The following is a 72089-nucleotide window of genomic DNA, read 5'->3' on the forward strand; positions in this document are numbered from 1 at the left end:
ACTTCTGTGAGGAGTGTAGTCATTTCTTCAAAGGTGAGCGATGCTCTTCCTAGCACCTTTCTAAGGCACGTCTTTACAGACCTCACTAGCCTTTCCCAAAATCCGCCCCACCAGGCCGCTCGCTCTACGATGAAGTGCCAGCTGATACCCTTCCCTGAGAAGTATTCCAGCAGTTGTGGATATTTGATGGCATGCCACAGCTCACTGAGGTCTTGGTTTGCTCTTTTGAAAGTTTTGGCATTGTCTGAATAAATGACCTTGCACAATCCTCTTCTAGAAACAAACGCTAACAGGAAGCTTTCTGTTGACTGACTTGATACAAGCTCCAAATGCACTGCTCTGGTGACTGCACATGTGAACAGAGCAACATAAGCCTTGCATAGCACACGATCATTCTTCACATACAGTGGACCTGCAAAGTCTATACCCGTCACTGCGAATGGAGGGGTCTCTGTTATTCTGTCTCGTGGGAGTGGAGCCGTGTCCTGTTGTGTGGGTTTTGCTTTAAAGCTTTTGCAAACAGTACATTTTGACAGGATACCCTTTACAAGTTGTCTGCCTCGCAAAATCCAGTGTCTACTTCTTATTTGTACAAGAGTGTCTCTTAGACCAGAATGCATGGTAACTTCATGGTTGTACTGGACCAGCAGCTCACAATATCTGCCTTTGCTAGGTAGAATCCATGGGTGTTTTTCTCTGTAACTGAAGTCCGACTATTGCAATCTGCCTCCAACACAGAGCAATTCATCAGCATCAAGGAAATGTTTCAAATCTCTGATTTTGGAATCTGAATTCAGGGTTTTTCCAGCTTTCAGCAAACTTATCTCATGACTAAAACTGCAAACTTGTGTTACTTTGGTCCAGTACTTCTCAGCCTCAAACATTTCTTAAGCAGTCAACTCACCTCTTCTCCTTGAGTTTGAACTTGTGTTGTGCACGAACCTCTTAAACCAAGCAGTGACCTGCAATACCTTCTTCAGTTTACTGTACTTCGGTAAATCTAGCACAGGTTCTGTTTCACTTTGGTCACTGCTGCTGCTGAGTTGCACACTAATCTGCTGAACTTGTTTTAGCTCATTAGTCACATCTTCAACACTCTGATCTTCATCACTTTCCTCAGACAGATTTGGAGTAGTCAGAAATGGGGGTCCTTTCCACCACAGTCCGCTTTCTTTCAGATTAGCTACGGTCTGTCCTCTGGTAGGGAGATCTGCTGGATTGGCCTTGCCTTTGCAGTGAGACCACATTGCCGGGTTGGTTAAAGACTGTATTTCAGCTACTCTGTTTGACACAAACTGTTTCCATCTGTAAGCTGGACTGCGAATCCACTGTAGTACGATCATTGAATCTGTCCACAGGTGAACCTGTTGTAGCTCCATATTCAGAGGCTTTAGCAAGTTGTTTCCTAGTCTTGCTCCAATGACTGCTCCCATCAACTCAAGACGTGGCAGGGACATCTTTTTCAGCGGGGCTACCCTGGACTTTGAAGCAGCGAGGCATGTAGACTTTGTTCCATCATCTGCCTCTCGCAGCAAGTATGCAACTGTACTGTAAGCTTTCTCGCTTGCGTCACAGAACACATGAAGTTGTTGTGCATCGTGCTTGTGCTCAGATTTTATTCCATACCAGCGGGGAATGACTATGTGGTGGATCTGTGGAAGTTCTGAACACCAGCTTTGCCATTCTTGTGCAAGATCTGTAGGCAGCTCCTCATCCCAGCCAAGGCCTCGAAAAAGGCATTTCACCCACACAGTGAAAGGAGTTAGAAAGCCTACTGGGTCGAATATGTGAGCAAAGAGTGTCAGAACGCACCTTTTGGTGTTCTCTCTTTTTGCTAAAGCGTCCAGCAATGCAGTCAGATCAAAGACGAAATCATCCTTTTCAGTCCTCCACACCAAGCCTAGCACTTTCAGTACAGCTCCTGGTGTCTCTGTCTCTGGTGCAAGCTCATTCATCATCATTTTCCAGGACAGTTCGTTGTCCATTTGCAAAGGTCCATGCCAGCTGTGGACATAATCTGTTTGGCATTAGCAGTTATGGAGAAAGCGTTCTCTATGTCACTTGCACTTGAGATAAAGTCATCGACATAAAGTGATTCCTTTATTATCTTTACTACCTCAGGAAGTTGGGCTTCATATTTCTTCAAATGAAGAGTTTCGTTGCAAAACGAGATATATCCATTTTGAGAAATGTTGGTTATTTGACATTATTATTTAAGACATCAACAGTCAAGTTCATTCACAATTTGTTGTACATTAAACTATTACTTGAGCTCAGTGAAGGCCAGGGACACAATATTCTTCAAATCCAGGATATTTTTTATTTAATTTTATGTCCATAAATAGTTCATAAATAAGTCAAAAACCATGCCAAAATGCAACATATTTATCTTAACATTGTCAAACATCTTAAATTGGTTAAAAACAATACAGGTCATAAATATATTGGATAAAAGTTCATTATTTTCCATTGATGTAATGATAAAAATAAAACTTCATATATTTTAGATTCAGAACACACCACAAAATAACTTCAGGTTTTTATTGTTTTAATACTGATGATTTTGGCATACAGCTCATGAAAACCCAAAATTACCTATCTCAAAAAAGCTAGCATATCATGAAAAGGTGTGTCTAAACGAGCTATTAACCTAATCATCTGAATCAACTAATTGTCTAAACACCTGCAAAAGATTCCAGTGAGGCTTTTAAAAACTCCCAGCCTGGTCTCATTACTCAAAACCGCAATCATGGGTAAGACTGCCGACCTGACTGCTGTCCAGAAGGCCATCATTGACACCCTCAAGCGAGAGGGTAAGACACAGAAGAAATTTCACTGAACAAATAGGCTGTTCCCAGAGTGCTGTATCAAGGCACCCAGTGGGAAGTCTGTGGGAAGGGAAAGTGTGGCAAAAAACGCTGCACAACGTGAAGAGAGTGACCGGACCCTGAGGAAGATTGTGGAGAAGCACCCGGGCTTCCAGACCTTGGGGGACCTGCGGGAGCAGTGGACTGAGTCTGGAGTAGAAACATCCAGAGCCACTGTGCACAGGCGTGTGGTTTTGTACACAGAAACAGAGGCATGAAGCGCAGGACCTGGGTCTATTTGTCTGGCAGCACTGATGGTGTTGCTTACAGTGGTCCAAAGTACTTTTTTCGGAACTCTGTCAACAGCAAATTTTGCATGTCATTCGGAAATCAAGGTGCCAGAGTCTGGAGGAAGACTGGGGAGAAGGAAATGCCAAAATGCCTAAAGTCCACTGTCAAGTACCCATAGTCAGTGATGGCTAAGGGGTGCCATGTCAGCTGCTGGACATCTTGGTCCACTGTGTTTTATCAAGGGCAGGGTCAATGCAGCTAGCTATCAGGAGATTTTGGAGCACTTCATGCTTCCATCTGCTGAAAAGCTTTATGGAGATGAAGATTTCGTTTTTTCAGCACGACCTGGCACCTGCTCACAGTGCCAAAACCACTGGTAAATGGTTTACTGACCATGGTATTACTGTGCTCAAGAGGCCTGCCAATCTCCTGACAACCCCATAGAGAATCAGTGGTGCCTATTGTGGAGAAAGTTGAGAGACGCAAGGCCCAACACTCTGGATGAGCTTAAGGCCGCTTCGAAGCATCCTGGGCCTCCATAACACCTCAGCTCGTGCCACAGGCTGATTGCCTCCATGCCACGCCGCATTGAAGCAGTCATTTCTGCAAAAGGATTCCCCGACCAAGTATTGAGTGCATAACTGAACATAATTTTTTGAAGGTTGACTTTTTTTTGTATTAAAAACACTTTTCTTTTATTGGTCGGATGAAATATGCTAATTTTTTGAGATAGGAATTTTGGGTTTTTTTTTTTGGGTTTAAAACAATAAAAGACCTGAAATATTTCAGTTGGTGTGCAATGAATCTAAAATATATGAAAGTTTATTTTTATCATTACATTATGGAAAATAACGAACTTTTATCACAATATGCTAATTTTTTGAGAAGGACCTGTACATCATAAATATATGGAATAGTATATACAAAGATTGATTAATAATAATAAGATTTTGAGTTAGTTTTGGCCAGAACATACACAACATAACATTTTTTTTTTTATTTATTTTTTTTTGCAAAACGCTAAATATCCACCTTAGGCTATATTCTACTACTGTAATACCATTAAGAAAAGCTAGTGAATCAATGTTTTGTTTGTGTGTGTGTATGTGTGTGTGTGTGTGTGTATTTTCTTGAGTGTCACATGGGCTTCAGATGCCAGTGTGTGCCTTTTAGTCTACTCTTCCCCCCTGTGGACATCACTGGTCACAGCCAAAGCGTGATTGTAGAAGGCTTCGACGTTTGCTGGGGCACCAATGGCTTTAAGCAGGCTGATGATGTCCTTCTTCTTCACAGCCTTCACTGTGGTCAACACGGGCAGGGGATCTGCTTTATACTGGCCCCAGTTGTTGCCTCTCTTCAGGAGAGTGTGCTGGTAGGTGGGACCGCTGAAGGTGGTTCTCACCCCCAACCCTTTGCCATCGATCTCCAGCACCCGGGCTTCGCTGATCTTGTAAGACCGGGTGGACTGTATGAGAGCCTTGGCTGCAGCTTTGTGGTCAAAGCTCTCCCAGTCATTCCCGTACACATACACAGAGCCATGCTTCTTCAGGATGTTGGTGTATTTGTCTGGCAGGAGGATGGTGTCCTGCTTACGAATATCCTGCTCAATTCTTCCAAAAAACTCTGTCAACAGGGAGGAAGAAAACTATGGCCACGGACAGGGAAAGAAGCACTCCATTTTCACATCTTTAAAGATAGTGCTTCGTAGGGTGGACAGCATTCCCACCATTGTACTGTTCTTGTTCTGTCCATAGCAGGAATCGCTGAAGAGCCTCAAATGGCCAGCCTGTTGGACATCTTCGGCTAGACTGGTTCTCAGGCAGTGGTCCAGGGCAGAGGCGGTCATGTTGCTGTCTTTTCTATTTTGATTTTCAAGCCACACGTAGAGATGACAGTCACTCAGTGCCTGCAGACTCCTCTCTCCATGGTGGACCACAACACCAACACATACATGTAAAGCTGCCTAGAGTAGTAGGTCTGGCCAATGGGAGACTTGGGCAGAGAGAGGTTCTGCATCATGTCAAAGCAGACAGTATCTGTGTCCTCCACTGCATTTAGCAATGTGTAGAACACCCGGGCTCTGCGTCGGTGGAGCATGACAGACACGATCTCTGCCTTCCTCTCTTCCTCAGTAAGGTGAGGATCTTTCATACGGAGTCTCGAGCTCATACAGGTGGCACAGCAGTCCTTTGCTGGATGCCCAAATCCCAAGTTGAATGAGGTGCAGAAAACATTGTAATACAGGGAGTAGCTGATGTCCCTGTAGTTCTGCTCCTGGAACAGCCGGTGCATTTTGGTTACTGACATGTCACTTGGGAGGTACTTCCGTCCAGGTGCACCACGACGAGCGTAGTGGCTGGCCTTGCACATGAATGAGGACACATGCTGAACTACTGCCTGCCTGTTCTCCATCTTCTCATCAACAATTCTGGTTCCACCCCTGCACTCTGGTCTGGCTTCACCATGTTGACTGAAATATTTCACCACTCTGGAGACTCTGTCTTTACTAACACCTGTGGAGTACAGAAAAGGTATTAATAAGGTTGTCTGTGTTTTTTTTCTGGAACCTGAAAATCATAAATTAATTGAATAAAAGGCTACACCTCTGGCTTCTACCCAGGCCATCTTAGACTATGTTTATAGCACCTGGGTTAAGGATGGGCATTTGAAGAAATCTTTTGGATCATCAGTGGGAAAATTAACAATAATTAATCAATTAATCGTAAATAATTATAATATTCAAAAACATAATGCCATAATAAACATAATGTGACTATGGCATGTGCCAGTAATCCAGGGCAGTCCCTGAATGAAAAGGTCGGATAACAACGTACGGACGTCTGTGTGCTTGTGCTTCACATAGGGACAGTGGGCATTAAAAAAAAAAAAAAAAAAAAAAAAAACGGCACTGTTGCCCTGCCTGGCTAGCTGAGCTGTCAGAGCAAACAAACTGCAGGATGTTTATCGTTTCAACCATCCTTAAACAGCTTCGGACTATTTGTGATTAGTTACAATTTAGATAAGTAAGATTAAGTTAGTTAGATAAATGACTTGTAGCTTGTTACAGAAAGAGTGGAGGCTCCTTCCACACCGCTGCTGAAAACCAAACCTGTATGATCAGAGCGGGCGGAGCCGCGGTGTCACAGTTCTTGTCTCTGTTGCACCGAGTCCGCAACACAAGCTCGCCTCGCCCATCATATTTAATTAATTATTTCATGGTAATAATAATAATAATAATAATAATAATAATAGCTTATAGAGTTTATTGGTTGTTGTGAAAAAACAGAACCGTTTATTTTTCTCCATAACAACCTGTGCCCTCTATGATCCCTTATAATAAATCAGCAACAACAAGAATTAACGTGAGGTTTTAGGCTATAAATAATAGGTGCAACCGCATAAATAAATCTTCAGATAGGCTACTCAGCTACATGTAAGAAATTATTAAAAAAATAAACTTACCAAGGACACTTAGAAATGTAGCCTTGCAGACAGGTATCTTTGTGATAGGGAGGAGCGCAGGACAAAAGGCAGTATTTCACTGTAACCTCCCTGGCTTTCTTCTCGACATCAGCGGAGACTCGTTCCCTGCTGCATTTGTTTATTGTTGACAGACGCAGGAGTATTTTATCCTGGTCCACTTTTGTAGCGTTTTTATACATTTTTGTGAAGTTGAAGGCACATCTTCATCTGACAGTTTGTCGGCATGACACAGACCAACATTACTCGCAGTCGCACGATGACCACAATTAATCTTTGGATGTTTTCCCTCCCCTGAATGTTTTGCCCGTTTGGTCTTCTCCCTTTGATGATTTTCTATAGATGCCTTCCTCTTTCTCCCAACAGCAGCTGGAATGACCGGCTCCAATCCGTCATCGAAATCCATAACGTTAGCTTGACTCTAAAGCTTTGATTCTCTGACTGACAGACAGCTGTTGATCAGTGACGTAGCCTACGTGACTGACAGCTCGCCTACAGTATAAACAATAAAATGGTAAACGTTTTTTAGTTAGCCTATTGAATCCTCTTTTTAAAAATATATGTTTTTTTGTTTTGATATTATCGTTAAATCACTGAGCAAACTCGGAGCACTTCACCGGCGGTGACTCTCTCCTCGCGTGACATCCTGAACATTCTATAGCCTAACCGTTATATCGCACTTTGTAAAGAAACTGGGCTGGCAGATATCGCGTTTTGTGAAAAAATACATTTTGTAGTAGGCTTAAAATGTACATTTTTAAATCTTATTAATAGCAGCAATTCACACATAGATTAAGGTACATCTGAACAGTGATTTCCAATAATAAAATCCAAATGTCAAAAATGGCGTTTATCGCGTTTTGCAACCGAACTCTTCAAATGTTTTCTCACTGTAGCTGCGAGGAGAAATGGGCTGAGAGAAACTCCAAACACCACCCTCGTCATCTGTAGCACACGCAGCTTCTCACCTCTGACTTCATGAGGCAGTGCAGTGAGCCGGAGGAATCGCACAGCATCTCTGTCCTTCTCAGCAAGAGAAATCTGCAAGAAAGCCTTTTTGATATCTGATGTAAATGCAATAGCATTCAGTCTGAACTTGATTAATATACTGAGCAGATCTGGATTCAGGTTAGGACCAGTAAGCAGACAGTCATTAAGTGATGGCGAGTCTGTGTCATGTGATGAGGTATCAAACACTACTCTGAGTTTTGTTATCTTGTCTTCGCGAAGAACAGCATGATGAGGCATATAGTATTTCACAGTGGTTGGAGATGACTCCTCCTCCACCGCATCTTCGACAATGCCCTGCTCAAGGTAATCGTTCACAACTTCATTATATCTGTGACACAGCACTACAACTGACTGCAACTTTCACTTAAAGCCTTCAATTCTTTTCCTTGCTATTCTGTAGTAATCTGGAAGTTCTGGCTTGTCAGGTCGCCCAACTTCATATCTTCCATCTTTGTACTGAGTTGTCTTTTCAAACTTGTGAAGAGCCTCCTCTTCCTCAGGACTGTCTGTCTGCTTCATGGTGATACCGAGAGACTCTATTTCCCAGAAGGCTTTCAGACGCTCTGAAACCAGTTTGTCTTCAGTAGCTTGTACTTGCATGCAGGCTGCATCAGCAACACTGGACATTTTGACTGGGCCTTGCACTGACCATCCAGAGATGCTCTCAATGGCAACAAGTGCATCTGTAATTCTTTCTACTGCTGTGTCTTCTTTGCTATACAAGCCAGTAGTAATCGGCACTTGAATTCAGCATCGACAACTCTGTATCATAAGTGCCGTCGTCTGTATAATCTGCTAACTGCAAGCCTTTTCGTTCCAGCTCTGCTTGGATATGCTCACCTGGGATCTTCATCACGGCAGTGCACACTTGGGGTGTCTCGAGTGCTTCTATTTAAATTTTCTGCCCCTTCTTCCAGCTGTTCTGCAGAGTTAATTTGACTCCCATTAATGACTCCCATTAATCTAATTTAAGTTACAACAGTGACTGAATTCAGTCCAGCTGGAGAGGGTTGGGGTTTGGAGGTAGTTCTGTATAGCTTGTGGGGGTTGAAATAAAGGTGTGGATCTCTTGCTCTTTCATATGGAGAGTGTGTTAAGGCAAAGTTTCTGTTTTAGGAAAAATGCCTCGTTTGATTGGGCTTTTGCAATTTTTGCAACGGCATACAGAGTATTACATACTGTAACGGCAAGACTCAGACAAGCGTTGTTGATCCAAGTGCGAGCTTTTATTAAAACATAGCATGGTCAAAACAGGCAAGGTCTGAAACAGAATCGTAATCCAGAAATGTGCAATCAGGAACAGTTTCGTTCCAGACAATCCATCTCATGAACACTTGACAAAAACGTGGAACACAAAACACTATTATACATTATTTATTTAACACATATACTTATTACAGGATCAAATTTGCTTCCCTGGAAAGTAACGAATTACATTTACTCATGCGTTACTGTAATTGAGTAGCTTTTTTGTGTACTTCTACTTTTTTAAGTAATTTTTTTAAATCTGTAAATTTACTTTTGCTTAAGTATATTTTGTTTGAAGTATTGTACTTCGCTACATTTTAAAACACATTAATTACTGAGTAAAAAAAAAAAAAAACGCTCCCTGGAAACTACTGCAGTAAATAATGTACAGGAGGGCAAACTGGCGCTAAAATCACAAGAAAGATGCAGACGGACAAAACAGGCGTTAGTGGTGCAGACAACGCTGAAAACAAAATCCCGTCATATTCTGAAGTTGAACTCGAAGGGAATGAAGTGAACCCCTGGTCATATTTATGCTTTATTATGCAGTGTAAGCTGTGCTTACCTAGGGAGACCAAACTAGCAGCTTGTAAAATCTCGACAAGACATCAACCCTTCCCAAGCATGTAGAGGTAAGCTAAATAATTGCATCGTTGCATTGGTGGTCAAAATGAAGCTTTGACATTTTAGCAAGAGGGTTTTTCACAAATTAGCCAAAAAGACAGTGGTGCGGAGTGTGCGATATATATCGTCTGCGATAATATCATAATTGTTGTTTTAATGATGTGCACGCATTTATAGTGCGAATTCTTTCACTGTGTGATTCAGTCTTGTAAAATGCATTTAGAATGATCACAAAATTAAAGATATAGGGGCAGAAAATTTACATATTTATATAATTTCATATAGTAAATCAAAATCACACAAAGAATGCCATCTTTTCCTCTAAAAATCATCATGATTACACACACACACACACACACACACACACACACATATATATATATATATATATATATATATATATTTATATATATATATATATATATATTTACAACAGGACAGTAAACTAGTTAATTAAGAGACTTGCGTTTTAGACACCATATTGCCTGTTTTTGCTCTATCTCCAACAAAAAATAATTCCAAACACAGCCACCAAAGCACAGTGTTGCGTCTCTGAGCAACATGGCAGTGTTTCGTTCCTGAATGAATCAACCGTTTAAAGGATTCGGTTCAATCGCAATGACTCACTTATTAACAGTGACTTGCTGACACATACTGGCCATTTTAATTTCACATTTAAAGTATCTTAAAGTATCCCTCCCACTGTTAAAATGTAACTAAGTAAGTTTTACTCTGAGTACATTTTAAATGAGCTACTTTTTACTTTTACTTGAGTAGATTTTTAGACGGGTATTTTTACTTGTACTTAAGTAAAATTTCATTCATGTAATGGTACTTTTACCAGTAGAATATTTTTGTACTTTTTCCACCTCTGCAAATTTGCACGTCATACCTGTACATACATAATTGTCTATATTATATATAGTTTTTTTTGCTATTTTGTACATTGTCTATTTTGTATATTATTATTTTTGTTCTATGTGTCTTTGACACTGTCATTCTGTTGCACTGTGGAGATTCTGTCACTAAACAAATTCCTTGCATGTGTAAACATACCTGGCAATAAAGTTAATTCTCTCTCATTCTCATACACGTTTACAAAGCATATGGATTTTCCCTTTATTTGTGTTCTTATTTGAAAAATTTTGAAACTTTGAAAAACATCTACTTCGTTTTTTTTTTTTTTTTACCCCTCTGTCTTTGTAAATCTTTTCAAATGTCTGCACCCCTATTGTCTATCTCTGATGCATAACTTTTATAGCAAGTTCTAATAATAAAAAAAATCAAAACAAAAACATTATCCATTTTATTGCATATGAATGATTGAACTCTTCTGGGTGGACACTGTTATGTACTGTCTAGATGTAGTGAGAAGACAATAAGTGTCTATCATTTTAAAATCAAATCTATAAGTTAAATTGAAGGGGATAATTGTGTTAAATACATCCTATTATTAATCCCTCATAACATTTTCAATTGATAATATTTTCATGTTTAAATCTAGCAGTTACAATTGCTGGACGTGTTTTGTCCAATGTCTCAAGAATCAGTGTTAAGTGAAATATTTAAAACTAAATGGTTGATTGTAATTAAACATTTTAAATGTAAAATAATTTTAAAAGTTTTGCTGTCTAGAGTGAAGTAAAGTTAACCTAAAGTATCGATCTCATTAAGCTAGTAACAATCCGATACCAGTACCAACGTATGGATACAGTGGAAATAAGTATCTATCCGCCCACCCCTGAAGAGAAGAAGAAATGAAACTGAAAGTTTCAGTAAAGTTTAGATAGGTTAGGACGCCATTTCAGAACAACGTGGAACAAAACAGTTTCCATTACAATTATTGGTAAGTCCAGCGTTATCTTTCTCATACATTCCTTGATGTTATGTATGTGTCTCGATATTATATGATATTATATTATACATTTCATTTTGAATATTACGCTCAAAGTCGATCTGGAGTTTACTGGAAGACGTTTCCTCAACGAGTCAGGCGCAATTCATGAATAGCTGACGTTTGTCACAATGTATTTATTAGGTCTATACAAATTTCTTTATAAATAAGAATCTGCCCACGGTAGATTCTTATTACAAAAATACAAATAATAATAATAATAATAATAAAACAAACAAAATTAAAAACCTCTTAACAGATTGTGAACGACATTACAATGAGATTCAAACAATCATACACAAGGACAGCACCTAAATGCACAGATTTTCTTTAAATACTTCTCTGTAATATAGGGCTAATGTCTCCTCTGCTTGTTTGCAAAAGGAACATGAGCTGTCAATGTCCAAATATTTAGACAGATTAGAATTGACAGGATATATTTTATGTAAAATTTTAAAGTGTTTCCTTTGCTTATGGTACATACCAGGCTCTTTTCCAGTCTAAATCATCAACCAAGAACCTCCATTAGAACTTGCCCCTTGAAGAAATTTTCCTTTTAAATTGAATTATTTGGCGCACGTGCTCTTGTTACATTTCTTGTCTAACAGAACAACGCCTGCCAAGAGGACAGCAAGCAGCTGTACTCTTTGGATTAAACACAGAGTGACATTTAATAAGGTGAATTAAGGTGAAATTGCTTTTACCACCTGGTTAAACTCTTTTGGAGGAATCAGGAAATATGTAGTATGTCAGGATATCATTATTTTTCCCCATTAATGTACATTTAACCAGTTCAATATGAAGAGACGGTGAAATATAGACCTTTGTTTATGTGTTTTTGACCTACACTGTCCAAGAAGTGAGAACAATCCGCTATTTAGGTTTGTACATTAGCATGGACTCACTAACTTTAACGTTAGCTAGTTTCAGCCAGAAATACTTTGCTGAAGCACACGATAACATTAATGTTCTGCTTGAGCAGATGAAAATGGTAACGTAATGAGAGTATGACAACCAGAAAATGAACTTTTTGTCTTCATTGGGATTGGGGTTGAATGCTTAGGGACATTTTGCTCTGTTTTGTTTAGGTTTAGAAAATTGAATAAAATAAATTATATTGCCTATCCTCTCAGGATACCTGGAATCACTGTAACAAGTACCCCAGGCACATCGTTTTTCCATTTTCTTAGCATAAACACCATCAAACGCTGAAACCTACAGATGTCCAAGTTCCACTACCCATGCAGCTGATACTCGACTGCTATTGGCTCATCTGCAATTGAGGGGAGGGGCTTACCAATATCTCAATTTCCAAACCCTAAACACAATCCCCGAAACAGAAATTCCAGTATCCAATCAATTCTTGATTTTGAACAATACTCATGAATGATAGCTCTGTAACTAATAAAAATGAAGACAAAGAAATTGGGCAGCCCTGAATAGCACCACACAGTATATAAAATCTATTAGAGGTATTAAAATTATTAACAACAGAACTATTAATTCCTTTAAAACATGTAGAAATGGTGTCAACAAATGCATCTCCAAAGCTGAACAACTTGAGAGATTTTAAAAGAAACTGTTGCTCAATCGTGTCAAAGTCTTCATAAAAATCGAGAAAAAGAAGAAGACTATTTGATTGCACAGAATCAGCATAATCCAGCAAATCCAAGACTAATCTTATATTAATGGATATATGATGATGAAACAGATTGAGTTTCAGAAATGATAGAGTCAAGATTCATTTTTAATTTATTGGCATACACCAAGGCCAGGATTTTATGGACTACAGTTAAGAGCATAACGGGGTGGCAATTATCAATTGAAAGGATCCCTATAAAAATTTCTATGCCACCCCAGACTGTTTGCTGGCCCCTCCCTGGCCACCCCTATCAAAACAACCTGGCTCTGCCACTATATGTGTATATGCATTTTATTGTGTGGGCTCCAAATTCACTTATTATAATTAAAGGTGCCATTGGTGATTGTCTTTAGAAACATTTTTTGTTATGCTGGTTGAAAGTCTCTTCACATGCCGATAGCAATCATTAACTTAAGTGGTCTAAATGGATTTATGTATTTATATATTCTGTGGAAGGCGTAGGACCAAGAATTCATTCCGAGCGTTTTGATTGACTTTCCTACCTGTCTGTCAACGTGTATTTGCATACCTCTGCGCACCTGGTTTGCGCAGACAGGATCCGTCATCAGCGATGTGCAGAAAGAGTGAGAATGGCAGACAAACATCAACAACCTGATCTTCCTTCCTGGTACTGTTGTACCTTTACTAACTGTGCTATAAAGTTTTCTCACCGTTGATTGACACATTATGTATTGTAGTAATGTTGTCTCTGATTGTCTGATCTGCATGCATATATGCATTGAGGGGGCGTGGCTTTGAGCAGCGATTTGCAGGGAGGGTGGGACATTCGCGATCAGTGCTATCAGGCTAAAGTTAGGATTTTCCAAGATCTCCTACTGCACCTTTAAAGGTCCCATATTGTACACTTTTCTGGAGTTTTATTTTAGGTTTTGATGTCCTTAAGAATATACAGGTGCATCTCAATAAATAAGAATGTCGTGGAAAAGTTCATTTATTTCAGTAATTCAACTCAAATTGTGAAACTTGTGTATTAAATAAATTCAGTGCATACCGACTGAAGTAGTTTAAGTCTTTGGTTCTTTTAATTGTGATGATTTTGGCTCACATTTAACAAAAACCCACCAAGTTACTATCTTTTACTAATTTACTAATTTTGGCACCTGCCAACAAAACGAGAGGACTGGACAGAAACGATCGTCAAAAATGCTCATGTTTGCAGCACACACTTATTGAAAAGGTTCAATAAAGTATTGTCTTTTGATGTTATTGACGAGTCTATAGATTTCTTGCCATATGTTTCTTGCATCTCACGACTATGTGCATGTATGTAAAACAACAAACTGATGATTTATATATAATCATTTGTAATTGTATATAAATTGTTGTGATTAATTGTGGCTGGAACAATAATGTAGCTGTAAAAACAGTTGCCTGCTGAAATTGAAATATATAAACATATTCATAATGACAAGATAGACACGGTGAGTTTGTCTTTACTATACACGTTAGATGTGATCCACCTCACAGAAACAATCCTGTCAGATCGTCCATCCTTTGAGTGAGAGTGTAACATTACAGGTCGGCCAATCTGGTTTTGTGGTTAAAGTTAACCTTTTCGACATGTTTTGTGCTGTTGTTGCTCATTGCTAAGCAATGGCACGGACAAAATGTTGTCTGGGGGTTTGACAGAAGGGGAGTGGGATGGTGGGCGGTGCTCGGGGTGATGACTGAAGGAGGTGACTGTGTAGTTCTAACAAAAACTTATTATTATGCAAAAAAAAATAAAAAAAAAATAAAACCTACTTTAAGCAGGCTGTGTGCATTTTACTGTGGACTGACTGTTTTGACATTTATATGGTAGTTAAATAGCCCCTAGACCTCAGTTATCATGAAAAAAAAAACAGGAAATTTCAACTTTGACAATATGGGAACTTTAAGATGTTTACTGACCCGAATTGGTTTTAATACAATTCACCAAAGAATCACATAATTAAAAAATAGTAATCAGTAACCGTTGAAAATAGCAAACATATCAAAATAGTATTCTAACAAATTTATGAGGGGAATCACTACTGAAATGGTGTTACTCACCATTTGCTCAGTAACTTATTCTTTTTATAAATTTTGACAATACACAGATGGGATAATGTGATATGACTTGAAATATACTAATGCGACCATCAAATCGCACTGGTTATGATGTAATTATATAAATATATAGTCTGACGTGCTGTATGTTCCAGAGTAAAACAAAGCTCTGTTTATTTGTTCAGTGCTGTGTGTTTGTGTCGCTTTTAATTTGCATTTGGGAACATTACAAGTTGGAATGTTGTAAAGGAATTTCCCTTGTGGAAATTTAGAGTGGCTCAATAGTTCATTATGTGTTATTATCGCAATATATATATTTGGGCTGCATGATTAATCGAAATCAAACAGAAATTGTGATTTGGCTTAATGCAGTTATTGAATCACAAAGGATGTGATTTTTAATTATATAAATATTTGCACAGCGTCAGTAGTAAATGCTGCTTAAAAGTTGCCTTTAACATGCATCTGAAAAAGCAACATGTGCCAAACATCCTCCCAAACTTAATCAGAAGTGTTTATTAACCTGTAACAGAACGAAATAAAACATTTAATAACATGTTTTTACTCCATAATAACTACTGCAAATAACTTCATATTCTGACCTGGGGGCTGTTTCATAAAACTACTTCACCAAATAACACAGGCTTATTTCAGTTAGTCTGACTTATTGTCACTTGATTTGGCTTCATAAAGCAAAATGACCATAGCTCAAGCTCATTCAGTGTGGCAACTTATGCTGGAAAACTAACCTGGTCCAGAGCAGGCTAACTGTCAGGTTAAGATGAGCTCCTCTAACTCTGACCAACAGGAAAACATTGATATTACCACTGACTCTCTCACATACAGTTAGCTGACTTTATTATTAGTCCAAAAATAAAAGTATACAGAAAATAGTAAAATAATAATAAAAAAACTTAAATAATCAAATAAATAAATTTTAAAAATAGGCTACAACCAACTGTATTTAATGTATTGTGCCCAAAATTTAATGACCTACAGGTGCATCTCAAAAAATTAGAATACCATGAAAAAGTTTTCTTTTAACTTATTTCAAGAAGTGAAACTTTCATATATTCTAGATTCATTACATGTAAAGTAAAACATTTCAAAAGTTTATTTCTTTTAATTTTGATGATTAGAGCTTACAGCTCATGAAACACAAGAATCCAATATCTCAAAATATTATATTTCATAAGATCTTTTTTTTAAAGAAAATTTCAAGTTCTTTAAAGTGTTCATTTATGCACTCAATACTTGGTTGGGGCTCCTTTAGCACAAATTCCAGCATCAGTGAGGAGTGGCATGGAAGCTTTCTCTCTGGTTTTATGACAGCTGTACCTTTTATGGTTATTAGAACATTAAAACATTACAATCTAAAATTGATCTTTAAAACATTAAAAACAATAAATCAAAAGTTAAAATCACTGAATTAAAAATTAAAATAAATAGAATAGAAATCAGACTACATTTTAACTGATAAGAGGAACACACATTTAACTCATTTGAGCTAGTACAGCTGTATTAAGCTTACATTTTATTTACAGTTAGCCTACTGCTATCATAAAAATACACTTATATCACTGAAAAAAAAAATGCTTTTCTTACTTAGATTTTTTGTCTTGTTTTCAGATTTTCTAGACAAGTAAATAATTATTTAGAACAAGCAAAATAATCTGCCAGTGGGGTAAACCAAGTAATTTTATTTCAAACAGAAAACAAGATTATTTTGCTCACCCCATTGGTAGATTATTTTGCATGTTTCAAGCTTTTTTTCTGAATTACTTGTCTAGAAAATCCTTCTTGATTTAAATTTTTTAAAATATTTTGGAAAAATAAAAGAAAATAATTTTTTTTGCAGTGTATGTAGGATTAAAATTCTACATGTAACATTTTATTTCCAACAACAAATATTTTAGCAGAATGCATATTTTATTCATAATTATTGCTAATAAATAAAATTAATATATTTCCATCAATCTCTAAAGCACGCATGCAGCAGCGCTCGTTCACTCACATAAGTGTCCACTCCTGACAGCAAAATGGATATATTTGCATGACTTTCTAACATTTACAGAAGAAAAATATATCTGTGATATGTCAGTTATACAGTAGGTGGCCAACCACAATGATTGTTCTACCGCTGCGAGCACCGCCGCCACCGCGTCTGCAAAGTGCATTTGCAGCTTTTGACCGCTGAGTGGCGCTTTAACCACAAATTTTCAAACAAGCGCATCAAAGCACATTTTCGCGAAAAGCCGTCAGCTTTGCCTCACCGATGTGTTACATTTGACGGCTGCAGTCAGGGAAAATGAAAGAAAAACTCTGTAGTTAAAATATTTAATATTCACAGATGAAAGTTTAGTACTTATGAAGTTATGTGTGTTTCTTAGAAAGAATTCAAGCAGGATAAATGTCAAGCCTGTGCCTGTGCTTATCTTTTCTCTATGCTGCACAGTATTACACCTTATTTTAGATTTGACACATTTAATAGGTGTGCAGTATTATTTATATAATATGAATTATGTGTTATATTATTCTAAAGAAATGGTGGTTTACTTTGCACCGGAGCATTAAAAGTGGTAGCCTATTTTAGGTGAGCTAGGCTACATGGATTTATATGCAAAATGTCAATTCACATATTAGGCCTATATTATACATTCATATATAAAAAAAAATTCATTAAAAAAAACAGCATGCATTTTTGTCATGCACTACTTTGTTATTCGTTACCTGTCCTTTATTTTGACAGATAACTTCTTGAGAAAAAGATATCTGTGTGTACACTGATTTAGAAATTGTTGCGTGTTTTATAAATTATTTTCTTTATTTTAGCAAAACGTGAGGCACTGTATAATTTTGCTCCCATTATTTAGGCCTAATTAAAACAAGAAACAAATAAATTAAACCTGCACGATTTAGCTAAATCATTGAAACACTAAAGAATGGAAGGAGTAATAAAACGTCCTCACTTTCAAACTCAAGTTCTCTCATTATAATCAAAAAAGTGCACACGATGTAAAAAAGAGCTTCATTAATTGAAAACTTGAGTGATTTTAAAGTGAGCCTTATTTATTTGCTTTCATATAATTTAAGTAAAAAAATAATAATAATAAATAAATTGCAGCCGCATTTAAATGCAGGTGTGTAAAACATCAGAGTGCAGCATTTATTATTATTTGTCTACAAATTTTATCTTCATTACAAATCTTGTTTGGTTTTATTTTGGATAATTGCATGTAAAAATGATTTACTTTGTAATGCATATGCAAAATGTGAATTATTATTCATATGCAAGTGTTTGTGTAAAAATCATTAGTGCGCATGCATGACAGAGAGGTGCCCTCTCGATCACTTGAATTTTTGAAAATGAAATAACTTAAAATTGTTGTGTCTCACATACATAAGAAATATAGCTACAGAAAGCTTGAAATGTCTTGAATGTAATCTATTGTGGAGAGAGCCAGCACTGTGAATTTCATCTTGCAGCCGGCAAGAAAACATTTGTTTATTAAGAAATAATTAAAATGTCTCCTTTTTCACAATTATTAGGCTACTTCTGCCTGTGCTTTGTGGCAAACTTAATGCATGTGCTTGAGCGCGAAATATATTAAGGCTAACTATGGATTATAGATGTAAATTTAATATAAACCTGCGATTAGTTGAATAATGACAAATGAACGACTAGTAACTAGAAAAATCTTACGTGGGAGGCAGACCTATTAAATACCCTCTAGACGTCTCAGTTAAAGTTTTTAAAGCATTTTATACGTGTTTGCATAAATTCTTCTTTCAGAACGGTCCGTAATGGAGAGATGCCTTAAAACTGATTTTTCCTCTGAAACACAAAAACGAAAATTTAAATAAAATTGATATTTTATGTTTTGAGAATTGCCAGCCCTTCTCTGCAGATATTGTTGCTTCTGGTTTGTGCATTGTAAATCACATAAAGTCTACAAAATATAATGTCTCCCAAAAACCCTGGTGTTTTTTGTCACATCTGTAACGCATGTGTATTTCTCAAATCTTAAATAGCCTATAAATCATGTTCATAGACGGATACTTTACTGATGTCTGGACTCTGTTTGGGATTTAGAAAGACTTAAAGAGATGGTTCAATATATTGGTAATGAATAGGCTACATTCTGTGAGAATTTATATTGCACACTCTAAAAAATATTGTATGGACGCAACAAAAAAAATTAACTCAACAGTATGCATCATATTTTTTTAAAGGCAACTTTTTCTGAAATTAAGTTATAATAACTAATTAACTACATTGCACTAGTAGTCAACATTTGAAGTGGATCAAAACCTTTCTTCACAGTTGTCCTTAAACCAAAATGACGAGGAATTTGTCCTATCTAAACCTGCTCTGCAAGTTTGTACAAGACCATAATAATATCAAATTATCAATTGATAATTAATCATTATTTTTGCGAAAATCATTATTATTTGTGAATGTAGGCGTATGAGGAAGGCTTTAAGACCAAGCGGAATCCTCCGTCAGCTGAAGCTGGGTCAATTAGCGCAAGTCTTGATTTTACAAAATCAGTTTGAGGCGAAAAACAACTTATTGATCATGAGCCCAACATTTAGCATGACAGAAAACATTCAGTCTACCTGAAGAAAGACATATTTCATTGTAAGTTAATGCTGTTAAATAGAGCGTTAAAAAAAAAAAAAAAAAAAAAAAAAAAAACCTAGTGTAGGCTATACTGAAACTTGGAGCTCATTATATTGAAGTACAAATCCAAACACCAGAAGCAACCTACACTCTCAGTGTTCTTTCATTAAAAAGTATCCATTTTGTTTATTCACAGGCTGTATGGTTGAAATAATATTTTAGTTGAAAACTGTAAGTGCCACGTTTCATAGACCTTCATGCCATTTGTAATTTCACAGTATTTTCGCCTCATTTTTTATTTTATTTTTTTAGTAGTTTTTAGTAGTTTAGTTGTTTTTTTAGTAATTGTAGCCTACAGAAATGAGTGAAGCAAAACAAATATGACTTTTTAACTGCAGGCAGATATTGCAGATATGCAGGCCTATATTATTAAAAATATATTATCATTACAAATATTTGGATCGTCCCTTATTCTGTACCTTATTTTCTTAAAGAATAAACACTTATTTTCTACACAGTAAAAATCAAGAATAATAACAGAGTTAATAAGAATTATTTCTAAATGCTGGACCATTCTCATTTCGCGCTCCATATATATATATAAAATGACTGTTTAATAACAATAGCATGGGAACATGGACCATTCTTTTTTTTTTTTTACGCGCCGAAATCCATTTAGCTAATATATTTATTATAATATGACTGTTATATATATACAATATAGCATGCAGAATATATATAAAATGACTGTTTGTGTAAAGGGTCTTCTTTAAACGGTCTTCTTTTTGATTTATGTGTAGACTGTAGCCTAAGACTACCCCACGTTTTGAAATTAACTCACTGTAAATTTTCTGATGGTTTTTAAGGATGTTACAATGTTATATTATAAATGTTATTGTTGTTTTACTTCCTCCTTTCATCTCCATTAACAAACCAACATTTTACAATTACATTCAGTTCACAATCCGTCCCTTTGTGCCACCTGGCAGTAGTTTCGCGAATGATTTTAACACGCAACTGACTTGCAGTTAACGCCACGGCCCTGCGGCAGTATTACCCATTTTGGTTGTCCACCTACTGTACACTGAGGAAAACACAACATCTCAAATGCTTTAAACAGTACAAATATTTGATGTTTTTGATGGTGGATCTGTTTGATCCATGATCCACATTAAGGGCTGCCTAAGAATAAACGTGCACATCAAATTATCCTGACTCATTCAACCTGGATTGAATTAGTAAGATTGTGTGAGCTTTAATTGTCGTTTATGAAACCGCTTTAGTCCTGATTGATTTGTTAGGTTATTTCAAGTCAGGTTTTGGACTGTGTCTACACTGGACGCGAGCAGCGCGACAAAATACTATAGAAGTCATTATAATCAGTGATGCTGTCTACACTGGACGCCGCTCCGCGACACGACATGACAAATCCCCGACAGTATAGTTCTACTTATGACAATTGACACAAATTTCAAATTAATTTCAATGGTCGCTTTGGTCCACCATCTCTTGTCGCTCGGCTCGACTAATGTCAGTCATGTTCACTGAGCGCTCTCTCCTCCAGAGTCTGGATCATGAGTAGATACGCCCCTTACAGCTGATTGGTTACAAGTTTGTTTTGCTACTGGGCGCGACTTTTTTCTAAGCGTTTTTGAAAAATATCAAACCCCACCTTTAAAAAGTAACCCTTCAGTTGCTTGTAAAACAGTAGCTTAGTTTTCTGTGGAATAAAATAATAATTATTCTTATCTTATCATTAATTTGATCTAATATTTACATTCAAATTTTTTTGTTAATTTGCTTTAAAAATCGCAAATCATAATTTTAACCAGAAATATCCCTAAATTGTGCAGTTTAACGTGTTAACTTAATTAATTAGTAATGAAAAATAACGCAATTAAAATATTTTAACTCAGTTAATGCCTTGGCATGCCCCACCCTGCCCCCAGACCTGTATGTCATCTTATATTTCATACAGTTAATTGTTGACAAATTTGATGCCGGGCAACAACTCCATAAATGCAGTTATGCCCTAAAATTCAAGATATTGTTGCAAAAAAAGCCCCTGTATGAATTGGCTCATATTTACAGTGGGTACTGAAAGTATTCAGACCCACTTAAATTTTTCACTCTTTGTTATATTGCAGCCATTTGCTAAAAGTTTTTTTCCTCATTAATGTACACACAGCACCCCATTTTGACAGAAAAACAATGTCAACAGAATTGTTGACATTTTTGCAGATTTATTAAAAAAGAAAACCTGAAATATCACATGGTCCTAAGTATTCAGACCCTTTGCTGTGACACTCATATATTTAACCCAGGTGCTGTCCATTTCTTCTGATCATCCTTGAGATGGTTCTACACCTTCATTTGAGTCCAGCTGTGTTTGATTATACTGATTGAACTTGATTAGGAAAGCCACACACCTGTCTATATAAGACCTTACAGCTCACAGTGCATGTCAGAGCAAATGAGAATCATGTGGTCAAAGGAACTTCCTGAAGAGCTCAGAGACAGAATGATGCACCGTGGCCTCCTGAGTCCCTTGATCCGCCATGGCTCCCTGAACTGTCTACTCGGCTTCCTGATCCACCATGGAGGCTCTCCTTGTCTCCACCCTGTTCCAGTCCTGCACCAGCCTCAAATGACGTCATAGCTGTCACATTCATGTTCCTGTTTTCCTTATTTGGTCCTTCCTGTTCCTGTCCTCGTCATGTGATTTTCGTCTCAAGTTGTGTTTAATTAATTAGATATATTGTTCCCAGCTGTGTCCCATTATTATCTACCCTATTTAGTTCTAGCCCGTTCTGTTCTCCCTTGTCTGGAATTGTTCATGTTCACCCCTTGCTACGTGTGTTTTCCTGTGTCCTGTTCCTCGGACAATATTAAAGACTTAATGTTTGCATTTGAATCTACGTCTCTATCTACGTACATCTGACTTTTGGGGCTTTGCCAGATATCTTCATTGGCGAAGTCAGTGGGCTACACCAGGCCAACCAGAAACCTTCCGCAGGGATTTTCCCACCAGCCCTGCCCTTCCAACTACCACAGAGAAATGGAGGGCGAGAACGAGGAGGGCAGCAGCATAGACTCCTCCGATGGTCCTGGAGGACCCAACTCCTATTGTCCCAAGCCTGGCGGTCCTGGAGGACCCGCCTTTATTGGTCCCAAGTCCAGTGGTCCTGGAGGACCCGAGTTCGGTGGTCCCAAGTCCAGTGGTCCTGAAGGACCCGACTTCTTTGATTCCAAGTCCAGCGGTCCTGGAGGACCTGACTCCGGTGGTGTGAAGGACCTGATTTCTTTGATCCCAAGTCCAGTGGTCCTGGACCTGACTCCGGTGGTCCCAAGTCCAGTGGTCATGGAGGACCCGACCCCGGTGTCCACAGAGAGCTGGGTCAGTTTATTCAGAAGGGTATCAGGGATAATGTTGAAAGCGGAGCTTAAGTCCACAAACAAGATCCTCACATAAATCCCTGCTTTGTCCAGATGTTGGAGGATGTAATGCAGTCTAATGTTGACTGCATCATCCACAGACCTGTTTGCTCGGTAAGCACACTGCAGGAGGTCCAGCAAGGGTCCAGTAATGTCCTTCAAGTAGACCAACACCAGTCTCTCAAATGATCTCATGACCAAAGATGATTCAGTGATGTGATCCACTTTGAACAGCTGGAAGCCCATTCGATGATAATCGAAATTGCGTCACTCTCAGACCCCCACTGCATACAGATAACACTAACAGTAGAGCCTAAAAATCTAGATCAAATATAAAATATAAGATAAAACTATACAATAACGGAATGTAAAAAAGACATATAATAAAAAATAAAAATAAAGTTAAATAAAGCAGTGCAAGGCACATGGCAGTTAGAGTGCAAACCAGTGAACAAACAGTGCAGATAAAAAGATTTTTAGTGCAAAAAAAAGCTTATTCAGTCTGATTAAAGTGAGCTCAAGAGCAGTTATTTTATTTAAACTGACTGATGAGGTGGTAGAATGACATCAATTCCATGGTGAATGAGGTAGTGAGCAGACCAATGCTGCACAAAGTGACTGGTGCATGTCATCGTATGTTAGTGGGAGGGGGGTTGGAAGGACCTGGGGATGTGGGATCTGGGGGGGTTCATAGTTCAGTGGTCCCTGGGGCAGAAGAGGGAAGGGGGGCAAGTTCGGGAGCGAGTTCAGCTTCCTGACAAGCCTGATGGATGAAGCTGTCCTTCAGTCTGCTGGTCCTGGCCTGGAGACTCTGCAGTGTCCTCCCTGATGGCAGCAGACTGAAGAAGCTGTGTGGCGGGTGAGTGGGATCACCTGCGATGCAGAGGGCTTTGCGAGTGAGATGGGTTCCGTAAATTTCCTGGAGGGAGGGGAGAGAGACACCAATGGTCTTCTCAGCTGCTCTCACTATGCGTTGCAGAGTCTTCTGGCAGGACGTGTTGCAGGCTCCATACCACACAGTGATGCAGCTAGTCAGAATGCTCTCAATGGTGCCTCTGTAGAAGGTGTACATGATGGGGGGTGGGGTTCTGGCTCTCCTCAGTTTGCAGAGGAAGTAGAGACGCTGTTGTGATTTCTTGGCCAGTGCTGCGGTGTTGTCGGTCCAGGAGAGGTCCTCTGTGATGTGCACACCCAGGAACTTGGTGCTGCTCACTCTCTCCACAGTCGCACCGTTGATGGTAAGAGGAACATGCTGAGCGTGCGCTCTCCTGAAGTCAACAACAATCTCCTTCGTCTTCTCCACATTCAGAGAGAGATTGTTGTCACTGCACCATCTGGCAAGGTGGCTCACCTCGCTCCTGTAGTTTGTCTCATCCTTGTTGCTAATGAGACCCACCACAGTCGTGTCATCCACAAACTTAATGAAGAGGTTGGAGTTGTGTGATTGTGTGCAGTCATGGGTCAGCAGAGTGAAGAGGAGGGGGCTCAGCACACATCCTTGGGGGGCCCCAGTGTTCAGTGTGATGGTGCTGGATGTATTGCTGCCGACCCATACTGCCTGAGGTCTTCCAGTCAGAAAGTCCAACAGCCAGTTGCACAGCGAAGTGTTGAGCCCCAGCTCGACCAGTTTGTGAATGAGCTGTTGAGGGATGATTGTGTTGAATGCTGAACTGAAGTCTATGTACAGCATTGTGACGTATGAGTCCTTTTTGTCTAGATGTGTGAGTGCTGAGCGGATGGCAGTAGTGATGGCATCATCGGTCGAGCGGTTGGACCGATATGCAAACTGGAATGGGTCCAGGGAGGGGGGGAGGGCAGACTTGATGTGGTGCATGACTAGCCGTTCAAAGCACTTCATGAGGATGGGAGTAAGTGCAACAGGACGGTAGTCATTGAAGCAGGATGGGGAGATGGCTTCTTCGGGACTGGAATGATGGTGGGGGCTTGTAGTCCGTAATGGTCTGTATCCCCTGCCACAGGCTCCGAGTGTCTCTGCTGTCACTGAATTGATGGGCTATCCTCCTGGAGTAATGTCTCTTAGCCTCTCTGATGCTGCGGGATAGGTTGGCCCTAGCTGTCCTCAGGCCCTCCTCATCTCCAGCTCTAAAATCAGTGTTCCGCGTCTCCGGGATTCTGTAGACCTCCCCTGTCATCCGCGGCTTCTGGTTAGCCCGGACAGTGATTGTGACTGTTACATCATCAATACACTTGTTGATGTAGGCAGTGACAGTCTCTGAGTACTCCTGGAGGTCAGTGGTGTTATTGTAAGTGGCAGCCTGCTTAAACATATTCCAGTCAGTTGTGTCAAAGCAGTCTTGAAGAGCCTCTGACGATCCTTCCGGCCACACTTGAATCCGTTTTTGAACTGGTTTGGCGACTTTAATGAGCAGTCTGTATGCAGGCATTAGCATGACAGTGATGTGGTCTGAGGCTCCGAGGTGGGGGAGGGGGAGGGCTTTGTAAGCTCCTCTCTGTGTGATGTAAACAAAGTCTAAAATGTTTTTACCTCATGTTGGAAAGTGTATGTGTTGGTGTATTTTTGGAAACACACTCTTTAAGTCAGCATGGTTGAAATCCCCAGCTATGATGAAAAAAGCATCAGGGTGTGCTGTCTGCTGCTCACTGATGTGCTGGTACAGTTCATTTAGTGCATCGTTCCTGTTGCAGTTGTTGTTGTTCGGGGAAATGTAAACCGAAACGAGCAGTATGGCAGTATATTCCCTCGGCAGATAGAACGCCCGGCACTTAATAATCATAAACTCCACCAGGGGTGAGCAGTGTTTGCAGACCACAACAGCATCACAGCACCACGCATCATTGATGTAAACACAAAGCCCGCCGCCGCGGGTTTTTCCTCCCGTAACGAGAGCTCTGTCCGCTCGATAGCATGTGAGCTGATTGAGCTGAATAGCGCAGTCCGGAACGCTGTTGCTAAGCCATGTTTCCGTGAACACAAAAACACAACAGTCTCTTACAGTCCTCTGAGTTGAACGTAGTAATCGGATGTAGTCCAGTTTATTGTCCAAAGAGCGTACGTTAGCCAGTACGATGGTGGGGATAGATGGCTTGTGTGGGTTAGCCGTTAGCCTAGCCCGGATACCTCCACACTTACCCCTCTTCTGCTTCCTCTCACGCCGCTTGTGGTGCCTCCGCTGTGGGTAAGATGCAGCAGTGGGGGTCGGTGATGATGTAGGCCTCCGGAGTAGATTGAGGTCCCGCAGCTGTTCCGCGTGCGCGGAGTTTAACTCTAAAAATGCGGTTCTGCCGACATCCAGCAGAAACTCACGACTGTATGCACGCTTAAAGACAGGTAGACCCGATGACGATGTACAAAAACACTGCGACTCACAAGACAAAAAACATGAAAACACCATTCTGTCGGGACAGAGAGAAGCCGCTGCGTGTGGACGCGCCGCCAACTTGCACAGCAGAGTTTAAAAAGTCATTGTTTGTGTGGCTGAGAAGTAGTAGTTCATCTGTTTTATTTGCTAGGGAGCGAATATCCACCAGATGAATGCTTGGCTGTGGAGTCCTAAAACCTGAATTTCACAAGTGCACCAGTGCACTTCCATTGGTTTGTGTCGCCTGGAGCATTTGTATAGAATCGCAGCTCCTCCAACTAGAATGTCCAGTAAAAGGTCTGAATTCTCAAATGTTGGCAAAAAGTTATTTGTGCTATTTCTGAGGTCTAGACATCTACATAACTAAAATGCTATGAGATGCTTCATGTGATTGGCTGATTATATATTTGCATTAATGAGCAGTTCAACAGGTGTACCTAATAAAAAAAAGTGGCTGAAAAAATAGTTGATTTGATATATTCAGAATAAACAAACAGAGAATGACCAAAATCAAACATTTACTAATAATACAAATTACAGTTTTGTTGTTATGTTCAATAATGTTGTGTTCAGTAATTCATTATTTTAATTTGTTTATAAATAAAGCTTTGTTATTTGTTTTCATTTTCTTGTATTTGTTTTTTTTTATTCGTTTTTGTTTTTTTGTAAAAGTATGCAAGGTGTGGGATTAATGTGCTGTACATAGGAATCAAATATAACTAACATTTGTATTTTTTTCAGCAGCTGTTGCCAGTATTTCTCCTGCCAGGAAACAAAACCAGAATGCCTCTTGAGAGTGAGTCTAGTCCGCAGAGACACTATACAGGATATTTGAGCCACTTAAAGGGTCACTTCAGGGTGCTGATTATTTTTTCCAGGCACCCATTACATTGTGTAACATACTGTAACATCATGTGTGTTGTGTGTTTCAGTGAGTGATTTGAGGATTGTTCTTCTGGGTAAGAGTGTGTCAGAGAACAGCCAAGTGGGAAACTTCATCTTAGGAAGAGCAGTGTTTGACAGTGAATCTCCTTCAGATGATGTAGTGCCGTACAGTGACAGAGTCCGAGGAAAACATGTGACTGTCATCAACACTCCTCTCCTGCTCAACCCAGATCTCTCACTACGTCACATCACACAGGCAGTGAAGGAGTGTTTGTCTCTCTCTGCTCCAGGACCTCACGTGATCATTCTGGTGCTCAAACCTGACGAGTGTTCAAGAGAAGAGAAAGTGTGCATCGAGATCCTGCTCAGCTGTTTCTCTGACAGAGTGTTTCAGCACACCCTGGTGCTCACGACACAAGAGCCAGACCCCGCTGAGCCAATTGAAGTCAATGATGTCATAAAGGAAATCATTAAAAAATGTTGTAACAGACACAACAGATTGGAGAGAAACAGCACTCCTGATGACCTTATAGCCACAGTGAAGGAAATAGTTCAGGAGAATGATGGATGTTACTTGAATTGTAACAAATGTGAGGACTTCACTACAGACGCCACAGAAAGAGGTGAGTGCACAAAATATTTCAGTAAATATCATATTTATTTGTAAATAAACATTTTATGCTGCAGTCACATCAAGTGTTATGAAAGCCTGGGGTCCTTTGTTCCTACCTTGTTTAAAACATTTGAGATGATCTCTGGCTAATTTTGTTTTTCAAATGAATTTATTGATTTGATTAAAATGTTTTGATTAAGATGTCTGAGATTACTGCACATTCTTTAGAAAGGGGAGATGTATCGATACTCGAAACCATGATGTCAAGGCTGATGTCAAGACAGCAACATAATGACATCATATACTTGAAAAGAAAAGCAACATGACATGAAGGTTCTAATAGATAAATGAAAAAGTTCCAAAATTTATATTTAAATAATTTAATCCTGGTGTTGTGTTAAAATACCTGTAACACCTTCAAGGTTCCCGGTTATAAATGACCGGCCTACAAAAAAAATAGCTTATAAATCTCTTGTTGTGCTATATTATCACCAAATATGGGATTCAAACTCTCTGTCAACCTCTTTTCTTTCAATTAGGACTGGTTTTGTATTTATTTTGGATTTGATTAATCAGTGTGAAAAAAGCATTATTTGTGGCTAATTGTGTCCATATTAAATAAAATAAAAAACAATTGCACTGTTTAACCAGGAATTTTGTTTTGAAAAGCTTTTATTTTGTACAAAATTGCTAACCCTAACCATTTTATGTCAGATAAAAAGAAAACCTGCACATAAACTACAATGGAAACACTTTTACAGAATAAATTCAACAATAAACTTAAAAAAGTCATGTGGTTTTTGCATGATGGGACTACCCTCTGCAAGGTTTTATGATTGAGGGCAGTGCAGTTCCCAAACCGGGCTGTGATACATCCAGTTAGGATGCTTTCAAGAGCGCAGCTAAAAAAAAAGTTCTGAGGATAAGTGAGCTCATTCCTAACCTCCTCAAACTCCTGAGGAAGAAAAGGCGCTGCTGTGCCTTCCTCACAGTGTTCTGTATGTGTATGCAAAGGAACTTGAAAGAGCCGACCCTCTCCACTATGCATGTACTACTTTCTTACTTCTAAAATCTACTATCAGCTCATTAGTCTTTGCAATGTTGAGAGAGAGATGGTTTTCCTGGCATCATTGTATTTCCTCACAATATGCAATGTTGTTGTCATGAGTGATAAGACCAAGCACTGTTATGTCATCAGCAAATTTCCCAGTAATATTGGTGCTGTTGGTAGCCACACAATCATACGTGTAAAGGAATTACAGGAGAGGACTCAACACACATCCCTGTGGAACGCCAGTGTTAAGTGTGAGCACCTGGCACTGGTTAGACAAGGAACCTCAGGGTCCAGTTTGTTTCTGATTGCCTGAGGTTGTCTTTCAAAATCTTGTCGTAGTCTCACTTTTTCATTATTCCTTCGACCCTGACGAGATTCCCAGTTCCAAAAGCACTGAAATATTCCCACAGCATTATACTCCTACTGCCATGTTTCACCGTGGGAACAGCGTTCTTTGGTTGAGTGCCTCTTTCTTCTTTCTCCAAACAGGCAACATCTCCATGGCCAAAGAGCTTTAGTTCTGTCTCATCTAACCAAAGGACATGTTTCCAGTATGCAACATTTTTTTTCCAGGTTCTCCTTGGCGAACTTCAGTCTAGCTTGGATATGTCTCTTCTTCATTTTTCTTGGTCAGCAACCTTTTGGATTGTTTCCCTGTGTTTATTTTTGCTGACTTAAAGAAATAAATTTCTTGTACCCTTTTTTAACAAAAAAACTCTTCTAAGAAAGTATCAGATTATTAGGTTCAACACCCTCCTGTGGCTCAGTGGTGGAAAGTAAGATTTCTGAATACTGGCTCTGACAATATTATAACAAAACACATAAGCAAAAGTGACTTTTTCTTTCAGAGAAATATATTTTCAATCGGAGTATAAACAACAAATACAAACAGTGTAGGAAGTAGTGAAAACAATTGTGCAGATAGTTTTTTTTTTTTTGCAACAAAAATACAAACCGTACAAATGGTTCACAAACTACACACAAAATGAGAGAGAAATATACTGAGTGTAACAGAACAAACAGTCCAAATGATCTTTATGAACCAGGGATGTCAAACTCAATTCCTAGATGACAACCCTTACAAAAAAGAAGTTTATTCAAGTGTGCTATTAGTAGTATTACTTCTTTTAAACTAAAAATAGGAAAGTATGCTTTTAGTTTACTTTTTATGCAGAAAAAAAAAGGGCTTTATGTACAGAAATATACTTGAAATGACATTTAAGTATACTTGACTTATACTTACAAAAAGTCTAAATATATTTGAACTATACTTGTGCTCCTAGAATCCGTGTTTGTTGTTTTACGATAGAGGGCACTAATACACATCTTCTGTACAGAATTTCCCTAAAAAACACAAGTGAAGAAGAAAAAGAAACAACAGATACTAATGGCGCGTTCCAGGCAACCCGTAACCTGTGTTTTTCCAACTTTCTACCCGTGAAAGTGCACTGGAATGGCAGTCAAACCCGTGACTTCCCACCTGTGAACTCGTACTAGATCGATGTACTCCCAGTTCCGTGCTCTGACGTCACATAGCCTGCAAAACAATATATGGACAATATTACTGTGCAGTAAAATTAATAATCCAGCTACAATTCCTTGCGCTCAGTTAGTTTGGCTTAACTTGCCTGGAATGCTACAAAGTCATGAGTTGTGGTTTGAAGTCGTGACTTGCGGACTCAAAAACCTGCCTGGAACGCGGCATAACACATGGAACACAATTATCTGACATGAAATAGCATCAAAACTGTAACATTATGGAATAAAATGTTGACCGATGAAGAGGTAAAAAAGAGGAAGTCAAGCTTTGGGGTGTTGATCACATCAAAGTGTTTGAAAAAAAATAATGCATGAAGCTAGAATAAAATGTTTTTGTTTTAAATTTTTTTTGTTTTAAACAAAGCAGATACCCTGTCCTTTCTTTGGATGTTTCATATGTTCAGATATTCATATAACAAAATATATACAATTTCAATATTAAATAGGGACATAGTAGTATACTTAAAGTATGATGTACAGTTAACTTAAAGAAAACTTATAAATATAATTGAAGTATAAAACTACTAAACTAGTAGTTTACTGAGACTATACTTCAATGTGTACAAAGTATTTAATTAGTAAACTGTCAGTATACCTGTAAGTTCATTTTCAGTATAATTGCAGTACAAACATAGAAACAGTACACTTACAAGTATTCTACTAGAACACTGATATTTGTATACTTGCTACATAAAGTATACTTAAAAATATACTTGAACTTTACTTAAGTATACTTAAAATAAACTTGAAGTATACTACTATTTGGTAAGGGAACAGACCCGCAGAGTTGAACTCCAACCCTAATTAAAAACATCTGATCCAGGTCTTTTAGACTTTATTGAAAACTACATGGTTTGTGTGTTGGAGCAGGATTGAAACTAAATGCTTGCAGGCATGCAGCCCTCCAGGAACTGAGTTTGACACCCCTGTTATAAACTATATAAGAATTATTTACAAAATATAACAACCAAAATGGATTGATACGCTCGCTGTACACTGCATCGGAATCGATTCTACCAGGACATTTGCCTAGCAATGTGAAAACACAAATTCCAGCACTTTATTGATTGATTGATAGATACTTTATTGATCCTTTACAGGAAATTACATTTTCACGGCAGCTTCAACACTAGGTTTGGGAATCGACAATCAATTCCAATTCCAGAATCGGATACTTGTTGTAAAATTAAAATTTCAACTACACCTATCAATTCCTGTGTGTGCATCTTTTTTTTTTTTTTTTTTAGGTTGCAAAAAGGGGCTGTTAAAAATGTATTTGTCTCTGAATCATTCATTCAAGAGACTGAGTAATTGAATCATTCCATTCATAAATTCCATGATATTTTGTTTAGTTTAATATGTTTGATATCTAGATGTTTGACTTTTTTATAACTTAATGTTTTTTTTAAGCCACATTGGAATCAGAACTGGGAATTGATAAGAATCGCAATCAGAATTAATAAAATTTAAACTATACCCAACCCTATTCAACACACAAAACACAGCACCACACATAACAAACAAGTCATTTTTAGCTCTACAAATCTACAATATAAAAGTGAGAGAATAAAGTGCAAATAATATAAGTTTAAAACTAGACAGTACTAGGTCTTGACTATATATACAGTACCAGTAATTCATATTATTAGTGAAGTGACATACAGCCAAGTACGGTGACCCATACTCAGTATTCGTGCTCTCCATTTAACCCATCCAAAGTGCACACACACACACACACACACCCGGAGCAGTGGGCAGTTATTTATGCTGCGGCTCCCGGGGAGCAGTTGGGGGTTCGGTGCCTTGCTCAAGGACACCTCAGTCGTGGTATTGGCAGCCTAAGACTTGAACCCACAACCTTAGGGTTAGGAGTCAAACTCTCTAACCATTAGGCCACAACTTCCCCCAATGTGTTTTTATCACAACACATTAAACAATCTGATAGCCACTGATGCTGCACTCAGACTTGGTGCAATCAGTCTGTGACTGAAGGTACTGCTATTGATCACCCCCAGAGCATCAGAGGTGGGTAGTAGCGAGTTACGTCCGTTTTAAAATGAAACCCAAATTTTTGAGTATTGTGAGGGTTGAAAGGCACTCTATGGTGTTATTGACCCATTTGCATTAACAAGCAGTTCAAAAGGTGTACTGAATAGAGTGGCTGAAAAAATAAGAATCTTTAGAATAAACAAACAGAGAATTATCAAAATCAAACATTTACTAACAATACAAATTACAGTTTTGTTATGTTCAATAATGTTCAGTAATTTATCATTTGAATAAGTTTGTAAACAAAGCTTTAATTTATATTTTGTAATTTTTTTCAGCAGCTGTTGCCAGTATTCCTCCTGTCAGGAGAGGAGACAACAAAACCAGAATGCCTCTTGAGAGTGAGTCTAGACTTTATTGATACGCAGAGACACTATACAGGATATTTGAGCCACTTAAAGGGTCACTTCAGGGTGCTGATTATTTTTTCCAGGCACCCATTACATTGTGTAACAGACTGTAACATCATGTGTGTTGTGTGTTTCAGTGAGTGATTTGAGCATTGTTCTTCTGGGTAAGACTGTGTCAGAGAACAGCCAAGTGGGAGTGGGAACTTCATCTTAGGAAGAGCAGTGTTTGACAGTGAATCTCCTTCAGATGATGTAGTGCCGTACAGTGACAGAGTCCGAGGAAAACATGTGACTGTCATCAACACTCCTCTCCTGCTCAACCCAGATCTCTCACTACGTCACATCACACAGGCAGTGAAGGAGTGTTTGTCTCTCTCTGCTCCAGGACCTCACGTGATCATTCTGGTGCTCAAACCTGACGAGTGTTCAAGAGAAGAGAAAGTGTGCATCGAGATCCTGCTCAGCTGTTTCTCTGACAGAGTGTTTCAGCACACCCTGGTGCTCACGACACAAAAGCCAGACCCCGCTGAGCCAACTGAAGTCAATGATGTCATAAAGGAAATCATTAAAAAATGTTGTAACAGACACAACAGATTGGAGAGAAACAGCACTCCTGATGACCTTATAGCCACAGTGAAGGAAATAGTTCAGGAGAATGATGGATGTTACTTGAATTGTAACAAATGTGAGGACTTCACTACAGACGCCACAGAAAGAGGTGAGTGCACAAAATAATTCAGTAAATATCATATTTATTTGGTTTTTAAAAAACGTCAGAGACAAACTTTTTCACTGGCTTTAATAAAATCCCGGTGTCTTTTGTTCCTACCTTGTTTAAAACACTTGAAATGACAGATGCCAGATCTTCTAATCATGATAACTGATACCTGACTAATTTGACACTCACGCAATAGCTGTCATTGTTCAAAGTAATGCATGGCTCAGATTTACTGTACAGCATGTAAGACTAATAAAATGATAGTCATTATTCTATAACAATTAAATCTCTCAAAAGTTTCCATACACCTAATTTTAAGTGCATTTTGGGATATTGCTAAAAAAACACACACACACACACACACACACACACACACACACACACACACACACACACATACATATATATATGTGTGTGTGTGTGTGTGTGTGTGTGTGTGTATATATATGCACGAAAATTATTATATACAGTGGCTTCTTCTACTTAGTGATATTTCTGTCAGGACCACTATCGTCAAAATAATAGACACTTACCATACAGTTTGGTTTGGCGGTATGGTGCTGTTCTGGGCAAAAAATTCCCTGCCCATCCATGCAGCCTGTCATGAATGAGCTGGGAGAGCACCGATAATAACCCCACTGACCACAACTGATGGCATATCTGAAAGAAGCATGTCCTTCTGAAATAACAGAGACTGGGGCAGCAGGCCCTTACGGGAGAAGGGTAGCAGTGAAGGGGTGCTCTTCATTATACCAGCTAAGAAGAGCAGCAAGCCCCTTTAATGCAGTACCTGAAAAAGATTAAAGATGCAGAAAACCCACTAGAATTGGCAGCCTAGTTTGCAGCAAACACAGCATACTGCAGCCATAGAAGTGAGCAAATGACTGGTTCAGAGATCCCAGATTCTACCTGGCCTAAAAGCTTAAGCATCCATTTAAAACACCATAACAACAGAATATAATAACTCAAATCAACAATTTACAGGTTTGTCGTCTCCCATTGACATTTACGCTCATTGTGTTACGTGTCCTCAATCTGACAACCCGCATGTGCTGACAAAATTCCTTATCGATACACTCGATAGCTTTATGCACAAGCATGGTGCTTGCTCAATCACAACATGTTGCAGTAGTCAGAGAAACTTTAAGAGATAACACTCCCAATACCAGATGAGCCATAAACAGCAAACATATTTCAAGAACAATCAGATGGCCTAAACAACAGCTTAAACATTAGCTTCTTGCTGTTGAAAGTTCAATCAGGTACCAGCACTTGCAGTAACAACCAATATCTTAAAGCAAAAAGCAGGTCTAGTACATATACACACACACACACACACACACATATATATATATATATATATATATATATGTGTGTGTGTGTGTGTGTGTGTGTGTTTGTGTGTGTGTGTGTGTGTGTGTGTGTGTGTGTGTTTTTTTTTTAGCAATATCCCAAAATGCACTTAAAATTAGGTGTATAGAAACTCTTATTGAGAGATTTAATTGTTATAGAATAATGACTATCATTTTATTATAGATGCAGTGCTAATTGACAATTTATTACAGTACAGAAACTATAAAGTATATTTTCTACCTTATTCTGTGCAGAAAGTTGAAATAATTGTTTGTAGTTGTTAAAGCTATAATTTTCTTCTTATTTATTACTTTGAACTTGCTATAAGAAATCAAATACACTGTAATCAAATCAAATACACTTGACAATAATCAATCGTTTGTAATCTATAATTTTTTTTTCTAATGCCAATTTTATGATTGTTTTATAACTACAAACAATTATTTCAACTTTCTGCACAGAATAAGGTAGAAAATATACTTTATAGTTTCTGTACTGTAATAAATTATATGTCAATTAGCACTGCATCATCATACATTTTATTTATTTATTGTTTTTTTCTTAACGCTTCAATCCATTCTGCTTTTTATTCAGCTTAGCTGCAGATAAAGGCTGGCACGTCTATGAGTGCGAGATCACTTCTCTTTCAGTGTGAAAAATCTCATTTTCACAAAATAAAATGCTATAGTAGCTGTTTAACTTTTCCTCTCCATCAGCGAATGATGATTCTGAGAGAAAACGCGCCCGATGTTTGTTTGCTAAAGCAACTATGCTACTTTCATGAATCTGATTATCAGATAAACCTTGCGCTCTTATTTCAAGGTCGTCGTTAATGCTGTGGTTATTTTAACAGTTTTCTTCGTACATTTGGTTCATCAGCATTGTTAAAACACATTTATCATTCAATGTTATTGTGTGTATGATTTAGACACATTTCTGCTGTCCATGCAATAAATACGCAGCTTTCGACTGCTCAGGTAACGGCGTTGGTTAGAAGCAGAGAGCCATTGACAAACTACAGAAAAGTAAAGCTACTTCACTTTAGTATTACTGGCCACGAGTCCTAAGGAGAGATCACACATCAGCTGCGTCAGAGACGAACGGAGCACAAGCGCAATCCTGTGACAGTCTCGGGCGGTAAACAGTGGAGCGCGTGAAGGATAGATGCAGCACGAACACTGTTCAAGGTCTCCATTAATTCGTGCTTGTAATTTAATGTATACATATTTTGAAAACATTAAATCGCCATAGAAATCGCAATTCATTCGATTCTTAGAATTTTAAATCGATTACTGTCTGAAATCAGAGATTCAGATTTCAAAAATCATGTTTCAAGATCGATGCATATGAATCGTCAGGGTTTGTAATCGATGCATCGAGAAAACCAGTGAATAGTTACACCCCTAACTAGACAGATTTAAGGACAGTAGGGTCTAACTAGGAGTGTGCAATATCACGATTTTTGATTTTTTCCACAATCTGTTTTTGAAGAAATATTGTATTATAGTGCTACAGAGCACATTCTGTCAGTTACCATTCTGCCACCTCCGTCTCAATATAATATACAGCGCGACATACATTCACATCAGTGTTGACTCTGCAGAAGAATTACACTCACGGGACACTGCACTTATTCACAATCACAAAAGTACATTATTTGCATCTGCTTTAAAGCCTTGCCGGTTAAACGTCATCCACGTGTTGTTCTGCTACACCCGAAGCGTGCAAGCTAAAAAGCCTGTCAACGGCAACTCAATTATAACTGGACTAAGTTATCTTTTGCGCTAATACTGTCAAAACACACAAGGTTCACATATAAACTAAGTTGGTTATGTCTACAATGAAAGTAAACCATTGAGAGAAAAACGGATGTGTCTCTGTATATTAGATACGTGCACGTCTTAAAGGGACAGAACTAAACATGCTTCCAACTATCATTAAAGGAATAGTTCACACAAAAATTTTATGTTTCTCATATATGTTTTACCTTGAAAGGCTTTGTCTTTATAACAGGGAAATTAATTTGGCTGTAATGCTCAGACAACTTGCAAAAAAGTAAAACCAACATTACAAAGAATCATGATAAAATCGTGGTATTAAAAAAAATTGATATGATATTTCTACCATATCGCCCACCCCTAGGTCTAACCCATCACAATAGGAACTACCAGTGATGGTAGTGTTTAGTGATTGGCCAAACACCGGCACCCAATGTTTTTAAAAAGCCATGTAAACATATTTACCTTATGATCATGGAAAACATTGATAACAGCATTTACATGTTGTCTGCAGCTTTCTGTTCTTTTCTCAGCCTTGATATCATGTAACACTATTACATGAAAGAACTGAACTATGCGGTGTGAAAGCCCCTTATATGAATGAATAAGAAGTCTGGTCTCCCCGTCCACAGAAGCAAATCGCACCCCCTTTAAAGATAGTTCGGACACCCCTGTTTAATGTAGTCTCTAGTCCTATGGAGCTGCTGTTAGATAGTTGCTGTTTATTTTTCCTTAAATTTGGCTTTTGTAAAACATAAAATATATATATTCTATACACATAAAAAATCTCTCACAATATTATCATCTTTTCTTCAAAAAATTATTAAGAAAAAAACAGCTGAATATTCAGACTTTATAACACTTTTAAAAGGTCATAATATGTTTAAAGATTAGGATGTTCACACAAGACATTAAATGTTGTCAAGGTACTGTACAGCATTATACTGTATGAATACTAATTATACTATATTGAAATCTGGATGTTCAAACGATCATTTTCTTTTCCTTTCAGTGCCACGGGTGGAAACAGGTCAGGAAAAAGCAATTAGACACAGTCAGTCTGTTGCTAATGAGAATCCTAAAATGTCAAGAGAAACCACAAGCAGCGAAAACATGGAAACAGATCTCAGCAATGTAAAGGGCTTAAGTGTTGCACAGATTATAAAGGACAATCAGAGCAGAAAAATAGAAGATGGAAGCAATGAAAACCTACCAATGTTTAAACTCCATCTAGATGAAACATGGCAAAACAGTGACGGATTCTGCAGAAGAAGCACATTTGGGAAAACCATCCCAAAAGAGAACAAGACCATTATGATGATCGGAGCGACAGGTGCAGGAAAAACCACTCTAATTAACAGCATGATCAACTATATTCTGGGAGTGCAATGGGAAGACGATTTCCGGTTTGTGCTGATAGATGAAGGGAAGCAGAAATCCCAGGCTGAAAGTCAGACGTCAAAGATCACAGCATATCAGATTAATCACATGGATGGTTTCCGGGTTCAATATTCTCTGACTATAGTGGACACACCAGGCTTTGGTGACACCAGAGGAATTTCACATGACCAGAAAATCACAGCACAGATTCAGGAGTTCTTCTCTGCCCATGGAGGGATTGACCACATTGATGCTGTGTGTTTCGTAGTACAGGCTTCACTTGCTCGTCTGACACACACACAGAAATATGTCTTCGACTCCATTCTTTCCATATTTGGGAAGGATATTGCTGAAAACATCCTTGTGCTGGTCACCTTTGCAGATGGGAAAACACCTCCAGTTCTCGAGGCCATCAAAGTCTCTCAGGTTCCCTGTTCTACCAATGAGTCCGGAGAGCCAATTCACTTCAAGTTCAACAACTCTGCCATGTTTGCTACCAATAATACATCTGGAGGAGCTGAGGAGTCTGATTGGGAGAACTTTGATCAAATGTTCTGGAATCTGGGATTTTCTAGCATGACAAAGTTCTTCACATCCCTTAACATGATGCAAACTAAGAGCTTGTCTCTGACACAGGAGGTCTTAAAAGAGCGACAACAGCTAGAAGTGCTTGTGGAACGTCTCCAGCCCCAGATCAATGCTGGTCTGACAAAACTGAATGAAATCAGGAACACATATGCTGCTCTGGAGCAGCACAAGGCTGAAATGGTTGCAAACAAGGATTTTGAATACGAGATTGAAGTAACTGTCCCAAAACAGATCGAAAACACATCTAGCACCTTCTTAACCAACTGCCAAACTTGTCACTTCACATGTCATGACAAATGCGTTTATGCAAATGACTTTGATAAAGATAAGTGCTCTGCCATGAGAAACGGAAAGTGTAACGTCTGCCCTGGAAAGTGTGTCTGGAATGTGCACTTCAATCAGAAATACAAATGGGATTATGTCACACAAAAAAGAAAGGAAACCTATCAGGATTTAAAAAAGCGATATGAGGCTGCACATGGACAGGTCATGTCAACAGAAAAGATCTTTGAAGAGCTTGAAAATGAGCTTGATGTTGTCCAGGATACTGTGGCTGGACTAATTAAACACTCTCAAATGTCCTTGGAGCGGCTGCAGGAAATTGCCCTCAAGCCCAATCCTCTTTCTGTCCCTGACTACATTGATCTGATGATTGAGTCTGAAAAACAAGAAGCCAAACCTGGATTTAAAGATCGCATTCAGTCTTTATTGGAAGTCAGGAAGAAAGCAGACATCATCAGTAAGGTTTCCAAAGGAGAAGTGCTTCCACAGCATTGGAAAGAATACAAACGTACAGGGAAAAAAAAAACTTTCAGTGATATAACTGGCTGGTTCAATTTTGGATTTTGGAAAAAGAAGGCAGGAACCAGCGAATGATAAATTTAACTGTAATAATGACATCAACAATCAAGAAAAAATTAAAGTAAAGTGGAACCCCCTTACTGACAACTGATACACAAACAAAACTCCCAGGCCTGGTCCTCTCACATCCTTCACTGTCGTCATTCCTCCTTTTATCCTTCCAGAGCTCCACCACGGGACTCGTGACCGCTGTGACACACAGGTGCATTTACACTTGCACGACAACTATCACTCTGTTCCCATGCCTAACCTGCCATGCTCAACACATTTAGTAAAACAAAAAAATGGCTTTTTGTTATAATGCTCCATATGCATTTTTATTACACTTAATACATCAGTTTAAAAATGGTCTTCATCTTCAATCTACATATGATGTACAATACCCACCCAGTTTGTTAAATCTATGCATCTAAAATTTATCTGTCATATTGATTTAACTAATAATGCCACAGATGTTCAGAATGTTTCAGAATGCTGTTTTGGGATGCTGTTATTTTACTTGCACTGTAAAGTTACTAAATCTAAACTCTGTGTACTGGCAATAAATAGTACCTAAATGTTCCCTGGATGTTTATATTGTGCTGTTCTTTTCCTGATCCTGGTTCCTTGTTTGTAGTTTTTGATTTTTTTTTTAAACTAAAACCTAAATATTTAATATTTGAAATATCAAGACTCTGGTTTTCAATATGATAACTATCAAATTAGTTTAATAAAGTTTAAACAATAATAAAAACTGTATGTGTGGTCATAAAGGTTTTTTTTTGTGTGTGTTTTTTTTTTTTACATTTTATTTTTATTAATTTATCCATTCACTATAGAAAAGTACAAACATTATCAATGTATCACATTTAAATATTCAGAAAAATGAGAGTATTAATTACGTTAAAATATTGAATCACTTAAAGGGCATATTGCAGATTAGAGACCCCAGTGAGTCATTGTATAGAAAAGTAATGTAGAAACTAGATTTTCTTTAAACTATACTTTATACTTAATTTTTGTGAGAGAATTTGACTTCCGCATCTCAAAACCAGAAGTGGCGTAATGAGAGGGAGTGCGGTCCATAGGAAAACAATGGATCGCAATGACAGTTTGGACGCTGAGGAAATTTTAAGTGTTTATTTACACTTATGACGGACCACAGATACAATTATGAGCCTGTAAAGTATAAAATAAAATAATAAAATACAAATTAAATTCCAAGATAACAATACTTATCCAGAAATTAAAAATCAGGAAAGGCCATAGAATAAAAATGCATTTTAAGTTTAGACATGAAAACCGAAATAGATGGAGCACTCTTAATGTCAGTTGGCAACTGATTCCATAACCGCGGAGCAGCTACCGCAAAGGCTCTGTCACCTTTAAACTTAAGTTGTGACCGTGGGACATATAAAAGAGCTTTATTAGGAGATCTGAGGGTACTTAGGAGCAGAATTAAATGAGATAAGATAAGAATTGTATGATGGGGCTTGTCCTTTAAGTGCTTTAAAAACAATTAACAAAATTTTTAATTGAACTCTAAAGGAGACCGGAAGCCAGTGGAGCGACGCCAGAATTGGAGTGATATGATCACTTTTTTTTTGCACCAGTTAACAATCTGGTCGCTGCATTCTGGACCATCTGCAAAACGAGCCAGTGAAGATCAGGGAAGACCTATTTATAAGGAATTACAGTAGTCCAGTCGTGATGTGATAAATGCATAAATAACTTTTTCCAAGTCTTGAAAGGAAAGTGTTGATTTAAGTCTAGAAATGATTCTCAATTGATAATAACTGTTTTTAACAACTGAGCTAATTTGCTTTTCAAGGCAAAGCTCAGAGTCAAAAATAACACCTACATTTTTTGCATGTGACTTAACATATGGAGTGAGACTAAGTTACTAACTATAGTGTTTCTGGTTTTAGAGGGACCAAAAATAATCACCTCAGTTTTTTCATTATTTAGCTGGAGGAAATTATTTGCCATCCATATTTTAATGTCCTTCAGATAGTCCATAAGAGGCTGCAAAGAATGTCTAGATTTTAATGGAATGTATAACTGTAGAAATGAAAAGAGATTTTATATTTCCTAATTATATTACCAAGTGGAAGCATGTACAGATTAAAAAGTAATGGCCCCAGAATGGACCCTTGAGGAACCCCACAAGGGAGAGATACTGATGATGAGGAAAACTGGCTGATAGCCACTGAAATTGTCCTGGATTTAAGATATGATTTAAACCATGATAATGCTGCATCCTTGATACCTACCCAATGTTCAAGGCATGACAAAATGTTGTGATCAACTGTGTCAGAAGCGGCACTTAAATCCAATAAAATCAAAACTGCATTTTCACCACAGTCAACAGCAAGTAGCAAATCATTCATCGCTTTTAGCAAAGCTGTTTCAGTGCTATGATAGGTTGCAAAACCTGATTGAAATGGTTCAAATACCAGAGTCGAATTTAAAAATGGAAGTAACTGTGATTGGACAACTTTTTCCATAACTTTTGAAAGAAAAGGCAATTTTGAGATAGGACGATAATTATTCAAACATTTTAAATCAGCATTGGGATTTTCAGCAGAGGATGGACAATTGCATGCTTTAAAAATACAGTAACAGTGCCCGAGACTAAACAGGAATTGATAATTGTTTGGATGCTAGAACCAATTATATCAAAAGAACCTTTAATGATATCAGAAGGAACAACATTCTGGGGCGAGGTTGTAGATTTCACCTGCATCATTAAGTTCCTCGGATCAAACAAAGACACCAGCTGAAAGCTATTAAAATTGGCTGTATTAACTGGACATTTAAGGAAAGTGTTAGAGTAAGAAGGACTAAGGGAGGATCGAATGCCATCAATCTTTTCAATGAAAAACCTCAAAAATCTTTCACACAAATCAGCAGATGGTTCTGGGGATTAATTATTGAATTTATAGTACTGAACAAGATTTTTGGGGTATGAGAATATTTACTGATAATATCAGAGAAGAATTTGGCTCTTGCCTTTCTAGCTGCTTTCTGAAAGTTTACCAGGGAGTTCCTAAAGAATTCGAAAGAGACAGTAAGACAATCTTTTTTCCATCTCCTCTCTGCTTTCCGACAGATCTGTCTAAGAGAACGGGTGATATCATCTAACCATGGTTTTGATTTAAATTTTGGGGATTTTTATTTCAAAGGGGCTATAGAGTCCAAAATATTTGAACAAGAAGAGTTAAAGAGAGAAATTAAATGTTCTGGGCTTGAAGATTGCTCAGCAGCAGCTAAGATTGCATTGAAACATCATTTTATACATATCAGAAAAGTGATTTGCAGTGAGAGAATTAATATAACGAGAATAAACACCTGTATTTTTAGCAGCATGTATAGAACTTGATAATATGACATTGAAAACAATAGGCTTATGATCTTAGAAGGAAGCATCTTCAATATTAATAATCAATGGGAAACCCATATGACATAACCTTAAGTCAAGAGAATGTCCAAGTACATGTGTAGCTTTATCAACATGCTGAATAAAACCAAAAGAGTCTAAAACATGTGTAAACTCAGTGAATATAGGCTTTCCAGGACAGCAGACATGAATATTAAAATCACCCCAAATTAACAGATGATCATATAATGTAATGATATGAGATATGAAATCAGAAAACTCCTTTATAAAATCTTTATCTGGCTTTGGAGGTCTGTAAACCAAGAGGCACAGAAACGGAGTGGTGGGAGATTCTATCAGTACACATTGTGATTCGAATGTAGAAAAGTTCTCAGCAAAGATTGTCTGTATTTTGTACTGGTTCCTAAAAACCAGAGCCACCCCACTTCCTCTTCGAACACATCTTGGAATGCTAATAAAGCTACAAGTAAATGGACATAGTTCACCAAAAATGGATGACTTGTCAGCTCCAGTCCATGTCTCAGTTAAAAATAAACAGGGCTGGGAACGTTACTTTTAAAATGTATTTCACTACAGATTACAAAATACAAGATTTAAAAAGTAATCAGTAATGTATTTCGTTAGATTACTCAGGTTTAGTAACTTAATCCAAATACTTTAGAATACTTTGAAACACCTAAGCTATGAAACACACAAAGGAACATATTAGCTGATTAGCTTGTTTTTATGCTTTCCAACTCTAAATAATAGTGATAAGATTTGTGTTTGCTTTGCATTTTATTTTTAACAACAACAGTTTTCCACAGAATTTCTATGAACAACAAAAAAATGTTATGTCATTTAAATCTTTCAATCAATAGAAATTCGATTTGAATACAATGAATGGGATTCCGTGCTGTTTCATTCTGCATTCCAAGCTTCAAAATGAATCCAGACACACCAAACCAGTGGCGTAGCCAGAATTTTATTTGGGCAAAAGTGAGTGGGCACTAGGCTAACTAAGGGATGGAGTCCAGTGGCATAGCACAAATCCGCTGCCCCCTACCGCTAACTCAAGGGTAGGGGGTGGGAGGGGGGATGGTTATGTCGCAATATTGTAAATATTTGTGGATATCACACAAGCAACATGCAAACTTTGCACAAGAATTATGCGGTGAACTTCTTAATCTCAGTCGACAAAGTGAAAGGAAAAAATAAAAGCGCTTTCGGCATCTGACACTACATTAAAAGACGACGAAAGACTAATCTACTTCATATGCTGATAATGGTATATACAGTAGCTAAATGTTTTCATTTACTCCCTTAATATTTCTCTTGTGGCCCGAAAACATATAGGCTAGTGCAAAATTAATAAATTTTACAAATATGTAAATAAAGAAAGAAGAAATGTATTTCGTGTGAAACATTTTTTTTTCTTTTTTAAAAAGTCGGTGCTTGAAATAAAGCCTTTTTTTATGATGATGATTACAGTGTTGTTAATTTTAATTATTCGCCTATGATCAATAAACCTGTTTTGAAAGACCTTTTTAAAAACATTTTCAATAAGGAGTAAGCTAGCCTAATCTTTACCTCGCAGTGTCAGTTTTGCAGTGATGCACTATGAAATTATTGTGGGGCAAAACAATTGTAATATTAATTTAAGAATAAAAGTAACTTAATAATATGAACAGGCCTAATAATCAGAAGAATGTAACAGGCCTACATTAATTGAAAATGCCAAATTAGAGATAACTAAGGTGTATAAAATAATTTTATTCAGAAATGTCATGTTTGTGTTTATTTATTTTTATTATTATTATTTTTCAATTCGTTATTTAAATGGTCTTCAAATAAGGAAATAGGTGCAGTTAATCGCCGGCGTCAGTCACAAAAGTTATATAGGCCATATATATAAAATAGGCTAATCGTGATGACGACTGGCAACAGCTGGTCTTAAATTCTTTAGACACCAAACACCAAACGACTTTGAACGCCGACTGAAAACACTGACTGAGCTCAAATAACATTCATAACCGGCCTGACAATATGTGTCCCGGCTTCACAGAATAAACTGGTTCGTGCATGGAACTGACTTACTATTACTTGCGGACTGATGGACGGGCTTTCTCCCTCATCAGTGCAAGTTTTTAAAAGTGTTTTTTTTTACAGAACTATGCATTGCTGCTGTTTTTCTAACATTTTCAAACACACAGCTGCAAATTACAGTCCAACTGAATGGGTGAAGATGCACGAATTTACATGCGTGACATACCCGAAACAGCCTGGATAACAATTGGCTAACACTGCTGTCAGTAAAACTCATCAAGAATTATGCAAAAACACATTTTATTTATTCTAGTTATTTGAGATGTTATAATAGTTCTCGAATTGTGTTAAAATATATTAAACTAATTATTTTACAAATATTATATTTGTATAATAAACTGGGGGGGCCTGTCATCAGAGTGGGCACGCCCAGTGGCGTACGGGACACCCCTGCAGCCCCCGCGGTGCGTGGGGGCCACGGCTTTTTGTTTGGGCCCGTCGCACGACATGCTAAAAGGCAGTGCTTCGAGACACTGCAAAAGATGCTAAACGTGAGCGCAAAGGTAGTGCAGTGAAGCGGGCTTAATGTTCTAAAAAAAAAAAAAACCGGGGAAAATAATTTTTTTCTCACATTTCACTTGTCATTAACTTCTAAAACACCCCCCCCTTAATCGAAGTGGATATTTTTAGGCTTAAAGTGGCTCATGTATGGAGCCTCACATTTAACAAGCAGGGAGAAAAAAATAGTAATGCGTGCGCACAATATAATTCTTTCGCTCGTTTTACTAAATCATGCACACAACTTACTAACTTGTTCCCTCCTTTTAAGTAAATTGTGCGCACGATATAATAATTGGTTCATTGATTTGATTCAACTAAATTCTGGCCAAGATTTAGTAATAGGCCTATCATGCACACAATTTAGTAAAACGAGAAAACAAATTCGTGCTCACGATTATTTTTTTTTTTTTTCTGCATGTGCGGGGCTTCGTGTGCTTTAAGCAGGGCTTAAAAAGGAGAGAGAGAGAAAAAAAATCGGTTCGCTCTGAGCAGAATCTGTATTTTACCGGTTTCTGTTCATGCGTTTCTCTGTATTATTACAGTTCTGAAACCGGTTTGAGTAGAAAAAATGGTTAGCGTCATTTCGTCATAGTGTCAAAAAATACGAAGAGTGTCATAGCCAGCATCTTCTTTTCTAGATATTGGCCAGATTTAAACAAAAGAAAAAAAAATGGTCAAAGCTTTAAAGACATTAAAGCATTTTTCAAGATATTTAAAATGTTTGCTGCATAGATTTAAAAAAAAAAATGCTACTTGTATAAAATTGTGTTTTGAGAGGAAAAAAATAATGTCGCATTTTATTATTACATTCAGAATTATTATGCTAAAATAGCCTACCTAAATTTTTACAAATATTATAAACACAGGCTATTTTATTCCCTTCCCTAGACAACAAATACTCTGTATTTAACAGTATTTAGGCTATATAAACGTCAAGCCAAAAACAAATAAATTTAAAGGGAAACTGAAGCCTACCTCTCTTTCGGCACAAATCCAAATGTTTCCATATTCGCAACGTATTTGGATGCTAAAATAATATTTATTAGGCTACATATAGGTTTTACACTTAGCTCGCATTATCTACGTAAATTGTCATTCTTCACAAAGGCTATAGCCTAACAGCACAGCACAGCATGATGGTCATGCTGAACACAACAACGGACTATTTCAGTTGAGCATTGTAACTTTTACATGTTTCTTTGTATGTGTATTGTTTTGTTTTAATAATGAACAGGCTGCGATGTCAAGGGAGCAAAAATGTTATGTGTCCGCATGAGGCGCCAGTGCAATCACTGCATTGTTTTCCCAACCGTTAATCATAATTTAGTCAGATATCAATGCTGGTTGGTCATATAAGCAAGACATCATTCATAACTGTAAAGCCTTGGCAAAATAACAATAATGATGATAATAATAATAAATAAAGAAAAGAAAAGAATAGAATACTGGAACCTTTATATATATTTATACTTTTTATATTTATACGTTTTTGTGCCCTGGTCCGCTGCTGCTCTTCTCTGTTTCGATGGCAAATGCTTTAGCGTTTCACAAGAAAGAAGACTCCCCAGTTTAACTTTAAGTATTAGGATTCCCCGTGCTCACAACATTGACAGTAAGCTGCAGTCAAAGACTTTGTGCACTAAAATGCCCGGAGAGCGCAAATGATTCAATAGAGTTTTTGCTTGTTTGTGGTTGTCAATTAATAAAAAGAATAAATAAGCTAATTGCAAAAGTTGGTCCTTTAATTTGGTAAATGAAAGACAGAAAGTTATTTTTTTAAAACTCAAAAGTTTACATGCATCAACGCATATATTCACCACATTCATATGATCAATCAGTTTGTAATTTGTATTTTCTCCAATAACTAGGGTTTTTTTAAGATGTTTCCACTCTGGGCCTGTGCCCATGTCCGCTGCCTATGATACTGAAAGACATGAACAACTAGCTGTCCAAGTGTATGAATTTTTTTAAAATGGACCAAAGTTTCAGTGATGTCTTATCTAGGACAAGCGATCGGAAACAAAAGAATCGCTTTTGACAGGACTCGTGATACAATGTTGTTCAGTATTTAGCAACGCAATGATAATTTTTGGACCACCTTAGATTATCCAGTTTGTAAACCATTGGTTTTCCACACTGACTGATCAATCAGTTCTCATGTAAATGCATCATGCTCACTAGGAGTTGCTAAATGAATAAAGATTTCAGGCTGTAAAAGCACATAAAGCTGCATGCATTTTCATGTATTTTGTTTTGTGAACGGAGAATTTTCATGTTGCCGTGCATTGATTAAAATCCCCAGACTGTAATTAAAATCCCCAGACTGTAATCACTATTAAAAGTAATCACTTTGGTTATCTAAAATACTGCTTATTTAAAATGTAATTATAACGAAATACAGTTACTCATATTTTGTATTTTAAAGGTGCAATGTGTAATACTTACAACTATCTATTTACAGAAATGCAATAAAATATATATATAGCTATGTTTTCAGAGGTGTACCTTTCTTAATAAACCGTTATGTTTTTATTACCTTAGATTGAGCTATTTCTATCTGCATACACCGCGGTCACCACCGTTTGTACAGTAGCCCTAAACAGACAAACTGCTCTAAAGAGCGCGTTTCGTCACTTTGTTGTTTGTGCGAATAAAACACTGACACAATGATGAACAAGTACATTAACATTCGCAAGAACATTGATTAATTGAATAATTAAGTAAATATAATTCCTTGATTTACCTTTGTAAAGAAATGTCATTTCTTTCTGCTGTCTTTACCAACGACATCTTTACCTGCGTCGGCCACCGTAGCTTCTCGAAAGGGAGGGGTGAGCGGGGGATTGAGCCGTTGGTTGTAATTCACAACCTCACCGCTAGTTGCCGCTAAAAATTACACAGTGCACCTTTAAATACGTAACGCCGTTACATGTATTTTGCTACTCCCCAGCCCTGAAAATAAAAAGTCTAATCCGCGACAAGTAAAAAAGACATTCAAAATAAGTCTTATTAGACACAAACCTGGCATTAACCAGGGCCATATTTACGTGAGCATGAACAGTTTGTATCTGTGATTTTCGGACATACTTGAGTGGAAGAAGATTTTGGAGATTCACACCTCTGCTTTGAACGCACAGTCTTGCAGGAGCGCATGTCCGATTCAGATCCGGAACGATGGGCAGATGATTGGCGTATCTCACATCCCTCGAGTGACGAGTCAGATAAAGTCCATTTTGTCCAGTCAGAAATGTGGAAAAGCAACAAGATGATTGCGTCGAGGAGAATTCTCTCCTAATCCTCATGCAGATACCTCCGCGGTTACCCCTCTTTCTGCTATGTTTTCGCTGGTAGATAATACAAAAAGGTAAACGGCGAACGCATGTCGCCGGTAGATGAGAGAATGTAGAGTGGAAACGATCATGCGTGACGGGGCAGACAGATTGAGTCTCCAGCAAACTTCTGATGTGCAGCAATATTTGGCAATCATAAGTTATGATAGCATCAACACAGTGTCTTAACAGCGGCAGCAGAAGAAACAGAAATAACCAGACTGCCAATCTGATATTTAAAAGTTGACAGGCCAGGTGGCAAGCCGACAAACACACTGGTGCCATCTTGGATTCCCATATGGTGAGAGACTTGGGCAATAGCAAAGCTAGTACTGGTCGTCTATGAGTATTGATACTTACCAGTAACAGAAAGCAAGTGTTGATTAGGCGTGTCACACTCGTTAATATCCGACTCTAATGTTACGTGATATAGCAGTTTCTCATCACCACAGGAGAGAGAGAGAAACATGTTTTTGTTTCATTATGTGCTTGTGTGGGAAATGTGAGGCCATGGTCACAGCTAAGGAAAGTCAGTGCTGCAGGGAGTTAGATGCATACTGGGTCTCAGTGGAGAATGTGACCCTCACACTTGCTGTGCAGCGTCTGACTGTGCACCCAGGCTTTGAGACTTGCTGTCTGAACCCTTATGTGCTACAGACAGCCTATATGCACTTCAGACAGGAGCATGGACCTCTCCAGGCCAGCAGACACATGCATGTTTAGGGCAGAGTTCATTTATTAATCTGAGCTAAATACTTGTATGTATAAATGCATAGTAAGTTAAAAATTTGAATATATATAAAAACTCGCTCTCGCTCTCGTTTCATACAAACGCAGCTGCTGCCATTTTGCTACGATTGTTTTGTACGCTGTATTGGTTTATAAGAGAACTAACAAACTGGTAAGGTTTTAAAACATTTTCGTCTTAATTATTTTATTGCCTTAATTATTTTGTGGTGAAATGTTGTGTAATACGTGGTTTGACTGCACCCTTTCCCTTAAATGTCCGTTTAGTTTGAATTTGCCGCTTACTCGCAACTGCTGTCTTCGTGGAAGCTTTGCGTTTAAATATTTCAACTCAAATAAATATTTCGCGTCTAATTGTTAACTTATGTGGCAAGTAGCCGTGTAATAAACGGGATAATGTGCATCCAGCCAGTTGTTCTCGCAGAATAAACCCCTTCAGGCTGATATAAGACCTGATCACCCTGTCTGGGTTTATTCTGCGAGAACAACCAGCTGGATGTACATTATCACTTCCTTAAAACATAAAAATTATCTCATAGTGTAACGGTCTAGTCTCTACGTTGTGTTGTTTTAACTCAGGATGGGCACCAATTTGCCCTTGAAGACTTTTATTCTGTTGACAACATATTAAACAGTGGTGATCAGATTTGCAGTGCATGTTCAGATCTCTCTCGTGGCAATCTAAATTACTACATTTACATAAACATTATAACAACACACAATTGAGAAATATCTACCTAACATATTAACAGCGGTGATCAGAACAGTCCATAAGATGGATAAACAATTGAACAAACTTGATGTTACTACAAATATGATGTAGCATGAACACAAATCATACAATACACATGTGTATATATCAATATTACTCCATAAGATGGATAAACAATTAATACGATAAACATTTATCATAGAGCACTCACTCACCACAGCCATTCTCTCTCTCAGCTGTAAATGACCCTGCCAGAACTAGTTCATTATCTGGGTGGAATTAAAGGAAGCATACATGAAAATTGGTGTAGCAAGTGGAAACACCTTCTTGACCCTGTTGGACTTCCGGTTGACAGCTGATAAGTATGGCGGATTAGTCTTTGAGCTCCTCAAAGTTGGGTTGTACTTTCCCCTGAAATTCAAATTGATTGCTTTTGAAATAGACAAATTTTGTCTGAAAATATGCCAGGGGGAAGGCAAGAGAGGGCCTAGGAAAATGCAAGGAGATAAAGAACAGCTGAATTTTGAACAAGACGAAGCACAAGCGAATGCCGAAATAGAAGATGGTGACGGCGAGGCATCAACGCAGACCCTACACGAAACTATGCTAAGTATTAGCAAACAGATAAGTGGCCTACGGACGGAGCTGAAATCGGATCTGGATGCATTCAAAGCAGACATGAAACAAGAAATGAATACTCTTAAACATGACATCAACCAACAACTAACAGTGACAAAGCTAGCGGTGCAGGAACAGAGTGAAAAACTCAAAGAAGCTCAGAATCGCATAGGATGACTTGAGACTTGGTCAACGGCAGCTAACGACGCACTCAAACAATTACTAAAGGATCAAAAGAAGATGTCAGACAAGATTAACAACCTGGAATCAAGGGGGAGAAGGAATAATTTGAGAATTTACGGGGTCCGCGAAGGAGAAGAGGGCAACTCCACAACGACCTTCGTTGAAAACCTACTTCGAAGTGAAAAGTTGATCAGCGAGGGTACTGACCCGCAAATACAACGAGCTCATCGCTCCCTTGGCCCCAAACCCACCGCGGATGCCCCCCCTCGATCCATCATCGTGAACTTTCTTGAATTTAAGATCAAGGAGACTGTACTGAAAAACGCGTGGCAGAAAAAGATACTCATACGAGATAAGCCCATAACATTTGACCATGACTATACCACGGCAGTGGTGCAACAGCGCCGAGCTTATAAACATATTAAGAGCGCGCTAAAGGCCAAAGGCATCCGATTTCAATCACCTTTCACCAACCTTCGAATCCATTGGGACAGGGGCCCACGGTTGTACCACACTCCGGCGGAGGCTCTACGTGAGATGAGAAATCAGGGAATCGAGGTGGAAGAACCCCAGGATCGCGGAGGTCTCGACACGGCTGTCCTGCTGGATCAGCTGGAGAGCGCATCACCATGGCAACCCGCCCCTCGCCACAGGGACAAGGGAACTATCAAACGCGTACGTGATCGACTACAGGAGTTTCAACGTTCCCCGCCCTAACTAAATTTCGGCATGTCCTACAGGTGCTTTTCGCTTGTTTATTTTGAGACCAATAACCCACACATAAAACATGTGCTGATTAGATCTACGGTTATAGTTTACAAAGTTGATGCTATTTTAGGCATTAGGAATATATTTACCCTACTTTGAGGATGACAAGTTTGAGCTGGAATGAGTGAAACTCATTTTGTGTTATCACTACTTCTGGGAGGGGGCCCTCGCTTCGTGCGAGGTTTTTCCCCCTCACTTAATGTTGGGATTACAACCCAGAGTGTACTTCTAGTACCTCATTTTGGAAGTCATTGTGTTCATTTTAAATATACTTCTGTGTGTTCATTAGTTCTTTTTTGTTGCTTTTTGTTTTTGGAGGCTTTGGGAGGAGGAAGAGCTATATTTTATTTTATTATTATCTGATGATACAAAAAACTTGAAATAATGTCACTGAATGTAAATGGTCTTGGGAATGCAATCAAAAGAGCAAGGGGAATGACAAAAATAAAGAAAGAAAATAAGCACGTTATCTTTCTGCAGGAAACCCATTTGTCACCACAAGAGCACGAGAAACTAAAAAAATTTGGGATACGAGAAAATATACCACAGTTCTTATGTTCATAGTCACAAAAGAGGTGTAGCCATCCTCATCTCAAAGTCATTAAAATTTGACATATATAAAGAAATAAAAGACAAAGAGGGGCATTATGTTATAGTAAAGGGCAAAGCTGAAAGCACCAAATTAACTTTAGTTTGTATATATGCACCTCCAAATAGTGATAGACACTTTTTTAAAGACTTATTTGATGTGATCTCTCTAGAATCTGAGGGAATTTGTATTTGTGGTGGGGATCTCAATGTAATACTGAATTATAATCTGGACACAACTAGTCAAATCAGAAATAAAAAAAGCAATTGGAAAATTTGTAAGCACTACACTTAAAGAAACTGGACTTGTAGATGTATGGAGGCTATTACACCCCCACACAAAGAGACTATACCCATTACTCTGTCCCGCACTCTGTACATACGCAGATTGATTATTTTCTAATGCAAAAGGAAACATGTTACAGAGTGTTGGACTGTAAAATTGGAGTCGCTGATATTTCTGATCATAATGCAATTTTCTTAACTATCCAAATAGACTCCACACCCAAAAACTCTGTGTGGCGGCTCAATGTGGGTATTCTCAACAATGAGAAAATTGTGAATGATATTAAGCAAGAAATTGATACATTTCTTAGAGAAAATGATAATGGAGAAGTTGACCCTTTAATTCTATGGGATGCGTTGAAGGCTGTGCTGCGGGGAAAACTAATAGCTATAACTGCACAACTCAAGAGAGTTAGAAAAGAGAAGTATGAAAAATTGATGAATACTATGAAAGAGTTAGAAAATAAATTTAAGCATAAAAGAGAATTAAATACACAAAAACAGATAACGGAAGTAAAAATACAAATAGAAGAATTACTTAATCAAGAAATAGAGAAAAAGGCAAGATACGTCAAGCAAAGTTATTATGAACTTGGTCCCAAGTCAGCAAAGTTACTTGCTCGTAGATTGCGGAAACAACAAACGGATACTGCAATTCACAAAATTAAAAACCCAATATCACAGAAAATTGAAACTAAACCTGAGGAGATTGAAAAGATTTTTAGAGAATACTATCAAAAACTTCATTCACAAGATGAGACCGTGAACAAGAGGTACATAAGGAATTTCCTTTATTCATTAGATTTACCTAGCATTGGGAAGATACAGAACAAAACAATCACCAAAGAGATTTCACTAGAAGAATTAAATAAAGCGCTGGGAAAAATGAAGACTAATAAAACTCCGGGTGGTGATGGGTTTCCTGTGGAGTGGTACAGGAAATTTTGTGACAATCTGAACCCAATTTTATTAAGATCTTTTAACTGGACGATAAAGGAAGGCCGCATTCCACCATCTTGGAAAGAGGCCATTGTGTCTTTGATTCCCAAGGAGGGGAAAGATAGAGATGATTGTGTTAATTACAGACCCATTTCCATTTTGAACGTGGACTATAAATTGTATACTTCAATTATTGCTAAAAGACTGGAATCATTTGTTACAGAATTGATTGATGAGGATCAGTGTGGGTTCATTCCAGCTAGACAAACACAGGATAATATTATAAGAACTTTGCACATACTCGGAAAAATCAACAGAGATAAATCAAGTGCAGCTCTTATAAGTTTGGATGCTGAAAAGGCATTTGACAGGGTGGGGTGGGAATTCCTGTACCAGACGCTTGAAAGATTTGGATTCAATCAAGACTCAATAAAAATTATTAGGGTAATTTATCAAGAGCCTACCGCCAGAATCAAAGTGAATGGGTCTCTAACAGATCGTTTCTATTTGAGCAGAGGGACGAGGCAAGGCTGCTGTCTGAGCCCCATCCTCTTTGCTCTGTACATTGAACCACTGGCACAGGCTATTAGACAAGAGGAGGGAATAAAGGGTATTACTATGGGACAAATGGAGCACAAAATAGGATTATTTGCTGACGATGTTATGCTATACTTACAGGATTTGGACACCTCTCTCCCTAAACTTTTGGAGGTAATTGAACAGTTTCATGTTTGCTCTGGTTATAAACTAAATATCACAAAAACTCAAATTATTCACTTTAATTACTGTCTAGGAGAAGAAATTAAAAATAAATTAAATATAAATTGGAAATCAAAAACACTGAAATATTTAGGCGTAATCATAACAAAAAACCCTGAGCTGCTATACAAAGCAAATTATAAGCCAATAAATAATAACATAAAAAAAGATTTGGAGAGATGGTCGACCTACCCGTTAGATTTTAGTAGCAGAATAAATGTAATAAAAATGAATATTCTGCCAAGGCTCCTGTATCTGTTCCAGTCGCTTCCAGTGGAAATACCACTTCAACAATTTGCAAAATGGGACAAAATGGTGTCAAGGTTCATATGGGGGGGGAAACGCCCCAGAATACGTCTCTCTACTTTACATCTGCCAAAAGAGAAAGGTGGAATGGCTTTGCCAAACTTAAAACTGTACTTTCAAGCTGCACAACTACGACCTTTGTGCCTTTGGTGTGATAACTCTTATATTGCACGATGGAAAGATATTGAGACTTTTGTACCAGTTTATAATGTTCAAACCCTGTTGGGGGAGGAAGGCCTAGATGACACTCTAAGGAAGGGTCTGAATCCTATAGTTAAATTTTCTCTTGAGATATGGTTCTCTTTGATTAAGCAATTGAAACTTAAAAAATGATCAAAAAATACTAAGATGGAACGCACTGGACAATAGATTTAAGCTGGGTATTTATGACAGGACTTTTAAGGATTGGATGAATAGGGGCCTGACAGCTTTCTGCATAGCTATTAAAAATAACAAGATGAAGAGTTTCAGGAGCTAAAGGATAGTTTTGATCTAAATAACCATGACCTATTCAGATATTTACAATTGAGAGATTACTACTGCAAAGAAATTAAGGGCATTTCTTCTGATGTGGTAAACCCTCTTATTGAAATAATGTGTGGCGCTTATCAACAAAAGACTAATAAGATTGTGTCTAAACTCTATCGAAGTCTGATGGAGAACTTGAAAAACACTACACTCTATGTAAAAACAAAATGGGAGTCTGAATTAAAGATTGTCCTCACAGAGGAGGAATGGTACCAAACATGCCGTCTACTCCAGACCTCCACCAACTCCCAACAGTGGAGAGAATTTAATTGGAAGTGTTTTATAAGGTTTTTCATCACTCCTTATTTGAAGAGTAAACAACTTGGGATACCTCAAGACTGTTGGAGGGACTGTGGTAGTAGGGACGCAAACCACGCTCACATCTTCTGGACATGTCCTAAAATTCAACCATTTTGGACTATTGTTAACAATACATTACAGAAGGTGCTGGGATACATGATCCCAAAGGATTGTAAAGTTATGTTTCTTGGAAACATCACAGAAAAATGTGCGGAAGGAGGATCTTTATTTATCCAAGATTTTGTTATCTGCGGCCTGAAAGGCTATTACTAGATTTTGGCTCAAATCGAACATCCCAGATCAACAGCAATGGACAAATATAATTCAAAACATTTTTATAATGGAAAAATTAACCTACACTATAAGGTTAAGAGAATCATCATTTAAAGAAAAATTGAGAAAATGGTCCCATTTTCTTGCCCTAGAGACTGCATAACCCAATATAAATGTACATTGTGTGTTAAGTTTGTGAGATTCTACAGATTGGGTTCTGGTAATCTTGCACAAAAGATGGTAGAAGTACTGTATATGTATGGTTTATTATTCAGTGTTTCCGAAGATCACAATTTGACTTATTTTTGCGAGGACTGGAATTGAGAACAGCTGGCATAATGTGAACTACATATGAATATTTAAGTCCTTACATTAAAGTTAACATGAACTCTTTTCTCCGCTGTGGCTGTCAGTCAATTATTGTTATATTTTTTCTTCTCAATTGGTGCTATTTCAGCCTTTCCAGTCCTCAGTCCCCCCTGCTTTAAACCCTGGTCCCGTTCAGTTACGACAATCAGCTCAGTAAAGCTCTCTCCAAGATCGTTCTGTGTTCCCATTATTATACTTGATTTACTTGATTTGTAAATATTACTATGAATTTGCAAAAAGGACTTTATCTTCTTGCCGGAGTTTAATGTTTTGTTACAAGGGCGTAGAAAAGATTATAAACTGTTTTTAACATGCACTGTAACTGAAATTTAAAATGTTAAAAGAAAGGCTCAATAACTGTTGCACAGATATAATGCACTACGCATCTCTCTTCCCTTTGTGCTTTGCACTTTTTAACACGAATCACTTACAATGTGCGCATCCGGTGTGCAGAATGATGTGCTTGAAGCAACACGGCGTCAGGCTTCATTCTGCACACAATGGGCCTCATTCATGAAACATTCGTAAATATATGAGTAAATATGTGTGTGATTTGCGTGTTAGGAGACCTTCCCGAAAACTTTTCTCCGGATTCACAAATACTGGGTTTCTCTATTATCACAAAACATGCAAATAAAAAAAAACTGAAAAAAAAAAAAAAAAAAGCAAATTTTTTTTTTTTATTGCTAATTTTTTTTATCACTAAACTACTGTCATAAGTTATAGTTTTGTATATACATAACTCCTGAATAAAAATTAAAAGGTGTTTGGACTGATTTTTTTTATTCAAAAAAGTTTTGAACAAATTTGATTGGTTTGTCGATAGTGAGCGCAAATGAAAATCATAAACTCAAACAATAAGTTCAAAATTGAGTCGTTCATTTTAAACGATTCATTCAAACGGCCAATTCATCAAGAATGAAGATGTTTGTGAATGGGTCATTGAATCTTCGACTCAAACAATTTGTTCAAAACACTGAATCATTCAAAACATGATTGAGTGTTGCTGTTAGATGCGCTATGTTGTGATCTTTGTTTGGATTCATCGGATCTATTTTCAAATGCTAAAATAGACCAAAACAGTCATTATTTCGCTGTAAATGTAAGTGACTTAATATTATTAGCTTGTTTGTTGAACTGTCATCCAGTGTCACATTTTCAATCGCGAGGTGATGGTAATTAAGTGATGGTCAATGGTCGCTCTCTTGGTCGTCAGGTCGTGTGATGTATGTTGCTGAACTGTATTCAAATGTTATAAATATAAAAACACCACATTTTGAAATTTAACTGCAGTATGTCAGTTTAGTTTATTTGTGTGTGCTGCGCTCATAGACTTTAGAAAACGGCGCTCATTTGTTTGATTTCTCCTCGAGAAGCCGCGCAAGCCTCAAAAGTTTAAGGTCCTTGCACCCTGACTGAGTCCGAAACTGTCGTATTTGTTTTTTCATGTTCGTCATTTGGTGGCTCTCAATCGTCAAAAACACCCCTCAAAATATTTGCTACGGATGGGAAAAATGCAGAAAATCGAACCATCCAGATTAATTTTTATGACGGACGGAAGTTTCAGAGGCTGCAAACTGCAATGAACCAGCTTTGGGGGGGCCCAGCTTGCAAAAGGTTCAGAACCCCTGTAATAGTGAAATGTGTGTGTGTTAATGAATTCTAATCAGTCGTAAATGGGACGCGCGTGCACACTCATTCTCAATTACCATAAATCCCGCCCATTAAATCCGACTGACAACTATATATGGTATATATCATATTATGACACCAAACGAAAAGGATTTCAACCATGTCTTCTTCAAAAAAAGCGAATGAAAAAGAAACATTTCTCAGATGCAGAAAGTGAAGTTTTATTATCAGAAGTTCATTCAAAACGCCACATTTTTATTTTCAAGCGTACATAGTGGCGTCGTTCAGTTAAAACTTCATTCAAACGAAGCTTGGCAGCATATTACAGATCATCAAGATGAAGATGTTTGTGAAGGGGTGTTTTTCATTGAATCTTTCGACTCAAACAATTTGTTCAAAACACTGAATCATTCAAAACATGATTGAGTGTTGCTGTTAGATGCGCTATGTTGTGATCTTTGTTTGGATTCATCAGATCTATTTTCGCTGCTAAAATAGACCAAAACAGTCATTATTTCATCTAAAAATGTAATTGAGCTTATATTATCAACGTGTTTGTTGTTGAACTGTCATCGGTCTCAGTGTCACATTCTCAATCGCGAGGTGATGGGTAAATTAAGTGATGGTCAGTGGTCAGCTCTCTGATCGTCAGGTCGTGTGATGTATGTTGCTGAACTGTATTCAAATGTTATAAATATAAAAACACAAACATTTTGAAAATTTAATTGCAGTATGTCAGTTTAGTTTATTTGTGTGTGCTGCGCTCATAGACTTTAGAAAACGGCGCTCATTTGTTTGATTTCTCCTCGAGAAGCTGCGCAAGCCTCAAAAGTTTAAGGTCCTTGCACCCTGACTGAGTCCGAAACTGTCGTATTCGTTTTTTTTTTCATATTCGTCATTTGGTGGCTCTCAATTGTCCAAAAAACACCCTAAAAATATTTGCTACGGATGCAAAAAATGCAGAAAATTGAACCATCCGAATTAATTTTTATGATGGACAAAAGTTTCAGAGGCTGCAAACTGCAGTGGAACCAGCTTTGGGGGGGGGGGCCCAGCTTGCAAAAGGTTGAGAACCCCTGTGATAGTGAAATGTGTGTGTTAATGAATTCTAATCAGTTGTAAATGGGACGCGCGTGCACACTCATTCTCAATTACCATAAATCCCGCCCATTAAATCCGACTGACAACTATATATGGGCATCATATTATGACACCAAACGAAGGATTTCAACATGTCTTCTCAAAAGCGAATGAAAAAGAAACATTTCTCAGATGCAGAAATTGAAGTTTTATTATCAGAAGTTCATTCAAAACGCCACATTTTATTTTCAAGCGTACATAGTGGCGTATCAGGTCCTAAAAAAAAGGAAGCTTGGCAGCATATTACAGATGCTGTTAGTGGAGTTTCATCTGTTAATCGAACAGTCTCAGAAGTGAAAAGAAAATGGTTAAACATGAAGCTTGACTGCAAAAAACGAATTAGTTCACTTCGAAAAAATTGTATTCAAACTGGAGGAGGACCACCATCATCATCGAGCATATCTAAATGCGATGAACGCATCATTTATAGGAAACAATTTTCATAACAATTAAGGGCTATTAGTTTGCCCAGCCCTATTGAAAGAAATTAATTATTTGATTAAAGTGTTCCGTTTGCAGAGGCTATTGGCTCTCATAATAAAAGTAAAAAGAAAAACAGTATGTAATTACTATATATAATATTTTTTTCAAAATGCTGTGTAAATATGTAAAAAAATATATAAAAAGCTGAATTAAAATGCAGCCTTATTAATGAGCAAAACATTCGGATGTTAAACACACTATTTACGCGTGGCTGGGAGCAGGTGTAGATTTCTTTCAAACCAACTAACATTTGGAAAATACAAACATTTTAATGAATCTGAACATTTACGCCAGAACCACTTTACACACGATTTACACAAAAATTCGTTCTGCTCGTGTTTCATGAATGAGACCCATTGTAAATGCTTCATGCTGCACTGTATTTGTTTTGTCCTATCGTATCTATCATATGTTGTTGCCTTATTAAAGAATATGCTATACATTTAAAATATTTTTTTTAAATGTATAGCATAAAAATATATAGTATAAAAATAAATATATAAATATATATAAATACAAACATCAATGAATAACATTTTACCATTATATCAATACAAATAGCAATGTGTAACATTTTACCATATTTAGTGCAACACTTTTATTTGTTCCCCACAAAATATAGTTTTTTCACTAAATGTTTGGATTTCTAAAATAATTTTGCACAGATTTTTCTAGAATAACTTTTGCTGCCGAATTATCGACTAATCTAGTTTAAGATAAAGTTTTGTCATAGATTATGAATATGCGTAGGCCAATATTATTTTTCTTTATAATGAAGTAGTCTGTATCTAGTAGATTGTGAAAGAATGATTATCAGTTCCACACACAGAAATATATAAATTCTACATTTATTTAAATGGGGGAAAAAAACTTAACCCTAGGTATTGGAATCGGTATCAAGGCGAAAAAGGTAGATCAGAGCATCCTTGATTACAACTGTTAAAATAGTATGTGGATGTACCAAATATACACTAACAAAAGAAAAAAAAACATTTAACAATCTTTAGAAATAAATAAATATTTTTTTATATGACTGTCATATTGCCCACCTGTCCTGTATTCCACCATGAGAAATCCCCCCCAAGTAGTTGAGAAGGACCGTTTTTTTGATAAAGAAGACAAGAGTGCAGGTAGGAACAGTTCTGATTGTGCATTTAACCCCAACAACAGGTTGACATGCAAGTAAGATCAAAAAATACTTTCATTTTCTTATAATATGCATTTATTTTTGGTTATATAAGGTAATATACCTTTATTTACAGCCGTTACCGGGAAAACAGCAATTTTTAATGCTACAAAGGGAAACCTAGTGGCAAAGAATGAATTCACATTTTCATTCAGACCAACGCCAAAGATTATAGAAGTGAAAATCAGGTTTTCCTAGGTCTGCACGTGCAACAAGTGGGCGGGCAATATGCTAATGTTTCATGTTGACATCCAGTGTTGGGGAAAGTTACTTTTAAAAGTAATGCATTACAATATTGCGTTACTCCCTAAAAAAGTTACTAATTAAGTTACTTTTTATGGAAAATACGATATTTTTGCATTACTTTTTAAATCTGGGCAGAGCTTGTTTGTTGGTTTTTAATATAAAGAAGTTGTATTTTTGGCAAATATAAAAGCCTTTTCACACCAAAAGTGAAATGAATAAGCCTCAGGCTGAAGGGAAAGTAAATAAACGTCTGTACAATATAATGCAGAAGAAGACATTTCAATACACTTCAGCAATAAAAAAGACACAAATTTTTGTCTAGAGTAATTTTTGCTTATTAGTATGGTTGAACTGGATCATCAAAGGTCAGAAGCAAAGACATTGGTTAATAGAATGGGATTTAATACGTAAAGGATATTCGTGTTGTTTAATATTTAATTATTGCTGGTTTGTGTTATATTCTGAGTTGCTTTATTTTTATTCATTTTGAGGAGAAATTACTGAATCTGTGTGGGGTTTTTTTTGTGAGTGCGATGAATTGCATAAAATGCATATTCATACAAAAAATAGAACTAAAAAAAAAAACTATCATTACTTATTTAAAAAAGTAACTCATGGGGGAAAAAAGTAACTGGCGTTACTTATTTGAAAAAGTAAACTTTCAGATGTAAAACTTTGCAGGATGTTTTCATTCACTTAGAGCTGTTAGACACTGCATGACAAGGTCATTTTCAAAAATCCATAATAGGATCACTTTAATGCTGAGTGCGTGTTGTCCAGTTCTGAAGTCTTTCACTTTGCATGTAAAATATAAGTTAAATCTGATTAAAGGTTATATAATGACTATCAATAATGCTGCCTCTGAATTTCACCTATCTTCTTTGCTATTCAAGGCCTCTTTACATAACTTAAAATATTTAAGTGTACAGGTGACAAACAGTTTGGCACAACTGTTTTATGCAGAATTTTTCTCAGTTGTCCTTACGCTTGGTCTCTTCTTCAGTTGTTCTTAGGGAGCACATTCATCTTTACACAGTTCATTCTGCCTACTAAGTTCTTATCAGTTTATTGATATTAGATAGTTCTATAACCAATTTTCCAAATTTTGAAAAAGTATTCTGCAGAAAAGTTAACTGCCACCTAAAGTTCTTTCACCATACAGAATTAGAACACCAATCATGAAACTCTGTGCTAAAGGCTCAATTTCTAAGTTAACTGCCACTTTATGGTCTTTCCCTGTCGACAGTTTGTGCACCAGTTGGTCTTCAGACCTCAATATTGAAATAGACCAGGAAACATGGGAGGCAGTTTTGGACAGGGTTCACTCATCTATTTGCATACGCCATTGCCTTCTTCAATGTAAGGTGGTTCATAGAGTTCCTTGGTCAAAGTGTATGTTGAATCGATCCAACCACTGACCCAGAGTGTGACAGGGGCCACACTAACCCATACGTTTTGGACCAGTGCAGCTTGTTCTTCATTTTGGGGGTCAGTATTTTATTCTCTCTCAGCCATTACATCTGTAGACATAAATAATTAGGCCAGTAATAGGTGATGGTGTTATTTATTTTGTGGCCTTTCTTACATTGGAATTTTGTTAAATTGGAAATGGTGGACATATGATGGTCAGCTGCTTCATCAAAATAAAGCCACAGAATTGGCACAGTGTCTCAAGTCACATGATAATGTCAACATGGCGGATGATGTCCGGATCACAATCATACTTAACGAGCACTAATAGAGTACATACTCTATAGCCTGATTGGGTTAAGTACTTTTTGAAATTACCTACTGAGAGAGTATGCCGTTTCGGACATATACTGGGCTCTAGATGTACTGAACAACACAAAACTGAAACAGTGCCTTGTGAAAATATTCATACCCCTTAATTTTTTTCACTTTTTGTTATGTTGCTCCCTTTTGTTAAACTGCTTTAAATTACTGTTTTTAAATACAGGTTTTTAACATCTTTGCAAATTTATTAAAAATTAAAAACTTAAATGATTCCATTGCATAAGTATTCATACTCTTATCTGGGACAGATAAACTTAGCTCAGGAGCATTCATATTGCTTATAGATGTTACTATACTTCAAGTTAACCTGTGGCAAATTCTATTGAATGGGTATGATTTGGAAAGACACACACACATCTTAATAAAAGGTCTAACAGCTGAAAATGCATATCAGAGCAAAAACCAAGCCCTGAGATCAAAAGAAATGTCTGTAGAGCTCAGAAACAGGTTTGTGTCAAGCCACACATCTGGAGAAGAGTTCAGAAAAGCATTCTGCTTCATTGAAGGTTCACAGAAGCATCTAGTCTCTGTTACCCTTCATGGAAGAAGTTTGAAACAACCAGGACTCTTCATAGAGTTGGTCTCCTGGCCAAACTGAGCAATTGATGGAGAAGGGTTTTGGTTAGAGTGGTGACCTAAAACCTGATGGTCACTCTAGTTGAGCTTCATGATCACATGTGGAGATAGGAGAAACCTACAGAAGAATAAACATCACTGCATCACCCCACCAATCTTGGCTTTATGACGATGTGGCAAGACTTAATCCTCTCTTCAGTGAAGACACATGAAAACACTCTTTGAAAAAAAATCTGCAAATCTGCAGAATTTGCAAAAGAACACCTAAAGGACCCTCAGACTGTGATAAACGTTATTATGTGGTCTGATGAACCTCAATTCCAAACATTATGTTTGAAGGAAACCAGCTCTGCCCATCACCTGAAGAGTACCACCCCAAAAGTAAAGTGTGCTGGTAGCAGCCTCATGCTGTGGGGCTGTTTTTTAGTGGCAGGGACTGAGGGACTCATCAGAGTAGAAGTCAAGTCAAGTCAATTCTGCTTTATTGTCAATTCTTCCACATGTACAGTACATACATACAGTGAATCGAAATTGCGTTACTCTCAGACCCCCGGTGCATACATATAACACTAACAGTAGAGCCTAAAAATCTAGACCAATATAATATATACGATATAACTATACAATAAGGGAATGTAAAAAAGACATATAATAAAAAATAAAAATAAAGTTAAATAAAGCAGCGCAAGGCACATGGCAGATAGTGCAAACCAGTGAACAAACAGTGCAGATAAAAAGATTTTTAGTGCAAAAAAAAAGCTTATTCAGTCTGATTAAAGTGACAAAAGGGCTCAAGAGAAGTTATTTTATTTAAACTGACTGATGAGGTGGTAGAATGACGTCAGTTCCATGGTGAATGAGGTAGTGAGCAGACCAATGCTGCACAAAGTGACTGGTGCATGTCATCGTATGTTAGTGGGAGGGGGGGTGGAAGGACCTGGAGATGTGTGATCTGGGGGGGTTCATAGTTCAGTGGTGCCTGGGGCAGAAGAGGGACGGGGGGGGCAAGTTCGGGAGCGAGTTCAGCTTCCTGACAGCCTGATGGATGAAGCCGTCCTTCAGTCTGCTGGTCCTGGCCTGGAGACTTCGCAGTCTCCGCCCTGATGGCAGCTGACTGCAGAAGCTGTGTGATGGGTGGGTGGGTCACCTGCGATGCAGAGGGCTTTGCGAGTGAGACGGGTTCCGTAAATGTCCTGGAGGAAGGGGAGAGAGACACCAATGATCTTCTCAGCTGCTCTCACTATGCATTGCAGAGTCTTCTGGCAAGACGCGTTGCAGGCGCCATACCACACAGTGATGCAGCTAGTCAGAATGCTCTCGATGGTGCCTCTGTAGAAGGTGTACATGATGGGGGGTGGGGCTCTGGCTCTCCTCAGTTTGCGGAGGAATTAGAGACACTGTTGTGATTTCTTGGCCAGTGCTGCAGTGTTGCTGGTCCAGGAGAGGTCCTCTGTGATGTGCACACCCAGGAACTTGGTGCTGCTCACTCTCTCCACAGTCGCACCTTTGATAGTCAGAGGAACATGCTGAGTGTGCGCTCTCCAGAACTCAACAGCAATCTCCTTCGTCTTCTCCACGTTCAGAGAGAGATTGTTGTCACTGCACCACCCGGCCAGCCGGCTCACCTCGCTCCTGTAGTTTGTCTCATCTCTGTTGCTAATGAGACCCACCACAGTCGTGTCATCCGCAAACTTAATGAAGAGGTTGGAGTTGTGTGACGGTGTGCAGTCATTGGTCAGCAGAGTGAAGAGGAGGGGGCTCAGCACACATCCTTGGGGGGCCCCAGTGTTCAGTGTAATGGTGCTGGATGTGTTGCTGCTGACCCGTACTGCCTGAGGTCTTCCAGTCAGAAAGTCCAACAGCCAGTTGCACAGTGAGCTGTTGAGGGATGATTGTGTTGAATGCTGAACTGAAGTCTATGAACAGCATTCTGATGTATGAGTCTTTTTTCTCTAGATGTGTGAGTGCTGAGTGGAGGGTAGTTGAGATGGCATCATCGGTCGACCGGTTGGACCGATATGCAAACCGGAATGGATCCAGGGAGGGGGGGAGGGCAGACTTGATGTGGTGCATGACTAGCCGTTCAAAGCACTTCATGAGGATGGGAGTAAGTGCAACAGGACGGTAGTCATTGAAGCAGGATGGGGAGATGGCTTCTTCGGGACTGGAATGATGGTGGTAGCTTTAACCCTCTGAAGTCGATTAACGTGTATACGCGTTTTGAGGCATTTTGTCCTGATAACCCCGAAAAGAACTTAAATTACACTTTCAGTTTTGATCGTACAGATAAGAGCAATACATCAATCGAATCTGTAAAGGGTCTACTTTTTTTGTATACAGACATAATAACAACAAAACTTTGTGCATTTATAAAATAAAGATAACAAACAAGGAGTGCTGTCTGCAGCATTTGTCTGCGCTGATCTTCATTTACAAATGCGTCATTAAAATGAACTGTAACTCAGTGAATACTCAACACAGAGACATGAGAGAGATATCTATAGAAAGCCTGACATGTCTACTTTTAAACTAAACAAGTGCTACCGAAAACAAATATTCTGTGATAAAGTAATCCATATGAAAACAACGCGATGTCCGTTTTTCACGTCTCCCTTCATTATCTGATAATGCGATCACGCCCCGCGCGGCGCGGCGCTTTTGAGATTCAAATGTTTCACTGAAGCGCGCGGCTTTTGAATATACGCCCACACAACAGAAGACAACGCAGCGAGATTGTTCTTCAAGTTTTTTTTATTTTACTGTTTGCTTCGCGATGAGAGGAATAAGACATAATTCACCCCAAAAATATGTGATGTGGTTGAGAATTTGAGATTTGGATTTCCTCAGAAAAAAAGAATGAAGCACTTTATTCAGCAGAGATCATAAACATGAGTAAGTCTCTTTTTATTTATATACTTGTACTAGTTCACATAACGTGTAAACATTTTACTAGTTAGACTTTTTCCAAAGACTTTTCCAAAATATTATTCCTGACTAAATGTATAGTCAAGTGAAATATTATGAAGTTTCAATAACAATATACACTACTATACCATTCAAAAGCTTGATGTAAATAATATAAATGTAACTGTAACAAATGTAACAAACAATAATGTTCTTTCAATTTATCCCCCTAAAAAACCTGAAAAAAAAAAATATTCTCAGCTCTTTTCAACATTAATAATAATAATAATGATAATAATAACTAAATGTTTTTTTTTTTTTTTTTTGTAGAAAAAATAAGATTGTGTTTAAAAGGATTTTCTGAAGGATTGTGAGATGGAGTAATGATGCAAAAAATTCAGGTTGAAAGTCAGCTTTGATTGTTCCTAATAAACTGTTTAACTGCACTCACAAGTGAATATTAAATTATGTTGTGGGATAATTAAATATATTCTAAATAAACTACAAACATAAAATTATATACATTTATTGTGTCCTCACATTCTTTCTTGTAACTCATCCCTCTCAGTGACACAGCTCTGAATGGCTCACTCTATGGCAGTCATTATGCAGGCCTTTGTCATCCAGGTGTGAATTCATGATAGTTGACGCTACTCACATATGACTTTTACCAACAAAAAGTGTCTTAGAAAATTTAAAATCAATATATTGTTTTCTGTAAGTGAGTAAAACAAGATGATTTTCACATCATTTAGAAAAAAAAATTCTAGGCTACAAGCTCCAGTTCTCAAAAAAGTCCCGGGAAACCAATTTTCTGTACGTGTTTTATTGCCTTTTTCAAGTGATTTAACGATTTTTAGTTTTTTTTCACTAACTACGCATAACATTTTTTTTCTCAAAAAACACAATCATGTACATACATGCTGCTCACATATTATCATAGCCCAGTTTGTGCTGATTACAGTGAGATTAGACTTTAGCCATTTAGATATTTATAAGAAACTGAAAAAAGCACAAATGTCAGGGCATGACAGAACTTCTCCAGGCCCCAAAAATACCCTTAGACTCCAGAGGGTTAAAGCATGTGGGAACAACAGCCTGACTAAGTGAGATGTTGAAAACGTCTGTGAAGACATCAGTGAGTTCTGCTGCACAGTCTCTCAGTACACGCCCAGGAATGTTGTCAGGACCCGGAGCTTTGCGTGCGTTGATCCTGCTGAGGGATCTCCTCACGCTGTCCGGGGTCAGCGTCATCATCTGGTCACCGGGAGGAGGTGGAGTCTTCTGTGCAGTGGAGCTGTTTTGTGCCTCAAAGTGAGCGAAGAAGGTGTTCAGCTCGTTCAGCAGAGAGATGTTGCTGTCACAGATCCGTGGTGGGGGCTTGTAGTCCGTAATGGTCTGTATCCCCTGCCACAGGCTCAGAGTGTCTCTGCTGTCACTGAATTGATGAATTGATGTCTCTAAGCCTCTCTGATGCCGTGGGATAGGTTGGCCCTGGCTGTTCTCAGGCCCACCTCATCTCCAGCTCTGAAGGCAGCGTTCCGTGTCTCCAGGAGTCTGTAGACCTCCCCTGTCATCCATGGCTTCTGGTTGGCCCGGACAGTGATGGTTTTTGTGACTGCCTACATCAACAAGTATATTAAGGATGTAACAGTGACAGTCTCTGAGTACTCCTGGAGGTCAGTCGTGTTATTGTAAGTGGCAGCCTGCTTAAACATATTCCAGTCAGTTGTATCAAAGCAGTCTTGAAGAGCATCTGACGACCCTTCCAGCCACACTTGAATCTGTTTCTGAACTGGTTTATATTAACTTTAACGAGCAGTCTGTATGCAGGCATTAGCATGACAGTGATGTGGTCTGAGGCACCAAGGTGGGGGAGGGGGAGGGCTTTGTAAGCTCCTCTCTGTGTAGTATAAACAAAGTCTAAAATGTTTTTACCTCTTGTTGGAAAATTAATGTGTTGGTGCTTTAAGTCAGCATGGTTGAAATCCCCAGCTATGATGAGAAAAGCATCAGGGTGTGCTGTCTGCTGCTCACTGATGTGCTGGTACAGTTCATTTAGTGCATCGTTCCTGTTGCTGTTGTTGTTGTTCGGGGGAATGTAAACCGAAACGAGCAATATGGCAGTATATTCCCTCGGCAGATAGAACGCCCGGCACTTAATAATCATAAACTCCACCAGGGGTGAGCAGTGTTTGCAGATCACAACAGCATCGCAGCACCACGCATCATTGATGTAAACACAAAGCCCGCCGCCGCGGGTTTTTCCTCCCGTAACGAGAGCTCTGTCTGCTCGATAGCACGTCAGCTGGTCGAGCTGAATAGTTCAGTCCGGAACGCTGTTGCTAAGCCATGTTTCCGTGAACACAAAAACACAACAGTCTCTTACAGTCCTCTGAGTTGAGCGTAGTAATCGGATGTAGTCCAGTTTATTGTCCAAAGAGCGTATGTTAGCCAGTATGATGGTGGGGGTTGAATGCTTGTGTGGGTTAGCCGTTAGCCTAGCCCGGATACCTCCGCACTTACCCCTCTTCTGCTTCCTCTCATGCCGCTTTTGGCGCCTCCGCTGTGGGCGAGATGCAGCAGTGGGCGTCGGTGATGATGTAGGCCTCCGGAGCAGACCGAGATCTCGCAGCTGTTCTGCGTGCGCGGAGTTTAACTCTAGAAATGCGGTTCTGCCGACATCCAGCAGAAACTCACGACTGTATGCGCACTTAAAGACAGGTAGACGCGATGACGACGTACAAAAACACTGCGACTCACAAGACAAAAAACACGAAAACACTGTTCTGTCGGGACAGAAAGAAGCCGCTGCGTGTGGAAGCGCCGCCATCAGTCACAGAAAAGCTCAGTGCACCAAAATATTGAGATAGCCTTAATGATAACCTAGTCCAGAGCATTCAGAACCTCAGACTGAGCAGAAGGTTCACCTTCCAACAGGATAATAGGGCCTTTTTTTTACTGGGATGATTTTGCACAAACTATTTCCCAGTACCAGTTAACAAGGATGATTTTGCACAAACTATTTCCCAGTACCAGTTAACACAGTGATCCTCAAATCTGGTTTGTGAGATCCACTTTCCTGCAGAGTTTAGCTTTAACCCTAATCAAACAAACCTATCTGTGATTTTCTAATGATCCTGAAGACACTGATTAGCAAACTCAGGTGTGTTTGATTAGGGTTAGAGCTAAAATGCAGGAAAATGTATCTCGTGAGCCAGATTTGAGGATCACTGATTTAAAGGGTTGCATTCGCACCAACAGTGTGTACTAGGAAGTGACGTAAGCCAGTCGACAGCGACGTGCGTGGCGTTCAACAACGAAAACAAAGAAGAATCATGTTTACAACAGGAGGATAGAGGAAGCTGTGATCAGAGCTGTGTTTTTGTTGTGTCTCGCAGGTGTCGTGTCGTGGAATGTCGACGTACAGTAGGTTGACATCCAAAACGTTGCTTCTACCGCCGCTCGTACCGCCGCCGCGGGGTCTGTAAAGTGCATTTGCAGTTTTTGACCGCTGAGTGGCGCTTTAATCGCAAGTTTTCAAACAAGCGCATCAAAGCACATTTTCGCAAATAGACGTCAGTTTTGCCTCACTGATGTGTTACATTTGACGGCTGCAGTCAGGGAAAATGAAAGAAAAAAAAAAACACTATAGTTAAAATATTTGATATTCAAAGATGAAAGTTTGGTAATTATGAAGTTATGTGCATTTCTTAGAACGAATTCAAGCAGGATAAATGTCAAGCCTGTGCCTGTGCCTGTGCTAATATATTCTCTAAGCTACACAGTATTACACCATATTTTAGATTTGACACATTTAATAGGTGTGCAGTATTATTTATATAATATGAATTATGTGTTATATTATTCAAAAGAAATTGTGGTTTACTTTGCATCAGAGCATTAAAAGTGGTAGCCTATTTTAGTGAGCTAGGCTACATGGATTTACATGCAAAAATGTCAATATTCTCAGATATTAGGCCTATATTTTAATTTATATTTTTAAAATTCCTTTAATAAAACAACATGCATTTTTGTTATTCGCTACCTGTCCTTTATTTTGACAGACAACTTCTTGGGAAAATATATTTGTCTGTACACTGATTAAGAAATTGTTGTGTGTTTTATAAATTATTTTCTTTATTTTAGTAAAACGTGAAGCACTCTATAATTTTGTTCCCATTTAGTTAGGCCTAATTAAAACAAGAAACGAATAAATTAAACCTGCATGATTTAGCTAAATCATTGAAATTCTAAAGAATGGACGGATTTATTAAAACGTCCTCACGATTAAACTCAAGTTCTCTCATTATAATCACCAAAGTGCAAATGATTTAAAAAAAGAGCTTCATTAATAGACAACTTCAGTGATTTTAAAGGGAGCCGCCGTTACTTGCTTACATACAATTTAAGTAAAAAAAATATATATATGCAGCCGCATTTAAATGCAGGTGTGTAAAATGTCTGCGTGCAAGATTTGCGCGGCGCGAGTGATGCTGAGTGTATGCGCAGCATTTATTCTTATTTGTTTTATCTTCATTACAAATCTTGTTTGGTTTTATTTTGGATAATTGCATGTAAAAAATAATTTACATTGTAATGCATATGCAAAATGTGAAAAATTATTCATATTTAAGTGTTTGTGCGAAAATTATTAATGCGCATGCAGGACAGGGAGGCGTCCTCTAGATCACTTGAATTTTTTCCTGATAATGAATTAACTTAAAATTGTGGTGTCTCACATACATGAGAAATATATCTACAGAAAGCTTGAAATGTCTTTTAAACGAATCAATTCAGAACGAAAGCATTACGCAATCTGTGAAGGTTGTATTTCTCTTTAAAGGCGTGTTCATGTGGAGAGAGTCAGCACTGTGCAGCCGACAAGAAAACATAATTAATAGCCTCTAGAGGCTATCTGCTGTGCTAAAGTTTTTGCTTGAAAGCATTTTATACGGATTATAGATGCATAATATAAACCTGCTTAGTTTAATGACAGAACGACTAGTAATCTGTAAATGGAGAGGCAGATGCCTTAACACTGATTTTCCTCTGAAATTCTTCTTCAGACACAAAAAGAGATGAACAACTGAAACACAAAAAATGAAAACTGAAAAAAATTGTTTTTTTTTTTTTTTTGAGAATGGCCAACCCTTCTATGCATATATTGTTGCTTCTGGTTTGTGCATTGTAAATAGGCTACAAAAAAAAATAATAATAATAATAATAATAATGTCTCCAAAAACTGTTTTTTTGTCATGTGATGTCTGTAACGCATGTGTATTCCCAAATCTAAAAAAGCATATAAAACATCAAAGACGGATCATACTGATGTCTGGACTCTGTTTGGGATTTAAAAAAAACACAAAGAGATGGTTCAGTATATTGTTTATGAAAAGGCTACATTCTGTGAGAATTTATATTTCATAGTCTAAAAAAAATTGTTTAGACGAAACAAAATAAAATTAACGCAACAGTTTGCGAATTTATTTATTTATTTAAGGCAATTTCCTCTGAAGTTATAATAACTAATAAACTATATTGCACTATACATTAGTCAACATTTGAAGTGGATCAAAACCTTTCTTCAAAAGTTGCCCTAAAACCAAAATGACGAGTCCTATCTAAACCTGTTCTGCAAGTTTGATACCCTCATAAGGCACTGTCCATATGAAAGACCAAGAGATTCACACATTTATATCAACCCCCACAAGCTATACAGAACTACCCCCAACCCCCTCCAGCTGAACTGAACTCGGTCTGTTTGTTGGCTGTGAGGAACGGTGTGTTCTCATGTTACTGGGCTGAAACATGCCTGCACTCACAGCAGCCCTACCAAGAGATT

At 38.0% G+C, this 72089-nt stretch overlaps 2 protein-coding genes across 2 annotated transcripts in view; one reads left to right on the plus strand and one right to left on the minus strand.

Annotated features, from left to right (window-relative positions):
• Nucleotides 1-1985, minus strand: part of LOC122136841 — a 2464-nt gene extending 479 nt beyond the window's left edge. The window contains exons 1-2 of the mRNA XM_042721429.1: nt 972-1985; nt 1-713 (exon numbers count right to left, since the gene is read on the minus strand). The exon at nt 1-713 is cut by the window's left edge and continues 479 nt beyond it. Of these exons, the coding sequence (XP_042577363.1) occupies nt 1-713; nt 972-1985 (1727 nt within the window). The remainder of the gene's footprint in view (nt 714-971) is intronic.
• A 9233-nt stretch (nt 1986-11218) lies between these two features.
• Nucleotides 11219-33150, plus strand: LOC109070638 (GTPase IMAP family member 7-like). The gene is made up of 5 exons (XM_042721430.1): nt 11219-11307; nt 27191-27242; nt 27379-27954; nt 32865-32927; nt 33074-33150. The coding sequence occupies exons 2-5, from the start codon at nt 27230-27232 to the stop codon at nt 33148-33150; spliced, it is 729 nt and encodes a 242-aa protein (XP_042577364.1). The 5' UTR covers nt 11219-11307; nt 27191-27229.
• The last annotated feature ends 38939 nt before the right edge of the window (nt 33151-72089 follow it).

Source organism: Cyprinus carpio, chromosome B3 (genome assembly GCF_018340385.1).
Source record: "Cyprinus carpio isolate SPL01 chromosome B3, ASM1834038v1, whole genome shotgun sequence".
NCBI classification, from domain to species: Eukaryota; Metazoa; Chordata; class Actinopteri; order Cypriniformes; family Cyprinidae; genus Cyprinus; species Cyprinus carpio.

What these genes read in the sequence shown, in the direction of transcription:
- LOC109070638 (XM_042721430.1), top strand. An exon ending in TACAGACGCCACAGAAAGAG is followed by an intron (nt 27,955 to 32,864) that starts GTGAGTGCACAA and finishes AATTTTTTTCAG; the next exon opens with CAGCTGTTGCCAGTATTCCT. An exon ending in AACCAGAATGCCTCTTGAGA is followed by an intron (nt 32,928 to 33,073) that starts GTGAGTCTAGAC and finishes TGTGTGTTTCAG; the next exon opens with TGAGTGATTTGAGCATTGTT.